General features: G+C 46.3%; 1 protein-coding gene, 4 non-coding genes and 2 pseudogenes across 5 annotated transcripts; 1 reads left to right on the top strand and 6 right to left on the bottom strand.

The window, feature by feature from the left end:
- Positions 1–11580: 11580 nt before the first annotated feature.
- LOC143888995 (U2 spliceosomal RNA) lies at positions 11581–11778 on the bottom strand. Its single transcript, XR_013254625.1, has one exon. It is a non-coding gene; the product is annotated as a U2 spliceosomal RNA (small nuclear RNA).
- A 2480-nt stretch (positions 11779–14258) lies between these two features.
- LOC143889155 (U1 spliceosomal RNA) lies at positions 14259–14418 on the bottom strand. Its single transcript, XR_013254772.1, has one exon. It is a non-coding gene; the product is annotated as a U1 spliceosomal RNA (small nuclear RNA).
- Positions 14419–29659: 15241 nt separating this feature from the next.
- Positions 29660–29857, bottom strand: LOC143888994 (U2 spliceosomal RNA). The gene has a single exon (XR_013254624.1). It is a non-coding gene; the product is annotated as a U2 spliceosomal RNA (small nuclear RNA).
- Positions 29858–32323: 2466 nt separating this feature from the next.
- LOC143889154 (U1 spliceosomal RNA) lies at positions 32324–32483 on the bottom strand. The gene has a single exon (XR_013254771.1). It is a non-coding gene; the product is annotated as a U1 spliceosomal RNA (small nuclear RNA).
- Positions 32484–46014: 13531 nt separating this feature from the next.
- On the bottom strand, positions 46015–46221 carry LOC143889006 (U2 spliceosomal RNA; annotated as a pseudogene).
- A 4432-nt stretch (positions 46222–50653) lies between these two features.
- On the bottom strand, positions 50654–50860 carry LOC143889005 (U2 spliceosomal RNA; annotated as a pseudogene).
- Positions 50861–65282: 14422 nt separating this feature from the next.
- On the top strand, positions 65283–66236 carry LOC143888897 (uncharacterized). The gene is made up of 2 exons (XM_077393282.1): positions 65283–65689; positions 65777–66236. The coding sequence occupies exons 1-2, from the start codon at positions 65283–65285 to the stop codon at positions 66234–66236; spliced, it is 867 nt and encodes a 288-aa protein (XP_077249397.1).
- Positions 66237–71763: the final 5527 nt, after the last annotated feature.

Below are 71763 nucleotides of genomic sequence, written 5' to 3'. Positions count from 1 at the left end.
GAGATGATATAAGAATTCCCTTGTTTTTTTATGATTGCACTGCTCAATTAAAAAATTTATTGGCTGTTGATAGTCTCTTGGGAATGGTAACAGCCACTAACAGCCAATGCAAAAACTGCAAGGAAAGGAAAAACATTATTGAACAAGAGAGGACAAATATAATTTCGCTACATATATAATATTATTTACAGCATTATTTTATTTATAAGATAAATCAGATGAGCTGCCCATTGACTGACCATCTTTGTTATTATGAAGCTTCCCTTACATCAAGACACGGAAATAAAGTAAGGTGAAGTTGGGTTGTAATTGATTTTACACGCATACTTGAGGATAAGGCCAACCAAGGTGTTGGGCTTATCTATTTAACCCTATACTTAGTTTTTTGAATCAATGTCTCTTTTCAATCTCAATCACCTTAATTTAATAACCCTTTTGATTACAACGGCAAATAGCATCTGTATATGCCCACATATATGGCTACATGGCATTCTCGAATATCTTGGTACATTTGAGATTTTCTTATCCTCCTAATTTATATAAGTTTTCTGCAACTTAGAATGGGTCCATGTGGATTTTATGATATTTCGTGGGCGCCCATCGGGTGCTAAATGCCATCCCGTGGACATCACGGCTGACGCTAAACCATGGCAAGTCGTTTTAAAGCTTAAGCACATCATTTATGCTTATTATATAGTATAAATAAAGGGCAGCGATAAATCGACCCTCATATATATCTTAATTCGACCCCATATGGGGTGGTGCTGAGAGAGAGACAGAGAGAGATTAGGGTCGATTTATCACTGCCCTAAATTTTTTGTTGTCAAAATGAGGGTTTCCTTTCCTTCGCTGTCTTGAAATGCAAGTGAACAGAGCCTCAGGGCATGTTTGGTTGATGAGAAAGTGCTGGAAACTGGTGGGAAAGGAAAACCTTAAATTTTTCAACACTTTTCTTTCTTTGGTCGCACAAAGAAAGGCTTTTTGAGGTGGAAATACCTTTCCATCTAGAAAGGATATCACACTTTTTCATCATAAAATGCTCCATCTTAAAACCTCATATGTAGCTTTCCTTTCCTTCCTGTCTGGAAAGAAACGTGAGGCCACGTATGAACATCTGTGGCCCTTCAATTTTGGTAATCGTTATATGAAAATTTATATGATGGGTGGCCGTGAAAATACGTGAAGTCTAAAAAAAGTAGGAACATCCCACTTTTTTTTATGATTCAAACCGTTCATCTGTTTATGCACAACGTAAATAGGTTGTGCCCCAAAAATCATTTCCATACGATGATCCTAGACCTCCGAACTGTAAAAGATTCCATAAATGATTTTTGGAAATCTCCATTTTCAGATCAGTTCAGTTCAGAGGGTTAGGATCATCCTATGGAAATGATTTTTGGAGCACAACCTATTTACGTTGTGCCCAAACAGATGAACAGTTTGGATCATAAAAGAGAATGGGCTGTACCTACTTTTTTAGACTTCACGTGTTTTCACGGCCACCCATCGTATAAAGTTTTCACGGCCACCCATCATATAAATTCTCTCATTATATAACTAGTTAGATGGCTTCATTAGTTTTTTACCTCCAAGTAGGCTCTACTAGTTTGTAACTCATTATTGTATATAGTCTTCGATCATTGGCTTTTCTGTTGTTGAGCTCTCAATAGCCCACTAGTAGAAGAGGTATCACGATAGTCTGGGGTGCATTAAGTCTTTTATGTGGCCCCACTAGTAGTATGTAATGTAACTCATTACTATGCAGCAGTCCAATTGTTTTTTTGTTTTTTCTTTTTTGGCCATTACACCATCCATCTTATCTCAACTAATAAATTAGAGATTAGCAGGTCATTTATAAACATACGTGTGGGGTCAATTACTATACTTTAGCCATTAGCCCCTCTATGGAGGCCCATTAGTATCAAACATTTATATTGTTGTACATGTTTAGCTTACGAGGCCTAGGCCAAGCTTAATAGCCAGGTCAACATCTCAGGTTCACTAGTCGAAAACTGATTAGAATAAATGTGGGGTCTATTGCCTTTTTGGTCATCAGTAGGGCTGTTCATTCAGTTATAACCGAACCGAATTCTTGTAACCGAATTTTTTTCGGTTAGCTCATTTTCATAACCGAAACCGAAACCGAATTGAGGGAGGACCAAAACTAACCGAAACCGAATTTTGATTTCGGTTTTTCGGTTAATTCGGTTATAACCGAATTGTGAACAGCCACCACAATTGTGGGTCGAATCAAACCTCCCTAAAAACGCCACGATAAGCCCTAATGTTATCTACCAATGCACACAACCAAAACCTAGAAAACCGAAGCAAAACACAAAGTCGATAGCAAGCAAAAAATGAAATAAGAAAAAAACCTAGATGAATTAAGAGAAAAATGAAAGAAATAAAAAAAAGGAAGAACGAAATGTTATCTACCTTGCGGCGGTCATCGACGCGGGCGGCGGTTGAAGAGGGACGAGAGGCGGCGAGCCGGAGCTGTTAGAGGCAGCGAGGGCAGTGTTAGAAGCACCAGCGGCGAGGCGAGAGAAACCCTAGCAAAGACAAGAAAGGAGAGAAGAGAAAAATGAAAAAGAAAAAGAAAAAGAAAACCTAAGTTTTTAACATTAAGTCTTTTTTGATTTGGTAATTCATAGGCATCGTTTTACTCAGGACAGCCTCCTCTACTGTAAAATAGTTATAAATACACTATATGAGTAGAGGGGGTTGTACTAAGTGAAAAACAGGGGGCGAATATAACAACAGAGTTCCACAGCAATTAAGGAGCACATGGCCGTGGCAGGAGTGGTCTCGGTACATGTGGAATTTAACGACCAAGATCGTTTGCCTCGAGATTTCCACTCCCTTTTTGAACTAAAACATAATGCATTTTGAGTTCCGTCCGACACAACTGATAATCCCGAGATCAATATAAAGGTCCTCTCTCTCTCTCTCTCTCTCTCTCTCTCTCTCTCTTCATGCCTTCTTTTGAAGGAACAGTACCATCATATTAATTAAATCACCTAATTCCTTAGTGAGGGGGAGCATTGATCTATTGTTTATATCATTGAATCCTTATTTGTATATTATGTTGATATCTCCTACCTCCTAATCAATTTAGTTTGCCATCATCAAAAAGGGGGGAGAATGTAAGCCCAAGGGTTTCCATAGGTTCAACCATTCACCTTAACCTTCTTGTTTTGATACTAGCAAACTCAAAATGATTAGTCTTTATGGACTAATGTGTTGCTTTGTAGTGTTGTGCCTTAGACAGGAACTTTATATGTCATATTGCCACTACACAACACAACTCAACACATGACTTGTGGATCCACATAGACAATGAACCAAGGAGCTTGTACATACATTGGAGACATCATCCCTGGAAGATGTTCAAGTCAAGAGCTCAAGTCAAAGATCCCACAAGCATGCCTAGCAAGTGCCAGAAGAAGCTTGAAGTGAACTAGCATTGGTGACCACCTCATGGACCATTGAACATGTTCAAGAATGAAGTCACAAAGCCCGGAGAAAGTCGAATAGTTTACTCACAAGTTGAAATTGTCCAAGAAAGTGCGGAGGAGCCAAGCAATCCAAGAAGACTCATGGTTATACCATTTTTAGATTTTATTTGGAGTCCTCTTGTAAAATGTATTTGCTCTTTCAAAAGGTTTTCAAAATGGTTTGAAGTGGACCAAGGAGTAAATATGCCTTGAAGTGGTTCAAGGACCTAAAGCGTTTTTTCACCCACCTTGATAAGAACAACCACCATGAGTAGGAATGGTTATCTAGGGGAGAAAAACTCCCCTGAGCAGCAAAGTATAGTGTCCCTCAAGCACACTGATAAACCTACTTACCCATGCTTAATTTTTGAAGAAAAAAACTTTTAACATGAACTTCTAGCCCCCCACAAGATTACCCACCCTTGCAACAACTAGGTATTACCATATCCTACCATAGACAAAAACAAACTCCCGAGAAACTTCCTATCGTCAAAAAGCGTCTGACCAGCCTATTTACAACAAAGGCCCTCCCTTCATTCCCTGAGAGCTCTGTGCTCTCGACTTCCACGACCAAGTGTCTTACCTTTCTTCTCGTCCGCATCCACGACCAATCTTTTTGTTTCTTCCACATCTTCCTTGTAGTCTATACCCAGTACATGCCTCAATTTGGCCATCTCCTCAAATTCTTCCGAGTACTCTTTGATCATCTTCCTCCAAGCTGGTCTTCCCCTCATGCGACTCCAACTGGGTTTTCTCTACTTCCTCCTGTGTATGGCTTTCTTTACATCTCCTGAAGTTCCACTTTCTTCGTCCTCGGGAGGCTACTCAGCCCTTTGAAGACGGTCCTTAATTTTTCCACTAAGATCCATATCCATCGAATCTCTCGACATAATAGACTCCAAATCCGGCCCAAGTCACCTCCATAAGAGCATTACGCTCCCCTTCCAACTGTTTCTGAAAAAACGGTAGTTTATAGACTGGTATACATACCTCCTCAATCGATCTCTTTCCTGTCAATTGAAATAACTCTTCCTCGTTGCCTTTTGCCGCTGCCTCCTCAAGCTTTTTCCATTGTAGTTCCAAATATTTGAAGGCAATCTTGCTTTTAGTTGCCGACCTAGGATTTACCCTATTTTTGTCATATCCACTCTTCTTGAAGGACTTTTTTTCCTCCACCCCCAAACCATCGGCTCTAGCGGCTTTACCCTTCTCCTTATGATCAGTTTTGCCACCTTCACTTGAGGAGGAGGAATCCCCACTCTGCTCAAACTTCTCCAACATCGTTAGGAGTTTAGGACACTAGCGACAAAGTCTTTCTTTTCTTCTCTCGACTATTGAGATGGCCGCCGTGACGATTTCCTCTTATAGTGGGGGATCTACCTTTAGTAGCCTCTAGGGACCTATGATAATGACTCCCATAATGGTGAAAGGCGTGCATGGGCTTTCCTTTTCCCATACGGTAACTTTTCGTTTTCTTATATAAGTCGATCAGTAGAGAAGAATGTGAAAAAAGGGGTGGTCTATGTAAGAGGGATACCAAAAAACAATGATGTATAGCCCTCCCCCTTTCTTTCCCTCTTTGGATTGATATGGGCACACCCTACATTGATATTTCACACCTCTTTTGATTGGTTTTGAGATAAAAATAAGGATTGGGGTGCAACTTGGGTTAAATTTCCTGGGGTTCGGGTTTCGGGATTTTATTCGCTCTCGGAAATTAGGGTCCGGTCAAAATCGGGTGTCTACAGTAGCGTTCCGCAGTACCATCGCCCGACTATAGGTTCGGAGGAACTCTAGTGGGTCGGTTGCCCCGTCATACTGATCCAATCGAGGCATGTCGAAGTTCGTATAGATGGCGGCATCGGTGATACTTGGAAGGAAAGGGGAAGCAACTTCACTGTCCCATTCGGCCAAGAGGTCTGGGTTGCACGTCGCCTTCATTTGCTGCTGGAGCTCTTTTACTTGGCGTTGAAGGTCGGCGACAATGGTGGAGTTTTCTAGCCGGCGATCATCCCTAGGCAGGGTTTTCTCAGGAAGGCGATGCTCCTGGCGAGTGAAATTCGCAAGTGTTGGCTCCGCCGGTTCATCACGTTCCTTTGGACAGTTTCGCTTGGCAGAGATTCGGTGGTGGATTGGTGATTGATGCTGACCCTTGACGGCGGTGGTGAGATTTCCTACTCCGGGGTTTACGACCTTCAGAGGATCCACGCTCTTCCGCAACATCAGGGGGAGGGGCGTCGTTAATATGGGGAGCGGCGGTTGGAGGTAGGGTTGCGGCCGGAGGAGGGAGTCTCTGTAACATTTGTTGGAGGGCGTTAGCAATGTCTCCAAACTGTTGGGCGAGTTGATTAAACTCCGCCATGGTGACTGGAGCATCTCTGGAGACAACCATTTCTCCGGTTTACAAAGGGTGTTTCGTCTAGTTCGTCTGGCTTCTCATCGTCACTCTATCGTTGGGTTGAGTTTGAGAAGGAGCCTTCGAGGCTTTTGACTTTGGCATCGAGGTCCCACGGATGACGCCAATCTGATGGTGCCCAAAATCCGACTGCACGTACTAGCTGGGTCGAGTTTATAATCCTGCGCTCACAGAAAAAGCGTCAGTGGGCCCGGAGTTGTGGCTCCGAGCGGCCACTTCGACACTCAAGTCAAAGATGAGCAACACAGACAGTGGACGATGAATGGGAGGAGGACCAAGACAAGTTACCATACAGATGGAGAAGAATTGGATTCTATCCCTTTACTTCAATGTGTGGATGCCCTTTTATAGGGGATGAGGTCCACGATGTCCACAACGCCAATCGTGCCCTTGATTTTGTCCATGTGGGGTGTGATGGGCGGCCATTATAATCATAGGCGTGTGATTCCCTAGAATTCTGGGTGGAGATGTGGGGTGATAGTTTCGGCGGGAATCTTTGAATTTGTACATGGCATATTTGGCGCAACGGTCACCCGGATTGGTCACTTGACGGTGGGATTTCCGCAATCGTGTCTGGTTTCCTTTGAGAGTCGGTGCCGATGTTAGGAGCAGCCTTGGTGACACGTGTGAGCGGGACTCGGTGGGAGAGTTATATCAGTACCGCTGGTTCCTTTATATGAGTTTATATCGAACTGGTTGTGTGCTAGGGGTTGACATGAGGGTCGGTACCAGGTGTACTTATTTTACCCCTAACACGGACTTTGCTCTCTCTCTCTCTCTCTCTCTCTCTCTCTCTCTCTCGATTTTATTTCACCTCGTTGGAAATCGGATTTCTTTTATTACAACAAAAAAACTTACAGTTGTTTCCTCGGAAATACCTGATTAGGGTTGGCAACGGGGCGGGTCGGGGCCGGATGTTGGGGTCCCCTACTCCTTCCCCTCTGCGGGGAATTTTCCCCCTCCCCTTCCCCTCCCCACTGCGGGGATGGTGGGGAATCCCCCTCCCCTCCCCACGGGGAATATCTAATCCCCATCCCCTCCCCTTCCTCGCCCCGCATCCTTCGGGGACAATCACTTTACTTTCTCACTTTACTTTGTTAAATGTTAGGTTTAAAACTAAAGATTTGCCAGGGACAATCACTTCGGGCATGTTGCGGCTGGGCTGTTGCATGTGAGAGTGTAGGCACCCCATTTTGACCAGACCCTAATTCCCAAAATCGAATAAAAATCCTGAAATCGAGTAAAGTTCCTAAACCCTTGGATCTCAAGAACAATTCCCTGATGTCCTAAAGCCGCACTTCAACTTTAAAAATTGAAGAGCCGAACCCAAAATGCAAAAGACCCCGACAAATCTTCATTTGCAGATTATTGTCGAAACCTTTGTGAGCCCAAATGATTCCCTAAAATTTACAAAATTTACCAAATATCCCGGAGCTTTGGTACTGCCCCCCCTCCCTAAATTTCCGAGTTCCGAGGCTTAATTGTGCGACCTGTGAATGCTTGTTGTTTCTGAGTGCGTCTCTGCAAATTTTCAAAGAAAATGGACAAAGAAGTTGAGAAAAGACAAGCTGAGATTGTGCGAATATCGAGACATAGTGGTGCTAGTTAGGCAAGACAAGAGGGCTTAAAATATGGTAGTGCTGATACCATTTCAAAAGAAAAAAGGGAGTAGGGGCAAAAATGCCATTTCCCCTTTAAAAGAAAATTGAAAACTAGGGTTTTGGAGGAGGGAAAGATTTTTTTTTTTTGAAGAAGGGAGAGCAGCAGAGAGAGGGAGAGAAATAAGGGGATTTGCAGCCTCTTCATCTTCTCCTCCTCCAACCACCACCCCCAAACCCTCTTCCTCTTCCACTCTTCTCCAACCGCCACCTCCAAAACCGCACCACCCAATCACCACCACCCCTCAAAACCCATATCCACCGCACCATCCACCACCCTCAACCCCAAACCCGAAACCCAAAACCCATACCCACCACCATCCTCCACCTCCATCTCCACCCCAACACTACCCTTCGAAAATCCTCTTCCATCCCCCACCTTCACCTTCCTCAACCCCCAAAGCCGAAACCCATTTTCTACACCTCCAAAAACCGAAACCCACCACCACCAACCACCACCAAACCGAAACCCATCTCCACACTTCGAAAACCCTCTTCCACCCTCATCTTCTCCAACCCCCACCTCCAAAACCAAAACCCATTTCTACCCCAAACCCACCTCGAAAACCCATAGCCACCACCACCGGCCTCCCTCAAACCCTCAAACCCTCTTTTTCTTTCTTTAAAAAAAGAAAAGAAAAGGGAAAACAGAAACAGAGAGAGAGAGAGGGAAACAAAGAGAGAGAGGGAGGGAGCTCGAGCTCCACCGCGCCACCACCAACCGCCGTGCCACCTCCGACCACCGATCACTACCTCCACTAGCCGCCACACTCTCCTCAAACCACCATCCAAATCCACGGCCATCATCTATTTCCCATTTCTTCAAACCCCCTTCTTCTCCCTTCACCCTCCTCCATTTTAATCCCATCTCCACCTTCATCTCTGCGAATCCGATCCTAACCCATTTCATTTTCCCACCATTTCCCTCTCATCACTTTCATTTTCCAAAGCTCTAAATCAGCGGCTTATATATATAAAAAAAATCCGTTCAATAGTGGTTTAAAAGGGGAAAGATAAAGAGATCTGGCCACATCTCTGCAGATCCGACACTCTGTCCATCTTCTCTGGTGAATTCTTTCACCTCGTGATGACCCCGAATTTGGGCCCCAATCTCGTTCGATTCTGGCAATGTTTACAATTCACGGTCACCATTTCTGAGGTTTGTGATATTACAGCCATCAAGTTTGTCGAGAACCTCCATTGCACAGACCTCACCTGACCTTGTTGACAATTCCAGGTAACTCTCTCCCTCTCTATGCCATTCATGGTGTGAGTGAGAATTCTGTTTATCATGGTGATGCTAGGCTTCCAATTCATTCTAATGCTCTCAATTTGGGTTTCTACATTTCTAATTTGAGGTTTAGATTTTCTCTGTGTTTGCTGTCATTAAAACTCTAGTTTTAGTTTTGTGATTTGCTTTAGAGAGCATACATGAGCAGAGGTTTCATAATCTACTGGAAGGGCAAACTCCATCTTCTACCTCTCGGGTTCACTCTCCTCATATTCCTCGGGATCCTTTTCCAGCTTCGGGATCCCCATCGATTTTGGGAACAATCGTCGGGTTTAGGCGATGACGGACGGCAACCTCTTGAGCCAAAACCCCATTTCGATCAAAAGGGATAAAAATACATAAAATTCAAATGACAAAAATCCAAAAACATCAAAAAACACTCGAAGCGGATTTCTAAAAGATGTCGAACTACGTTGGTTGATCCCCTTCTACAGGGTACGTAGGCAGCTTGGGATCGTCATCCCAAGTTCAGTCAAACTTTTCAATAAAGTCATTTAAACTCTTCAAAAAAATCATTTCAGCATCTAAAAATATCTTTCAAGCTTTTCCCAAAAATACAAAAAACCAAAATGGGCAAGGATGGTGATTGTCATGTCACTCGGAACCTTCTTTTCATTTCATTTCCGAGTTTGATCGTGGTTTGCCGGTTTTATCAGTTTTCTGACGTTTTATTAGGTTTTGGGATGAGCGACGACATAGCGTGGCCCCTTTACAGGGATTGTCCACGTTGAGCCCAATGATAGGCTATGATGATCGCGAGACTTGTCCGATCTTTAGTGGATCAGGATCACTGAGCTCGATTCCTTTAGAATCGCTTCCTGAGTCTATCGTATGTCCCATTTTCTTTTCCCTGGCATTTTGGGTTTGCGCATACCGTCTATTTTCTGATTCCTTTCTTCCCTCGCATCTTTTAGTTTACCGTGTGTTTGTCTTTGGTTCCTTGTGTGTTTACTTTCAGCTTGCTTATTCCTTGTGCGTTTAGTTTCACATGCTTAGCTGTAGATATTTACTGCTTTTCTGCTTATCATATCTGCCATTACTTGCTTAGCTGTAGCTGTGCATGCGGATGTTATTGCTTTCCTAGATGTGATGGGTTAGGAGTAGATGCGGTGAGTTAGGATTTGGATGTTTATTTTCTTTTGCCCATCCCCGGGTCATGCATGCTTAGATAGACGTTTTCTCGGGGATACTCGTTCCCATTTGACATGATTTTAGCCCATAACTCTTCAAAATTAATTAAAAATGGCATAAGAGACTAGGTGCTTGCACTTGGGCGAATTGGGGGCGCTTAATACCTTCTACATTCGTCATCAGGCACGGACTTTTGTATCTTTGGTTATCCGTTGCAACAGAGTATTTCATGGGATCCAGGGCCTACTTCCATGGATGGCGACTCTTCTTTGTTATAGGTACATCTTGGTTCCGGGCTGGTCCTTGAATCGAGAGGTATCTCATTCATATCGCCACCCATGCTGTGAGTGGCATCATTTCGAGAGTTCTTTAGTAGAGCTCTCATTCACATTGTGGAGATCTTAGAGGACCGGCGGGGGATCTCGTGTCCCTCGCCCGCCCGTCCTCGGGATCGGGGTCCACAGAGAGTAGCCACGCAACTCACATAGGCTAAGATTTTGTCTTATTCATTTTATTAACATGGGGACAAAGGTGGTTGCTCTCAGATTCATTTAATTGATCAATAGTCCCTAGCAGAACCCTAATTCCCAATCCCACTTGCCAAAAAGTATTGTACGTGCCACACCATAGGAAGATCCAAACCGTTCATTTGATGGGCACACCATACTACCATGGGCATAGGATGATCCAAACCTTCCACTTGATGGGCACATTGTAGGATAATCCAAACTGTCCATTTGATGGGCCACAACGTAAATAGGTTGTGGCCCAAAAATCATTTCCATAGGATAATCCCAACCCTCTGATCTATAAAGGAATTGCATATTATGGTACCTTCTATATATCGGAGGGTTGCAATCATCCTATGGAAATGATTTTTGGGCCGTGATCTATTTACGTTGTGGCCCATCAAATGGACGATTTGGATGATCTATGGTGTGGCCTGTAAAGTACTTTTAAATTGTAGCTTATCAAATGGACGGTTTGGATCATCCTATGGTGTAGCCCATACGTTACTTTTTGAAAAATAATGGATTATACGAGCGCACACCATATAAAATCTCATCACTCATCAGAGAGATGTTACCTTTATTTGGGGGAGGGAGATTTTCAAAGAATTTAATGTTGCCTTGCAGTGATGGTTCGATGGAGAGATTTTAGGGATTTCTAAGGGTAATATACTAATATAATGATGGACAATGCCCAATAGATTATGGGTAAAAGAAAACATAAAAAACTATTTCAGGGACAAAACTGTACTGATGGAAATTATGAAAATTTTAGGGGAATCTTGTAGATATGTGTTGATCCAAGATGTTTCAAGTAGTTTTCCCCAAAAAAAAAAAAAAAAAAAAACGCTTAAAAAATACAAGAAAAAAAAGGCATTAATACAGAGCGGAGCCAACTCCATCCCCGCACCCGGGAATATTTTAAATCCCCTCCCCAGGCAAAGCGTATCCCCACTTTTCCGGAATCACAGAGAACATATTTTCGTGCTATTTATGCAAGGTCGACCTTCTAACTATCATTCTTCATTTATCCCTGCCCCTGAAGTAATAAATAAATAAAGTTTTGTATTATGTTTGGGAGGGGTGCGCCAGGCCCGTGCAATAGTGCAACGCATGGGCGACGCTTAAGAGCCCCCAATAGCAAGCTACTGGTGGTGGACCCTACCCCAAAAAAAATTAGATTAATATCATGTGACCCGATGGGCCACGTATCAGATATTAAACTGATAAGAACAGATACTACACTTGATCTTAGCCAAAAGGCCGAGAAAGGTATGCTTTAGATCGTTACATCCCGCCTGTTCTATAGTCACCTTCTCTTACTACATTTCTTCTTGTTTTCCGATGTGGGACTAAACACCTAACAGTGTGGAATGGGCTTTATTTCACACCGGCACACATGTGATGAGTTGGCCTGTTGTCGTATAGATATAGAAAACACTGTACAAACCTAAATGGAAATTGATGCTATTAGGCTCACACTTAAGTGACATTTTTTGGGCTCATGTGTGCCATGTGGATGTGATCCTATTCAGATGCCATCAGGATCACCTTGATTGGATGATCCTATGCCCATGATTAATTAAGCCTCAATTGATATTTTATTTTTGTAATCTTTTATCCCCATGTGTTCTTCCATGGGAGCCAAAAATTGGGATCTCCATCCTTTCTTCGAACAGCGAGTTCTCCATCCAATTGTTGTTCATCACCTAAATCAATATTTGCAGCTCAATGTGGGGGTCTTAATTTTACAAGTTAACTACTTAGATTATAACTATTGCGCTTTGAAGTTATTTATCAAACTTGGGTACACGGAGAACACACAGCGATGGAGCGGATGCTGGTGAATGCCCATGAAGTGACCCATATCTTGTTCTCAAGTAAAAAAGATGCCTTGCCCTTGAGATTATTGGAAACAAAATTTGTTTGTGGAGCGTTCCTGTTCGAACTACTAAAGAGACTTTTTTTTAAAAACAATGCATTCTATCGCAAAATGCATTTTCTTGCAAAAAAAAAGATTAAAGTATGCTTCAAGTTACTCTAAGGGCATATTTGACAACCGCGGAAATAAAATTCGCACAATATTTGTTTACTCAAGGTGACAAAAGGTAGAGAGGACTAGTGAGAGAGATTTGAGAGAACCGTGAGTGAGGAGAGTCCATGATTGGGTTGGTAAACAGAAAAAAAATCTCTGTTTAAAATATGATTTTTGTTTTCCCTTTTCTACCTCAAGCCATTGCTCTTCTTACTCACCATGTCTCTAAATCTCTATCCCCCACTCCTTTGCCCTGCTCTTTACATTAGGGTCTTCTCAGTTGCTTCACTTGACTGGAAAAGGAAATCAAAATAACGTTGCAAATGGAAAGGAAATAGAAAGGAAACTGTCTAAGATGGGTGTTTAGTTGTTAGGAAATCGTAGCGAAAAATTAGAAAAAATTGATTGGTGAAACACCAGATAACACAAGCAACCCGCTCTGAAAAAACCAAAAACCCTCATTGAAAAAACTGAAATAGTGTCAATTCCTCAGAAAAAATAATGGAGGAAAAATAATAATAAGGAAACACAAGCAACCCTCTCTAAAAAAAAATAATAAACTCTAATGAAACCAAAAACCCTATTTTCAAATTGCGTCCATTCCTAAGAAAAACCCAAAAAGCAGAAATTCCAAGAGTCGATTTACACCCAAAATATAGGGTTAAACAAAAAGAAGAAGAAATAGAGATGGAGGAGAGAGAGAGAGAGAGAGAGAGAGAGAGAGAGAGAGTATTTCTTAGTAATTGTAGGGAACCGGTCAATAGATAGAGGAGGCTCTACGGAACCAGTCTTCAAACGAGCATTAAGGGAGGAGGAGAGATGTGAGAGCGAGAGGCAAGACCTCGATAATGAGATAATATTAAAAAAACTCGGCTTTCTGTCGTTGAGCAATGAAATCTCCAACTAGGGAATGCAATTGCCACGTCAGTCGACAAAGATTCCACATTGGCGAACTTATAAAATTGAAAATTTCCAGAGGCTGACAGGACTTACGTTAGACACGGTTTGATAGAAAAATAAAAGTTGTTTCCACCCCATTTCCAGGCAAAGACAGCAAGTGAACAGAGGAGAACAATTCATGTGCAATAGCACTTACAAATTACAAGACAACAAGTGGCATAACAGCCCACAATCGTCCAGCCATGTGTGTATGCAGTAGCCATATGGTTTGACTCCAAGATGTTCATGTGCAACACCACTTTGCCCATTGCCTTGCTGCCAAGTGTGCAAACATGTGCCAAAACGGCCCTACTGTTGCCTTCCTTGATTTCAAACATAGACACCAAGTCCGAGCATGCCTTTGCCCAAATTTGAACTCTTTGTAACCGTTCCCTCCATGTGCAAACACACCCTTGTGCTGGCCAGTTGTCTCGTGCGCATTGGCTGTTGCTCGCCAATGCCACTGATTGGCGCCAACTCCTTTGCGCATTGTGCATTGCCGCCAACGTCTAAACCCGCCAATGTGCGCTGGTTTGCACACCAGTGCCCCCCCAATGCCAGCATTTGCACACCAGTGCCCGCAAATCCCTTGGCCCTTGCGTGCCATATGCCTTGTGCACACCCTCTTAGCCATGCCCAGCCCATGGCCTTAGCTTGTGTGCTGCCTCAAACCCGCTCGACAAATGAGTTTGGAATCGTTCAATATTGGCAGGGTTTAGATTGATCCAATATCAACACACTCTGATTGGATGATTTAGAACAAAAGCTTCAATTTATAATGGCAGGGGCCGCGCGAACGCGTACCCCCTCTATCACAAATTATGACGTCCACTCTCCCACTTGGGGAGATGGTAAGACAACTCCCCTCCAAAGTGCAATGGAGGCAGCTGCCCTAGGCAATCGGCCTTCTTGATTACCGATAGACCCCGTCCAGGTAAGTATGCTCTACATTTCTGCTTTCCTTTGTTTTATACATGCCCGTTTCACTCTCCTTTAACTCCACATCCGATGTGGGACTATGTTCACAAGTCTTTTTTATTATTCCACGCCCAACCCATTCCAAATAAATGCTGACATATGTAGCTTGGCACTTGTAGTTGCTAGAAAACATCATACTAGTGGGGCCATCACATGATCTGGACCATTCATTTGGTAGGCCCTATGAAATTGTAACAAAAAATAACCCCACCCCACTACAGATCACTATGGAGATGTTGATGGGGTCCACCATAGATTGTCAAGGAATATCAACACTGATTGGATGATTAAAGCCGTCCATTTCGAGATCATTGCATTGAATATAGATCTGTTGGGCTTTTTTTTTTCATTTTAACGATCCATGTGCGGGCCATTGATCAAGCGCCTAGTATCACTCAGTTGAGGAATGTTTCCGCACAGTGACAGTGGGTCCCATCTAGAACAAAAACACAACCCCAACCCATCAGAATTTTGCTTAAAGAGACCAAAACTGAATTATCCAGGCCAAAATTGATGCCTTATGCTAATTATACAGAACTGGGATTCAGCAACTTCTGGAAATTCGAATTCCAATATACTGTTGCATCCATCCCATATAAAAAGATTTACCTAAGGCCACCCATAAGCCCTAAACCAAATTTGACCCTGACCTGCCTTTCATCCTGCTCAAAAGAGAACAAGACATTAAAGAGTTTACCATGGTTTCAAATTTCAGTTTCGGCATGCGTTTCGGGCCTCACCAAAACCGAAATCTCGGACGAAATCCAACGAAATCAAATAAAGTAATATTTTATATCGTACAAAATTTTGGCCAAAATTACCGACATTTCAAGAAAATATTAAATAATGAATAAAATCCAGATTTTTTTGTGATATTCCTTACATATCGGACTGAATTTTCAAATTTTTGATCAAAATAAAGTAACGTTTCGGGTACTACGGATTTCGTGTCCGCTGTCCACCGAAACCCGAAATTTTGGATTTCGGTCAAAATTTAAAACCATGGAGGTTACTGCAATAGATTTTGGGCAGTGATATCCCCATCACTACAATAGATTTTGGGCAGTGATACCCCTCACCCCCACCCACGCACCCTCTTCTAGGATAAAATCCTCCCTTGTACACCCATATTTTTCAAAATGAACTGTACGGCCCACACCATCGGATGATCCAAGCCGTCCATTTGATGGGCCACAACGTAAATAGGTTGCGCCACAAAATATCATTTCCATAGGATGATCCTTGCCCTCCGATCTAAAGAGAAACTGCATATTATGGAAACCTCTATAGATCGGAGGGTTGCGATCATCCTATGGAAATGATTTTGGGGGCACAACCTATTTACGTTGTGGCACATCAAATGGACGGCTTGGATCGCCCCACCCAACAATTACGCTACTCACTCTGCCCCAACTCCAAGAGAGACGTGCCCCTAGGATTGTGCTACAATTGTGGCGAAAGATTTTCTCCGGGACACAGGTGCGAGAGACCCAAAAGCTCCATTTGATGGAGGGTTCCTAAGCAGAAGAAGTGGATGAGAAAGAAACTCGGAATGTTGATGCTAACCTAGAGGACCATGTTCTTCAAAGGGAAGGGGAATGATGTGTACGTGTTAGATAAGTAATGTAGATGAGTGTTGTTTTTTCATGTCTAATAAAGGAGTCGTCTGTTGGTTGGGTGTATCTTCGTAGAGAGTGAGTTCGTTTGAGGTAAGTATGTGACTAGAAGTAAGAGTTGAAGAAGTCTTATATATAATGATTGTTGGAGTGGTGTTAGGTGTTTTATTATGAGAATATTTCGGTTTAGTTGAATGGAGTCATGTCATGTGGCGAAGTCCATTGTATTTATCATTCAATGAAATGACATGAGATCTGAATCTGAGTTTTGACATGAGGATTGGGTTTTCCCTTGAAGCAAGCCTAAAAATCACCATAGCTTTGATAGGGTACAAATACGGTATCATCCCCAGATGTCGCCACGTGTCATCATCCCCAGATGTCGCCACGTGTCGCCCATGCACAGATAAAGCAGATCATCATGAAAGAAGGTGTGGGAAAATGGCAAGACCATACGGTCACGACACGTGTCGTTTCCCCGCCATCCAACCCTCATCATCACAATATGGAAGGAAAGCAACCGGAAAAGCACGCGCGCCGGCGAAGCAGGGAAACAGCCCAATCTCACAAAAGATAGTTCTCTTTCCATAATGATGAAAAGGTCCGCCCGCCTCCCTTTAAAAGGGGAGGAAGAAAAGAACAAAGGGATCGGCCAAATCCCGAGAAAAGTCCCCCCCCCCCATCCTCAGCTCCACGAAAGTCACCGGAAAAAGAGGCGAGGCAACAACAGAGGAGATTAGGGACTTGATCCCACTCTCCCTGCTAATCCCCTCCGACCCACTCACCCCCACCCAGAAAAGAACCCGCGTTCTGGTCCTGGTAACCCTGATCAAACCCCTTCCTCTTCTCGCTGTCCTTTATATTGATTGGTCGAAGGATCTGACTTGGTGTGGACCCCGATCCAAGACGGGGCGGGGGGACGTGCCCCCACGCGAGTCTCAGGATCATCCACGTGAAGGAGAGCTCCGCCAAGGAACTCTCGAAAGAGTGCCCCTCACAGCATGAGCGGCGATGTGAAGTGAGATACCTCTCGATTCGGGGACTAGCCCGGATTCGAGACGCACCTTAAACAAAGAAAGAGTCGCCATCCAAGGAAGTAGGCCCTGGATCCCATGCTGTGCTCTGTCGCAACAGATAACCAGAGATATATAAAAGGTCCGTGCCTGATGACGAATGGGGAAGGGGTTAGGCGCCCCCAATTCGCCCAAGTGCGAGCACCTGGTCTCTTATGCCATTTATTATTAATTTTGAAGAATTTTGGGCGAAAATCACGCGAAATGGGAACGAAGATCTCCGAGATAACGTCTATCTAATCATGCATGTCTCGGAGATGAATAAGAAGCACAAAAAAGAAACGAAAGATGTCACCTAAGAATAGCTAGATTATGAGTGCCATGCCTAATTGGTGTCTAAGTTCTGGTGGGCACACACATGCATGCTACATCTAAAGGTATAGGATCTGTACATGAAAGTAAGAAAACATAGCAAAACACACAACACAACACGACTCCACACGACAAACTCTAAACTCTAATGCGATAATTGACTCGGACCAAGATGGCCATCCATCTTAGCTGCACTACGTATCCCGGCCTCGGGAAGAATCAGAGCCAACGTAGTTCGGCGACCTATGCTAAACTACAATGCCTAACCTTCTAGGACTGCTATCCTAGACTCGATCAACTAGACCTGACTAGTTTTTAAAGCTTCTTGCGCCATTACTTAAGTTCGAGTGAATGGTAATTTTTAGGACTCACTATATGCCCTAACTAATGCAAGTGGACCCTACACCCTATGTGTGACTAGGTTGTGCGTCCTAAGGAAAACCATGGGCTCTCTAAGCGCGTTCTAGTCTAGCCATCGGCTCAACTAAGGGTCTAACCGACCACGACCTGAGGCCTCCTAACTCTAGGGACACTCACACGACCAGACATGACAAATCCACAAGATCAGGACAGACTCCTAACTCTAAGACACCCCAAAAGTCTAGGACTGACTCCTAACTCTATGGGAAGATCTTTTGAAGCCGATTTGCAAGGTCATTTTGAAGAAATTTTGTAGTTTTGGAAGGTTTTGAAGTTGTTGAAATTGTGAAAGTTGTGAGAAATATTTACAAAGATGGTGTGTGAAAATAGTGTAAAAAGAAAGGGTGTAAAAAGATGATGTAAATAGTGTAAAAAAGAAATGGTGTAAAAAGATGATGAAAATAGTGTAAAAAGAAAGGGTGAAAGGGTGCAAAAATGGTGTAAAAAGAGTGTGTAAAAAAAATGGTGACTGCACTCAGGATGCCAGCAGCACGCCTGAGCTGCCTACGTACCCCTCAGCTAGGGATCAAGCCATCCGTAGTTCGGAACAGATTTCCTAACTACTCCTAATGACTCGAGTTTTTGGGATTTTTGATTTTTCAGATGTTTTTGATTTTTCGACACAAGAGGACACAACTCTATCATCATAAGGGGAGGACAGACTCCTGATATCCCGCAAAGGTTGGACAGCATCCTATGCTTTGCGGGGGGAATGAACAGAATAACAACTCTGCAAGGGTTGGACAGCATCCTATACCTTGCAGGAGCGGATGAAAATCACATGACTTGATGAGGGGATGGACAGAATCCTAACCCCTATGATGATAGGACAGACCCTTAAAAGACTGAAGGACTGACTCCTATGTTGAAGACTGACTCTGAAAGATGGAAGGACGGAATCCTAAATTTTATGAAGGGATAGGACAGAATCCTAAACTCTACAGGGGTAGGACAGACACCTAAACCCTAGGATGGTAAAACTGACTCCTAAACTCTCTAGGACTGACTCTAAAGAGGAAGAAATCCCTTAACCTGCGAAGACTCTAAGGCAGGAAGGGAAGGGGTTGGCTCAAGAAGCATTCCGTCATAGCCTGGATCTATGAAAAGATTTTTTTAACGCCGACCATAATGCCAAACACCAATGGCTATCTGGGATTCCAACCAAGATGTCGACAGCAAGAGAAGCTCTAATAGTATTCAAGCACTTAGGATATAGCGTGGCCCAATCTTTTGTGCTCCAAGTAGCCAGATCATGCAATTGGGTGCTCTTAGGGGTGTAAACGAGCCGAGCCGAGCCGAGCTTGGCCAGGCTCGGCTCGGCTCGTTAAGCTAAAATGTTAGGCTCGGGCTCGGCTCGGGCTCGAACCAGGCTCGGCTCGGCTCGGCTCGGCCAGGCTCGGCTAGGCTCGCGAGCCGCTCGCGAGCCTTATCGAGCTTGGCTGGTTGGCTATTTTAAAAAGAAAAAGATGTCTCGCAAAGGCCGCTAGCAAAAAGAAAAAAGTGGTTGGGTTATTTTAAAAAGAAAAAGGTGTCTCCGAAAGTTCGCTAGCAAAACGAAAAAGAAAAAAAGTAATCATTACTGAAAAAGTAAAATAGCTAAAGTTTTAAATGAAAAATTACGAATAAAAGTTGGCAAGTTATGACAATTAGCAAAAAAATACGAACAAAAGTTTGCAAGTTATTACAATTACGAAAAAAGTAGAAAAAAGTCATGATTATGCGCTGTCACAGATGTTTCCTACTGTTTCCTACTACTGTTTACTACTACTGTATTATATTTATTACGGAAAAAAATTACTATATATTTTTATACGAGCCTTAACGAGCCGAGCCGAGCCGAGCCTGGCCTAAATCGGGCTCGGCTCGTTAAGCTTAACGAGCCTGGCAAGCCGGCTCGGCTCGGCTCGTTAAGGATTCGAGCCGAGCTCGAGCGAGCTTCCGAGCCCGAGCCAAAATTGACACCCCTAGGTGCTCTTGCTTATGTTCTGCCGAGTAGGCTCTTTTGGTATGTAATTGGAGAACAGAACAACAGTTAATAACATGGAAAAAATGGAGGAGGCTTTGAGATGCGAATCTCATCAAAGTATAAAAGAATTTCAAATACAGGAACTTTTCACCAGTAGTGTATCCAAATCTTGGCCAACACAATGGGGTTATTTAGGAAACTAAGAAAAGGTCATGGAGGCAATTCAATATTTTGACAAATTGATGGTGGGCCTCAACTAAAAGCAAATTCTCAGAATTAGTTGACCTTTCACTTGACAAAAGATTATACCTCCTCGGTATATGCTTTCCACCAAACATGAAGCAATAGGGACCCCAATACTTATGGAGATATCCTACAGCCAACACTGATTTTCCAGATAATGTCACGGACAGGGATTCAATTTGTACTAGTTTCAATTGCAAGAAAAATGACTTGTGTAAAACATGAATGGAGGTCCAACAATTGGTTTCCAGCACTAACAAGAACTGACCCAAATAACCATGAATTGCACAAGCGAAAATCTCTACCACAACACATATTAGCCATAACCATTATAATTAACTAGAACATGACTGTTGATATTAATCCCCTAAAGAAATAGAGAAGGATTTATATGATAATCATAAATTGAAGGATGGGAAAGAAAGATTACCTGAACTTTGAGGCAAGGAGATGCAAGATTCCCCTAGTGTTGACCTTCAACGGAATTGCGATGGGTGATAGCAGATCGGCGGCCGAAATTGACGGGGGGATGATTACGAATTGAAATATCTATCTCTCCTTCCCTCTATCTCTGCAAGTCTCACCTCTCCCTCCTCTTTTTCTCTTACAAAAACAGGGACCTTCTGCCTTTTTTTTCTTTTTTCTAGAATGAGATGGGGTGGGAAGAAGAAGAAGTTGGAGGAGGAAGAAATAAAAAAATAAAAAAGGGTTCAACAAAGATGGGGACTCGATGGAGGAGATAGGGAAAGTGGATGAGAAGGGGGTTTGATGTGGAGGAGGAGAATGGAGGTGCGATCGGAATTGGGGTCGATCGGGGCTCCGGTGGGCGAAAATGGTGGCTCGCCGGATTTACAGAGGTGGAGGTAGGTGGGATAGGCTTGCCGGATTCCGGCAAGCTTGCCGGAGAGGGAAGTAGGTTCGGTGGATATGGGTTCGAGCTAATGGGGTTTTGAGGGGAAACGGCAGAGATGGTGCTGGATTTTTGTTTTTTTGTTTTTTTTAGGTGGATTTGACTCAAAAATGGGTTTTGGGTAGAGATGGGGGTGGAGAGGGGTTTGGAGGTGAAAATAGGGGGGATAGAATGGGGGAGGTGGCGGCTCGGATTCCGGTGGGTTGCTGGCCGGAGATGGGGTCGGAGGTGTAGTTGCAGAGGATGGGTTTTGAAGAAAAGGGTGGTGGCTAGTGGAGGTGGTCGAATCTGGATGGGTTTCGGTGAAGGGTTCGAAGTGGGTTTGGGTTAGAGGTGAAGGTGGCTAGCAATGGTGGTGTGGGTGGCTGCAATGGTGGAGAAAATGGCCGGTGATGATGGGTGAAAGAGAGGCTTGCCGACGGCGAGGGAGGTGGTTTGGCCGGAGAAATGGTGGAATGGAATCGGAGATTGGGTGGGAAGATTTGGGTTTAATGGTGGAGGCTGAGGTGTGGTGGGCGGTTTTAATGGAGGAGATTCAGATGATGGTCGGAAGTTGCAGAGAGGATGGACGGTTGCTGGGGTCGCCAAAAATGGAGGTGATGGTCTCGAATTCGCCGGATCCCATGGCCGTGGGCTCACCGGATTTGGTGGAAGAAGATGATAGCCGTGGTGAAGGTGGAGAAGATAGGGTTTCGAGAATGGGTTTGGTAGAATGGGTGCCGGATTCCGGCGGGGTTTGCCGGGGAAGAAGATGATGGTGATGAAATGGTTGGGGGTTTTGAAGGTGGGTGGCCGAGAAAATGGCTTGGATTCCGGTGGGTTGCCGGAATGGGTTTTGATGAAAAGTGGTAGAGGTGGCTGTAGAGGTTTGGGTGGGGATGGTGGCCGTGGATGGTGGCTGGTGGAGGTGGAGAGAAGAAGGAGAAGAGGAAGAAAGCAAGGTGGAGGGGAATCGGCTTGCCGGAATCCGGCAAGCCTGCCGGAGAAGAAGATGAAATTTTTTTGTTGTTTTTTTTTTTTTTTTTGTGTTGTTTTGGGTTTTGCTGGCCGATGGTGGCTAGGTGTTTGTAGAGGTTTGGGGTGGGGATGGTGGAGGCAGTGGTGGTGGCGGTGGGTTTCTCCCCTCTTCTTTTTTTTTTTCTTTTTTTCTTCTGCTGGTTTTTTTCTCCCTCCCTGGTTTTTTCTTCTGTTTTCTCCTCTGTGCGAGAGATCAGAGGGAGACTCATCATGAGTCATCATGAGGGGAGAAAAATGAGAGTTTTTTGTCCCCCTCATGTCCCCCCCATTTCGTCCCCATTTTCTCATTTTTTTGTAAAAAAAATAAAAAACAATCATCACAAATGGCATCGGATGCCATTCACGTCTGTTTTAAATTGAAAGAAAATGATTAAAAGAAATTTGAATATAAGCGGATCCCACACAAGCGGGCCCCACACAAACGGGTCCCACACAAGCGGGTCCCATATCAGCGGGCCCCACGCAAGCGGGTCCCACACAAGCGGGCCCCACACAAGCGGGTCCCACATTCTCCTTTGCTCTAATTAATTCCATTTATTTTCCGCCTGACCTCGGGATTTCATTCGAATACGCGGGTTTAGGGCCCTGTCAAAATGGGGTGTCTACAGATGCCCCTCTTTGGCAGAGTGTGCTTGTCGCACGAAAGCCAAAGCCGAGCAGACAACACATTTTGACTGGCCCAAGATTTCGAACGGGAGTGATGCAAGGGGGTGACGAGATGGATCGACGAGACAGATTCTCGTCGAGAGGGAATGATAAGATGGATTGACGCGACGAGACAGATTCTCATCGAGAGGGAATGATAAGATGGATTGACGAGACAGAATCTCGAAAAGAAAACTGAGATGGATTCTCAAGGGGGAGTGAGACAGACTCTCGCAAATTGCGGAATGGAATGATTAGACAGCATCTAATTAAGCCACTCAGGGATTTGGAGATTGTAAAGCGGAATGATTAGACAGCATCTTGATCATTCCTGAATTGGGATCTGGGACAAGCGAAATGATTAGACAGCATCTTGATCATTCCTGAATTGGGATCTGAGAAGACAGCATCTTAACAGATGAACACAGCGGAATGATTAGACAGCATCATGATCAAACCTGAATTGGGATCTGAGAAGACAGCATCTTGACAGATGAACATAGCGGAATGATTAGACAGCATCATGATCAAACCTAAATCGGGATATGGGACAAGCGAAATGATTAGACAGCATCTTGATCATTCCTGAATTGGGATCTGAGAAGACAGCATCTTAACAGATGAACACGTGCGGAATGATTAGACAGTATCATGATCAAACCTGAATCGGGATCTGAAAAGACAGCATCTTGACAGACGAACACAGCGGAATGATTAGACAGCATCATGATCAAACCTGAATTGGGATCTGAGAAGACAGCATCTTGACAGATGAACACGGTGGAATGATTAGACAGCATCATGATCAAACCTGAATCGGGATCTGAGAAGACAGCATCTTGACAGACGAACATAGCGAAATGATTAGACAGCATCATGATCATTCCTAAATTTGGATCTGAGAAGACAGCATCTTGACAGATGAACACAGCGGAATGATTAGACAGCATCATGATCAAACCTGAAATTGGGATCTGAGAAGACAGCATCTTGACAGATGAACATAGCGGAATGATTAGACAGCATCATGATCAAACCGAAATTGGGATCTGAGAAGACAGCATCTTGACAGATGAACATAGCGGAATGACTAGACAGCATCATGATCATTCCTAAATTGGGATCTGAGAAGACAGCATCTTGACAGATGAACAACGCGGAATGGGTGCTCTCAGGGAGACTTTGGTTGGGTGCTCTCAGGGAGACTTTAGTGAGATGCTCTCAGGGAGACTTTGGTGAGGCGCTCTCAGGGAGACTTTGGTTAGGCGCTCTCAGGGAGACTTTGGTTAGGTGCTCTCGGGGAGACTTTAGTTGGATGCTCTCAGGGAGACTTTGGTGGGTGCTCTCAGGGAGACTTTGGTGGGTGCTCTCAGGGAGACTTTGGTGAGGGTGCTCTCAGGGAGACTTTGGTTGGGTGCTCTCAGGGAGACTTTGGTGAGGTGCTCTCAGGGAGACTTTAGTTGGATGCTCTCAGGGAGACTTTGGTGGGTGCTCTCAGGGAGACTTTAGTGAGGTGCTCTCAGGGAGACTTTGGTTGGATGCTCTCAGGGAGACTTTGGTTGGGTGCTCTCAGGGAGACTTACACGGATGGGATGCCTCAGGGGTCTTACACAGAAGGGATGCCTCAGGGGTCTTACACAGAAGGGATGCCTCAGGGGTCTTACACGGATGATGCCTCAGGGGTCTTACACAGAAGGGATGCCTCAGGGGTCTTACACAGAAGGGATGCCTCAGGGGTCTTACACAGAAGGGATGCCTCAGGGGTCTTACACAGATGGGATGCCTCAGGGGTCTTACACGGATGGGATGCCTCAGGGGTCTTACACGGATGATGGATATTTCTCTTGATTTTGATTGATTGATTTATTGATTCAGATTGATTCCTTTGAAAATTGCTTGGTCTCTTGCCGAGAAAATGGGAGTGCGAGTTCTTTGCTGAGGACCAGACTCACATGATCTGCTGAGGTTCTGAGTATTGATCATTTCTTCTGAGAGAACTGAATTCTGCTGGAGATTGAAGGCTGCGTGAGCAAATTCTAGACTTCGCTAGGGAAACTGATTTTCTTGGAGAATTGACTCTTCTGAAGAGTGGAATCAACTGAGGAATTTAGAGGTTTGGCTTGAGATGTGCTCGTACCCCTCTTATCTTAACTTGCTGGAGGCCTTATTACTGATTGCCTTTGTGCTTGACATCTTTTATGACACAAGTCATAAAAGATGCCCCTAGTATATTGTGTTTCCATGACAGGAGTTTTAAGGAGGCAGGACAATGATGGTTGAAGAAAAGATGCTTCGTTTCATGAAGGCTTGAGGTTGCACAGTTTTTTTGTATGGAGAGAGTAGGACAATCACCATGATGGCTGGGTCTGAGAATCCCTTCTTTCGCATTGCTCACTTTTGGAGGCTTAAGGTCTCTAGTAAGTTTGAACAAGATGTCTCTCGCCCCTTCTGATACCTAAACCAGGATTTACTCTGAATTTTTTTTTTGCATTTTGGAGGACACAGTCCCATTCTTCCAGCACCCGACAGTTTGGACTTTGCAAGGAAAGGGAACACAAATATGAAGGAGGAACAGATTTCCAATGACTCAATCAAAGAAGACTCTTATTGCTTTAAGGACTCGACTCGCTTTCGACTTACTCTTGGATCTGATGTGTTATTTTTCAAGGGTATGGCTTAGCCACTCTTAGAGTATTTTGAAGACCGTGTCCAGAGGCACTACTCTCCTTTTTCGGTGTTTATGTCATGGTTATTATCCCTTTCGGATTGCTCGGTTTCAATGCCCCCAGTTTAGAGGAATGTTAAAGTAAGCTTGCTGGCACTACTTGGACTCCGAGATTTTACCCTGGTTGAAGACTGTTTCTCCATCTCAATGATTCGCTTTTTGTTGGAAGTCATTGCCATTGACCAGATTGCCTTTTCAGGTTTTCAATCTGACGGACCGCTTGCCCTAACTTTTGCCTGGTTCGCCCTTTCGGGTTTTCAATCCAGCGGGCTTGATACCCTAATTTTTGCCTAAGCTGACTTTTCAGTTGTCAACTTAGCGGGTGAATGACCCTAAATTTTGCCTAGACCGCCCTCTCGGGTTTTCAGCCTAGCGGGTCTTCAGACTCCGTCATTTTTTTTTTCTTGACTTTGAACCTCTGCTTGTTCACCAGAAGGACTTTCTAGGTGGGCTTGTGTTCAAATGGATTGGATATTTCTTTTGGATTTCAAAGTTTCGACTGAACCTTAATCGGCCAGGTTGCCTAAAGTACCCCAAAAATGGAGGATCAGGTCCGCGTAGTTCGCTGGGGTTTGGAACATAATGATTTGGCTTTAAGCTCAAAAGTTGAAAGGGAATAATTTGATTTTTATTCCAAAGGTTGACCGAACCTGAATTGATCAGGTTGCCTACGTACCCTGTAGAAAGGGATCAGGTCAGACGTAGTTCGGACGAACTACCCCTGGTTTGTGGGTGCTTGAAAATAATGTTTGATTTTGTTGAGGCTCGAAGGTGTTTGCAAAAGGATTTTTTTTTTAAACTTGGGATTTTGGCATTTAAGGCTCAGGTGTCCAAAGATGGCCTTCTGGTGTTTTGGCATACAAGCTTCTTGAATGGCTAAGGTTCAATGGCTTTGAACTTTTTCTCTTTCTCTTTTTTTTTTTGAGGAGTCTGGCGGCATTTCCTGGCAAGACTTCATCTGCACTGTGCAAGCTAGACTAATTGAATTCCCACTTTTTCTTTGGGATCCCGCACTGATATTCGGGATTCTACGACTCTGGGTCTTCTCTGAATGCTGAAGATTTTGAAATCTTTCAATCTATTTATCAGCTCTGCTTCCTGCGATTCTGACGTTCTGAGGAGTTAACATGGGGCATGCTCCCTTCTTCTTTCGTCTCTGGATTCTATCCTTTTTTCTTTGTTCATTCTCTTCTTTTTCACTTGAAATGCGGGAATGCCCTTACTCTTTGATTACTTTGACTTGAAATTCCATCAGAACGTATAGCCCAAGTATTCTTTTTGGGGTTCATGTTCTATGCTCATGACTTTGTTGTCCGAAAGTCTTCTCTCAATTTTTTATTAACTTCACTTGATGTCTGGTATTCTTCGTTTGACATTTTTGCTTTTTCGACCTGATGTCTGAAGCTGAGGGTGACTCACGTTGAACAGTGTCAAGACACGCTTCCGGTTTATCCTCATAGGACCAAGCAACAATTATTTGAACCATCTAAATAGGTTTATCGATTCGTTGCGCTCTTCGGGAGATTTTGCCAATCCTTATTTCCCGAGTTTCGGATTTGGATACCACTATCCACGGTATCGATTTCATCTTGGAGTGGCTTTGCTCGACGCTCTTCCCCTCGTTTGATCAGCTTTCAAAACTCGAGGAGAATTTCATCGGCATCCTCGTCTGAGGAGGGTGTCTTAATTTGTTTATTAACATTAGATCCAAGAGTGACCATATACAAGAATACTGACGACACTGGAATCAAATGCTCGTTGCATTGAATGTTTGAAGTATATACAATGGTTTTTGACACGCCACGATAGGCTCTCCATCAAATTCAACAAAAGATTAGACATTGGCTCACAATGAGAGAGACCAATAAACACAACATACTTAGAATTGATATTGACATGGTTAGACTTACCAACTTTGACAGGAAGGTTGGTATACACACTTCAAAACAAATTTCAAAGATGGGACACTTCATCGGAGGCAACGGATTGGCGCTGAAAGTTCAAGGGCAACGTGCCTTCATTAATGATGATAATGATTGGAGAGAGCAATCCTGGAGTTAGAATCTCAGAAGGGAGGGCCTCTCAAGTTTCTGTTGACCCAACTCAAATTGTTCTTTAGCACCTGACAATGGCAAAGCTTTCTCTGGTATGATGTTTTCAAAGAGTTCAAGCTCTGACATTTTTCTTTTTCCTTCTCAATCATTTCCAGCCCAGAGGTGGTACAGGTAAAGGTAGTGAGATCTATGAAGGGTTGAAAGGGTAGAGTGGTTCCCATGGTGGGTGAAAGAGGTGCAACACGGTTATGTGCAGGGTTCTCAGAAGCATTTGAGTTCAAGAAGAATGAGGGGATCCCTGTCTATTAGGTCATGGATGTCATCACCATCTCTCTCATTTCTCTCAAGACGAGACTTTCAGCATACTCAGCCATCTGGGCAATGTGAGAGGAAAAAGGTATAGCGGGCTAGACCAAGCGAGTTTAGAGATGAAAGCTTTTTTGGGGTTGATGGTAGACTTTCAGCTTGCTTATTCCTTGTGCGTTTAGTTTCACATGCTCAGCTGTAGATATTTACTGCTTTTCTGCTTATCATATCTGCCATTACTTGCTTAGCTGTAGCTGTGCATGCGGATGTTATTGCTTTCCTAGATGTGATGGGTTATGAGTAGATGCGGTGAGATAGGATTTGCATGTTTATTTTCTTTTGCCCATCCCCGGGTCATGCATGCTTAGATAGACGTTTTCTCGGGGATACTCGTTCCCATTTCACATGATTTTAGCCCATAACTCTTCAAAATTAATTAAAAATGGCATAAGAGACCAGGTGCTTGCACTTGGGCGAATTGGGGGTGCTTAATACCTTCCACATTCGTCATCAGGCACGGACTTTTGTATCTTTGGTTATCCGTTGCAACAGAGTATTTCATGGGATCCAGGGCCTACTTCCTTGGATGGCGACTCTTCTTTGTTATAGGTACATCTTGGTTCCGGGCTGGTCCTTGAATCGAGAGGTATCTCATTCATATCGCCACCCATGCTGTAAGTGGCATCATTTCGAGAGTTCCTTAGTAGAGCTCTCCTTCACATTGTGGAGATCTTAGAGGACCGGCGGGGGATCTCGTGTCCCTCGCCCGCCCGTCCTAGGGATCGGGGTCCACAGAGAGTAGCCACGCAACCCACATAGGCTAAGATTTTGTCTTATTCATTTTATTAACATGGGGACAAAGGTGGTTGCTCTCAGATTCATTTAATTGATCAATAGTCCCTAGCAGATCCCTAATTCCCAATCCCACTTGCCAAAAAGTATTGTACGTGCCACACCATAGGAAGATCCAAACCGTTCATTTGATGGGCACACCAAACTACCATAGGCATAGGATGATCCAAACCTTCCACTTGATGGGCACATTGTAGGATAATCCAAACTGTCCATTTGATGGGCCACAACGTAAATAGGTTGTGGCCCAAAAATCATTTCCATAGGATAATCCCAACCCTCTGATCTATAAAGGAATTGCATATTATGGTACCTTCTATATATCGGAGGGTTGCAATCATCCTATGGAAATGATTTTTGGGCCGTGATCTATTTACGTTGTGGCCCATCAAATGGACGATTTGGATGATCTATGGTGTGGCCTGTAAAGTACTTTTAAATTGTAGCTTATCAAATGGACGGTTTGGATCATCCTATGGTGTAGCCCATACGTTACTTTTTGAAAAATAATGGATTATACGAGCGCACACCATATAAAATCTCATCACTCATCAGAGAGATGTTACCTTTATTTGGGGGAGGGAGATTTTCAAAGAATTTAATGTTGCCTTGCAGTGATGGTTCGATGGAGAGATTTTAGGGATTTCTAAGGGTAATATACTAATATAATGATGGACAATGCCCAATAGATTATGGGTAAAAGAAAACATAAAAAACTATTTCAGGGACAAAACTGTACTGATGGAAATTATGAAAATTTTAGGGGAATCTTGTAGATATGTGTTGATCCAAGATGTTTCAAGTAGTTTTCCCCAAAAAAAAAAAAAAAAAAAAACGCTTAAAAAATACAAGAAAAAAAAGGCATTAATACAGAGCGGAGCCAACTCCATCCCCGCACCCGGGAATATTTTAAATCCCCTCCCCAGGCAAAGCGTATCCCCACTTTTCCGGAATCACAGAGAACATATTTTCGTGCTATTTATGCAAGGTCGACCTTCTAACTATCATTCTTCATTTATCCCTGCCCCTGAAGTAATAAATAAATAAAGTTTTGTATTATGTTTGGGAGGGGTGCGCCAGGCCCGTGCAATAGTGCAACGCATGGGCGACGCTTAAGAGCCCCCAATAGCAAGCTACTGGTGGTGGACCCTACCCCAAAAAAAATTAGATTAATATCATGTGACCCGATGGGCCACGTATCAGATATTAAACTGATAAGAACAGATACTACACTTGATCTTAGCCAAAAGGCCGAGAAAGGTATGCTTTAGATCGTTACATCCCGCCTGTTCTATAGTCACCTTCTCTTACTACATTTCTTCTTGTTTTCCGATGTGGGACTAAACACCTAACAGTGTGGAATGGGCTTTATTTCACACCGGCACACATGTGATGAGTTGGCCTGTTGTCGTATAGATATAGAAAACACTGTACAAACCTAAATGGAAATTGATGCTATTAGGCTCACACTTAAGTGACATTTTTTGGGCTCATGTGTGCCATGTGGATGTGATCCTATTCAGATGCCATCAGGATCACCTTGATTGGATGATCCTATGCCCATGATTAATTAAGCCTCAATTGATATTTTATTTTTGTAATCTTTTATCCCCATGTGTTCTTCCATGGGAGCCAAAAATTGGGATCTCCATCCTTTCTTCGAACAGCGAGTTCTCCATCCAATTGTTGTTCATCACCTAAATCAATATTTGCAGCTCAATGTGGGGGTCTTAATTTTACAAGTTAACTACTTAGATTATAACTATTGCGCTTTGAAGTTATTTATCAAACTTGGGTACACGGAGAACACACAGCGATGGAGCGGATGCTGGTGAATGCCCATGAAGTGACCCATATCTTGTTCTCAAGTAAAAAAGATGCCTTGCCCTTGAGATTATTGGAAACAAAATTTGTTTGTGGAGCGTTCCTGTTCGAACTACTAAAGAGACTTTTTTTTAAAAACAATGCATTCTATCGCAAAATGCATTTTCTTGCAAAAAAAAAGATTAAAGTATGCTTCAAGTTACTCTAAGGGCATATTTGACAACCGCGGAAATAAAATTCGCACAATATTTGTTTACTCAAGGTGACAAAAGGTAGAGAGGACTAGTGAGAGAGATTTGAGAGAACCGTGAGTGAGGAGAGTCCATGATTGGGTTGGTAAACAGAAAAAAAATCTCTGTTTAAAATATGATTTTTGTTTTCCCTTTTCTACCTCAAGCCATTGCTCTTCTTACTCACCATGTCTCTAAATCTCTATCCCCCACTCCTTTGCCCTGCTCTTTACATTAGGGTCTTCTCAGTTGCTTCACTTGACTGGAAAAGGAAATCAAAATAACGTTGCAAATGGAAAGGAAATAGAAAGGAAACTGTCTAAGATGGGTGTTTAGTTGTTAGGAAATCGTAGCGAAAAATTAGAAAAAATTGATTGGTGAAACACCAGATAACACAAGCAACCCGCTCTGAAAAAACCAAAAACCCTCATTGAAAAAACTGAAATAGTGTCAATTCCTCAGAAAAAATAATGGAGGAAAAATAATAATAAGGAAACACAAGCAACCCTCTCTAAAAAAAAATAATAAACTCTAATGAAACCAAAAACCCTATTTTCAAATTGCGTCCATTCCTAAGAAAAACCCAAAAAGCAGAAATTCCAAGAGTCGATTTACACCCAAAATATAGGGTTAAACAAAAAGAAGAAGAAATAGAGATGGAGGAGAGAGAGAGAGAGAGAGAGAGTATTTCTTAGTAATTGTAGGGAACCAGTCAATAGATAGAGGAGGCTCTACGGAACCAGTCTTCAAACGAGCATTAAGGGAGGAGGAGAGATGTGAGAGCGAGAGGCAAGACCTCGATAATGAGATAATATTAAAAAAACTCGGCTTTCTGTCGTTGAGCAATGAAATCTCCAACTAGGGAATACAATTGCCACGTCAGTCGACAAAGATTCCACATTGGCGAACTTATAAAATTGAAAATTTCCAGAGGCTGACAGGACTTACGTTAGACACGGTTTGATAGAAAAATAAAAGTTGTTTCCACCCCATTTCCAGGCAAAGACAGCAAGTGAACAGAGGAGAACAATTCATGTGCAATAGCACTTACAAATTACAAGACAACAAGTGGCATAACAGCCCACAATCGTCCAGCCATGTGTGTATGCAGTAGACATATGGTTTGACTCCAAGATGTTCATGTGCAACACCACTTTGCCCATTGCCTTGCTGCCAAGTGTGCAAACATGTGCCAAAACGGCCCTACTGTTGCCTTCCTTGATTTCAAACATAGACACCAAGTCCGAGCATGCCTTTGCCCAAATTTGAACTCTTTGTAACCGTTCCGTCCATGTGCAAACACACCCTTGTGCTGGCCAGTTGTCTCGTGCGCATTGGCTGTTGCTCGCCAATGCCACTGATTGGCGCCAACTCCTTTGCGCATTGTGCATTGCCGCCAACGTCTAAACCCGCCAATTTGCGCTGGTTTGCACACCAGTGCCCCCCCAATGCCAGCATTTGCACACCAGTGCCCGCAAATCCCTTGGCCCTTGCGTGCCATATGCCTTGTGCACACCCTCTTAGCCATGCCCAGCCCATGGCCTTAGCTTGTGTGCTGCCTCAAACCCGCTCGACAAATGAGTTTGGAATCGTTCAATATTGGCAGGGTTTAGATTGATCCAATATCAACACACTCTGATTGGATGATTTAGAACAAAAGCTTCAATTTATAATGGCAGGGGCCGCGCGAACGCGTACCCCCTCTATCACAAATTATGACGTCCACTCTCCCACTTGGGGAGATGGTAAGACAACTCCCCTCCAAAGTGCAATGGAGGCAGCTGCCCTAGGCAATCGGCCTTCTTGATTACCGATAGACCCCGTCCAGGTAAGTATGCTCTACATTTCTGCTTTCCTTTGTTTTATACATGCCCGTTTCACTCTCCTTTAACTCCACATCCGATGTGGGACTATGTTCACAAGTCTTTTTTATTATTCCACGCCCAACCCATTCCAAATAAATGCTGACATATGTAGCTTGGCACTTGTAGTTGCTAGAAAACATCATACTAGTGGGGCCATCACATGATCTGGACCATTCATTTGGTAGGCCCTATGAAATTGTAACAAAAAATAACCCCACCCCACTACAGATCACTATGGAGATGTTGATGGGGTCCACCATAGATTGTCAAGGAATATCAACACTGATTGGATGATTAAAGCCGTCCATTTCGAGATCATTGCATTGAATATAGATCTGTTGGGCTTTTTTTTTCATTTTAACGATCCATGTGCGGGCCATTGATCAAGCGCCTAGTATCACTCAGTTGAGGAATGTTTCCGCACAGTGACAGTGGGTCCCATCTAGAACAAAAACACAACCCCAACCCATCAGAATTTTGCTTAAAGAGACCAAAACTGAATTATCCAGGCCAAAATTGATGCCTTATGCTAATTATACAGAACTGGGATTCAGCAACTTCTGGAAATTCGAATTCCAATATACTGTTGCATCCATCCCATATAAAAAGATTTACCTAAGGCCACCCATAAGCCCTAAACCAAATTTGACCCTGACCTGCCTTTCATCCTGCTCAAAAGAGAACAAGACATTAAAGAGTTTACCATGGTTTCAAATTTCAGTTTCGGCATGCGTTTCGGGCCTCACCAAAACCGAAATCTCGGACGAAATCCAACGAAATCAAATAAAGTAATATTTTATATCGTACAAAATTTTGGCCAAAATTACCGACATTTCAAGAAAATATTAAATAATGAATAAAATCCAGATTTTTTTGTGATATTCCTTACATATCGGACTGAATTTTCAAATTTTTGATCAAAATAAAGTAACGTTTCGGGTACTACGGATTTCGTGTCCGCTGTCCACCGAAACCCGAAATTTCGGATTTCGGTCAAAATTTAAAACCATGGAGGTTACTGCAATAGATTTTGGGCAGTGATATCCCCATCACTACAATAGATTTTGGGCAGTGATACCCCTCACCCCCACCCACGCACCCTCTTCTAGGATAAAATCCTCCCTTGTACACCCATATTTTTCAAAATGAACTGTACGGCCCACACCATCGGATGATCCAAGCCGTCCATTTGATGGGCCACAACGTAAATAGGTTGCGCCACAAAATATCATTTCCATAGGATGATCCTTGCCCTCCGATCTAAAGAGAAACTGCATATTATGGAAACCTCTATAGATCGGAGGGTTGCGATCATCCTATGGAAATGATTTTGGGGGCACAACCTATTTACGTTGTGGCACATCAAATGGACGGCTTGGATCGCCCCACCCAACAATTACGCTACTCACTCTGCCCCAACTCCAAGAGAGACGTGCCCCTAGGATTGTGCTACAATTGTGGCGAAAGATTTTCTCCGGGACACAGGTGCGAGAGACCCAAAAGCTCCATTTGATGGAGGGTTCCTAAGCAGAAGAAGTGGATGAGAAAGAAACTCGGAATGTTGATGCTAACCTAGAGGACCATGTTCTTCAAAGGGAAGGGGAATGATGTGTACGTGTTAGATAAGTAATGTAGATGAGTGTTGTTTTTTCATGTCTAATAAAGGAGTCGTCTGTTGGTTGGGTGTATCTTCGTAGAGAGTGAGTTCGTTTGAGGTAAGTATGTGACTAGAAGTAAGAGTTGAAGAAGTCTTATATATAATGATTGTTGGAGTGGTGTTAGGTGTTTTATTATGAGAATATTTCGGTTTAGTTGAATGGAGTCATGTCATGTGGCGAAGTCCATTGTATTTATCATTCAATGAAATGACATGAGATCTGAATCTGAGTTTTGACATGAGGATTGGGTTTTCCCTTGAAGCAAGCCTAAAAATCACCATAGCTTTGATAGGGTACAAATACGGTATCATCCCCAGATGTCGCCACGTGTCGCCCATGCACAGATAAAGCAGATCATCATGAAAGAAGGTGTGGGAAAATGGCAAGACCATACGGTCACGACACGTGTCGTTTCCCCGCCATCCAACCCTCATCATCACAATATGGAAGGAAAGCAACCGGAAAAGCACGCGCGCCGGCGAAGCAGGGAAACAGCCCAATCTCACAAAAGATAGTTCTCTTTCCATAATGATGAAAAGGTCCGCCCGCCTCCCTTTAAAAGGGGAGGAAGAAAAGAACAAAGGGATCCGCCAAATCCCGAGAAAAGTCCCCCCCCCCCCATCCTCAGCTCCACGAAAGTCACCGGAAAAAGAGGCGAGGCAACAACAGAGGAGATTAGGGACTTGATCCCACTCTCCCTGCTAATCCCCTCCGACCCACTCACCCCCACCCAGAAAAGAACCCGCGTTCTGGTCCTGGTAACCCTGATCAAACCCCTTCCTCTTCTCGCTGTCCTTTATATTGATTGGTCGAAGGATCTGACTTGGGTGTCGAAGTGGTCGTCCGGGACCCACCCTGGACCCCCTGACCCCCTTTGTTTGTGATTGCAGACCCCGCGGAGGCCCTCTACTGACCGCACGATCGCAGACCCAGATTCAGACGCCATCATATTGGCGCCATCCGTGGGACCCCGTCGAGTACTGAACGCCTTATGGCGACGAGAAACCACACCCAACAGCAAGAAATAGGGGAAATGACCCGAAGCTAGGTTCAACGTGCACGAACCAGCACCTCAACCTCCCAAGAACCCAACTCACCGCCCTCGGGCCGACCCCAGCCCTCTTCTAGCACGCCACAAATGGTCCCCACCATGGAGATGATCAACGAATTTCGCCGAGAACTACTCCAACGGTTGCCTCCTCCGGCCTCGGAGAGGCCCCCAATAACGCAGGACCAGATAGAGGCCTATGACGAAGGCAACGAGGAACAACCAGCGGAATGCCATCCCCGGTGAAAGCGAACACCGACTCGCCGGACGCCGTCCCCATCAGCAAATAGCCCTCTGCCCCCCCGCAACTAGGGGACACCAACGAGACAGCGGGAGGCAGGCTACAAACAGCCGCGCTCCCCCTGTCCAAGCTACCCGCCTCCAGGAACCGCCCCTGGCTCGGGCGGAAGAAGTGGCCACCTCAGCACCACCGCCCGGCGTGGACCCGATAGCTGACCTACAGAGACAGATCCGGGAGGTAAAGCTAGAAATGAAAAAACCCTACGCCTACGGCATCCTCGATGAATGGGAAAGGGAGACGACATCCCCATTCACCTCGGAGGTCTTAAGAACCCCAGCAGAAGCAGGCATAGATCTCTCCCGCTTCGATCTGTACGATGGAAGCACAGACCCCCTCGAGTTCCTCCAAACCTTCAAAAGGGTAATGACGCTCCGAGGCGCGTCGGACGGATTCATGTGTAGAGCATTCGCGTCCCTACTAAGGAAAACCGCCAACGACTGGTACATGAGATTGGAGCCCGACTCCATCGCATCCTTCCATGAATTTGGGAGGAAGTTCAGCGCAAGATTCGCCAACAACCGCCTCCGCCATGATCCAGCGGATGCCCTCTTAGCCCTCCGGCAAGGAAGAAACAAGACCCTGAGGGACTTCATGTTGAAATTCAACGCCGAATTAGCCCAACTTTCTAACATGGACGTCCAAATCGCAGTCGCCACACTAAAGCATGCCACCACCGATCCGAATCTCAAGCTGCACCTCACCCTCAAGCCACCACGGGACCTACAGGAACTTGAATCCAAGGCTGATAAGTTCGTACGAGCAGAAGAAGCCTGCGCTCGAGAGCAGAATCAGCCCGGCCTCGATGACAGGAAAAACGACGGCCGAAGGCCCATAAGGCCACGTGCCGACGAGAGGCAGGCGGGCAGAAACCCCGTCCCCATCTTCGAGAGACTGGGAACCGCCCCGCTAAAGTTCCCCCTCTCCCACGTTCTACTGGCCATCAGGGATCAGGGTCTCCTGACCCCCCCAAGAGAATGGCCATAGACCCAAGGAAGAGGTCCGCCCGGAAATTCTGCGAATTCCACGGGGACCACGGCCACGAAACTGACCATTGCTTCCACCTCCGCCTCCAACTGGAAAAGTTAGCCGAAGAAGGACACCTAAATCAATATCTCAGGAGCCCTGACGAAAGCTCGCGCGAGGTCCAGCGTCCCTCCAACGAGCCCAGAGGTAGGCATCGGTCACCCAATGGACGCCGGTCCAACAACCGTCGCCGATCTACAAGCCGACATCGATCCCCTAGCAGGCATCGCTCAAGGAGCAGACGCCGATCCCGAAGCAGATTCGACGCGCACCGCCACCAGCGCCCTCGGAAAGAGGAGCCCCCCGAGCAACCGCAGGCCCGCGAATAGCTGCCCACCATTTTTGGGGAAAATCAATATCATCACGGGCGGGCCAGCGGCGGGAGGCCCGACAACCGCCAGCCGGCGGGCATACGCGGAACGAATATTCTCCATGGAATTGCCTTCCAAAAAGGCCCGAACGGATCCACCCCTCCAAGACCAGATCATCACTTTTTCCAACGAAGACCTCGACGGGCTGCAAGTCCCGCACGACGACGCACTGGTCATCAGACTGGTCGTCGCCAACTTCGATATAGAAAAATTCCTGGTGGGCACAGGAAGTTCCGTCAACGTGCTACACCTCGAGACTTTCGAAGAAATGAAACTGGGCAGAGAAAGGCTGGGACCAGCGGAATACTCTATCTACGGTTTCTCCGGCGCGTCCGTACGGGTCGACGGCAAGATCGACTTACCCGTAACCTTCGGGACATACCCCCTCCAAAAAACCATCATGACCACCTTCCTGGTCGTAGATATACCATTCACTTACAGCGCCATCATTGGACGCCCTGCTCTAAGAGATTTGGGAGCAGTAGTCTCCACCCCCCACCTCAAGATGAAATTCCCCACTCCAACCGGGGTAGGGGAGGTCCGGGGACAACAGATGATAGCACGCCAGTGCTACGCCGCAAGCCTGAGAGGAACCAACGCCCCGGCCGAAAATTTCACGATCGATAGCGAAGATCCCCGGCAGCGGGCCCGCACAATCAAAGGAGAGCCCGCCGAGGAGCTAGACTCCATCCCAACAAATGCACAAAAAAAAAACAGCATAAATGGACACGGCACCAATTCATAAAGATCATCCATTCACATCCTCCTGACCCACAGGCCTACAAAAAAGAAAGGGAAATAAGAAAACACGGCACAGGGCACGCAGGCCTCAGAAATCCTCGACAAAGAAAGGGGTAGGCACGTAGAAAAACAAGGAAACCCAAAGCTTAATCGGAGAACGACTCCTCTCCCGAAGGGTTCCCCTCCTCCTCCCAAGAGGTCTCCAGCAGGGGGTCCACCTCATATTCCAACAGCTGCTCGTTGAGAAGGTGAACCTTTTTCTGTAAAACCTCGTTCTCCCGCTTCAAGGCCTCGATCTCCTTGCCCATCTTCAAAACACGGCCGCGCAGCTCCATTCCCCGATGATAGACTCGAGAGAAAAACGACCACTCCGTGGCAACGCGAGATCGAGACGATCTGTCCGCCCTAGGCAAGGAAGAAAGGTGAAGGGGGGGGAAGCCCGATGAAGGACCTGGGCCCCTCCTAGCCTTCTTCCGACAACCCACGAGATCCTCCCCCGGATCGGAGGACAAGTCAGGGTCACTCGACGACTCCTGGAGGAAACATGCCTTCACCCTAACTCGTGAAGAAGAACCAGACATGTTGCTGAAGAAGATACGAAAAGAGCCCCTACTGAGAAGGAGAGAAGAGGAAAGACGAAGAGCCACACAAAAAAAAGGCGTCAGGGTCATTCCTTAAAGGAAATCCTGGCGCCTCGAGACAACGCGACCCCCCTAACGACGCCGCCACTTCCCGGGGACAGCCGCCGGATAAAACGGCACGCCTCCTCGTACCCCGGAGCCCTCGTAAATATCCTCATCATGACTTCGCTCGAACAAAACGTTACTCCCTTGGCCCATTCAAATGGACCAAAGGAGTAAGGGGGAGTTATGATAGGGTACAAATACGGTATCACCCCCAGATGTTGCCACGTGTCGCCCATGCACAGATAAAGCAAATCATCATGAAAGAAGGTGTGGGAAAATGGCAAGACCATACGGTCGCGACACGTGTCGTTTCCCCGCCATCCAACCCTCATTATCACAATATGGAAGGAAAGCAACCGGAAAAGCACGCGCGCCGGCGAAGCAGGGAAACGGCCCAATCTCACAAAAGATAGTTCTCTTTCCATAATGATGAAAAGGTCCGCCCGCCTCCCTTTAAAAGGGGAGGAAGAAAAGAACAAAGGGATCCGCCAAATCCCGAGAAAAGTTCCCCCCCCCCATCCTCAGCTCCACGAAAGTCACCAGAAAAAGAGGCGAGGCAACAACAGAGGAGATTAGGGACTTGATCCCACTCTCCCTGCTAATCCCCTCCGACCCACTCACCCCCACCCTGAAAAGAACCCGCGTTCTGGTCCTGGTAACCCTGATCAAACCCCTTCATCTTCTCGCTGTCCTTTATATTGATTGGTCGAAGGATCTGACTTGGGTGTCGAAGTGGTCGTCCGGGACCCACCCCGGACCCCCTGACCCCCTTTGTTTGTGATTGCAGACCCCGCGGAGGCCCTCTACCGACCGCATGATCGCAGACCCAGATTCAGACGCCATCAAGCTTCGAATTGGAGAAAGCACGTATTAAGGTGATTGAGATGATTATTGTAAACCGTTGTAAGTGATAATCATTTGCCTCCAAAGTAAAATTTTTTACAAAAAAATTTAAAATAAACAAAACATCTAATGTGAAAGAGGAAAGTGTTCCTGCGCTGCAGCGCAGGGAGCTTCCCTGTGCTTTAGTGGCTTATAAAGCCTCCCATTGGTTCATAAAGCCTCAATATAAAAACAGCCAATAAACTAAGAATAACCAATAAGCTATATATTCATTGGAAAAAAAAAAAAAAAACCAAACGAACCAATCAGAGATTTGTGAAAGTAAAAATGAATTGTCCCACCAAAATTGATGCCTTGTGCTAATCAATAGAAGTAGTATTCAACAACTTCTGGAAATTCAAATTCCAATATTCTGTTAACCCATCCTAAATAAAAAGATAAAAGAAAAAGAGCTCCAGGTTACCCAGAAGCTCTAAACCAAATTTGACCCTGTGGACCCCGATCCGAGGACGGTGCCGAGGGACGCGAGATCCCTCCTGCAATCCTCAAAGATCTCCACAACGTGAAGGAGAGCTCTACCAAGGAACTCTCGAAACTGCTGCCACCCTCACAGTATAGCATGAGTGGAGATATAAAAAGAAAGAGATACATCCTGATCCGGAGCCAGGGCTCGAAACCAAGATATATCTGAAAATAACTCAGAGTCGCCATCCATGGATGCGCCATGGAACCAAAACAAATGCTCTATTTGCAATGGATAACCAGAGATACAAAAGGTCCGTGCCTGATGACGAATGGAGAAGGTCCGAAGAGCGCCCCCAATTTGCCCGAGTGCGAACACTTGGTCTCTTATGCCATTTTTCATTAACTTCGAAGAAGTTTGGGTAAAAATCATGTGAAATGGGAACAAATATCCCCGAGTGAACGTCTACCTAATCATGCATGACTCGGGGATGAAATAATAAACACACATAAAGTAAGATAAAAGATGTGTCACCTAATGACAACTAGGTTGTGAGTGACATGCCTAACAGGTGTCTAAGTTCTGGTGGACGAACGCATGCATGCTACAGCTAAAGGTATAGGTCTGCACAAGAAAGTAAGAAAACACTACAAAACACACAACATAACAAAACAACAAATCCTAAGACTCTAAACGATTTAGCCCGAGTCCTCGAATGGTCTGATATTCATCCAAAGAAGCCTACGTATCCCCGCCTCCACGAGAATCAAGGCAACGTATTTCTTCGCGTCTATTCTAAGCTAGGATGCCTAAGACACCTAGACCTCTATCTTAGACTCGATCTAAAAGACCGGACTAGTTATTAAAAGCTTCTTGTACGATTATTTAAATTCCAGTGAATTGTAGATTTTAGGACACCCTATATGCCCTAACTAAATGCAGGTTAGCCCTATGCTAATGCAGGTGGTTCCTACAACCTATGTGTAACTAGGCTGTGCTTCCTAAGGAAAACAAAGGGTGGACTAACGCATCTTAGACCTAGTCATCAGTCGGCGATGTAAATCGCCAACTGACCGGACGGAGGCGCTCCTAGCTAGGACAAACTCCTAACTCTAACACAAACACACAACAAGCACACAACAAAAGACAAACTCCTAATTCTAAAACTCTCTATCTAGGACAAACTCCTAACTCTAGAGGAAGATCTTGTTGAAAACAAAGTTTTGAAGAAAAAGGGTTAAAGCATTTATTTACAAAGTTTGGCTGGACTTGGGATAAGAATCCCAAGCTGCACTACGTACCTCGTGGAAGATGATCAAGCCAACGTAGTTCGAAACGAACTCTCAAACTACGCTTCTAAAAGAAACACTCAACACTTTAGATTTTTTTAAGGTTTTTTATGTTTTCAAATGTTTTTTTATGTTTTAAATTTCTAATGTTTTTGAGATTTTAAAGCTTTTCCAATGTTTTTGGATTTCGAATTTCTGATGTTTTTTGGATTTTTTAAATGATTTCAAAACTTTTGGATCTTAAAATGATTTCACTCTTACAGGGAACATGCAAGTAACACCACAAACTAGGGCGAAGCCCTGAATCTAAAAGGGGAAACCCCGAATAAGCAACTAGCGTCTCAAAGAGACGAACCACAACACGTAAAGAAGTGTCCCAGAAACAGCGAAAACAATTCAAGATCCTAAGCAGGAAAGCTCTAATAAGACTGAGTTAGTCTCTAATAAAGAAGAAACAACTCTAACAGACAAACTCCTAAACTAGATGACAAACTAATAGCCTATAACATAGACTACTAAATGAACAACACAAACAACACTAAAAGAGGTGCAAGTAAATCAAAATATGACTAACAACTCTAAGAAGGGGGAATCCCTTAACTTGCGAAAACTCTAAAATAGGGAGGGAAGGGGCTGGCTCAAGGAAATTCCGTCGTAGCCACCTAAACCCGAGAGAAGTGTTCCCAGAATCGATGGAATCCCGAAACTGAAAGAAAGGAAACCCCTCAAACCCTGTGAAGACCCTAAGATGGGGAAAATGAAAGGAAGGGCAAGGGGCTGGCTCAAGAAATATTCCGTCATCGCCTAACCCAAAAGACATGCTCAATCATATTCATTTAGACTTGAAGATCAAGGTAAGAATGTAACAAGAAGAAACAAAACCCAAGACCTGCGTGAATTAGCATACTCAGGCAAAATTTTCAAACTGATGCAATGGTAGGATGGGATCTAAATCATATCTTTTGTATCAGATATATGCACATCAGAGAAATGAAAAACTGAAATGGAGCTGAAATGACAAGATGGCAATTAAATTCTGTCGTAAGCTACTTTGGGATATAAAGACAACAATCTCATTGAAACTAAATACGGAAAGGGGCTCGGCACAAAGATACTGACAAAATTGTCTTTGGGAAGAATGTTGACCAATAACTCATGAAATTTGTATAAAAACCTCCTTGCAGGAATACTCCAAACATAATTCCCAAGAAAGTCTCGAATGGGAGAACAATAACTCGAATTCTATGCAACACCTCAAGGAAATCCACTGAACTAAACAATGCAACTAACCCTCCAGACGGCGAGTAATTCTGAGTGTAAGGTAATTTATGAGAGGGAGAAGAGACCGAAAATGTTTCACCGCTTGATACAGCTCCATCTCGCGACACTACGGACATTGTTCTTCTAAACGACGCCATTTTTACAATAGAACATGGAAGAACTTCTCAGAAATCAATCTGCTATCCTTCAAAAATGAAATACATTCTCCAAATCTAGAGAAAAGCTAATCAAATAAACCATAAAAGCCAAACACCCAGGTCAAGGATAACCCCATCGAACATTCCCTCATCACAAAATTAAGACATCAAAGTGTACTTCATGCTGATCACTTCCTGAATTAAATCATGTAAACAACACAAAGCGAATTCCTTGTCCTCCAGATAAAATAGTCAATTTCTCCTTAAAACAACACCAACTGAAACTAAACTCATTCCAAAGTAATGCACATAAAAAAAAATATGATCACGTAAATGAAAAAGAGACACAAGACATCGAACTTCATCTCAATACCTTCCCTGAGCAGAGAGTAAGGAAAACTAAAGTCCTGAATCTTAAGAGAAAATATCCAATCCAATCTCTACGTAGTCCTTATGAAGAGCTCTCAATAACCTAATGCAACAAAAGGAATTGAAAACCCACTACAAGATAGACAAATCCAATCGAATTCCCAAATCATATCAAGCTTCGCATCGACCCTCATTCGAAGTTTCTTTCGACTCCAACACTAGGGGCTAAAACTAGTTTCACCTGAACACTCATCAAGCACTCCAAAAAAACAAAACCCATATCAGAAACTTTGTTTACCAGTCCTAGAAAAACTACCTCCACCCAAACATTCATCAAAAACTCCACAAACCAAGACCCATGTCAAGAACTTCCTTTCCCACTCCAAAAATCTGCAGATAACTCTGATTTGGATTTTCTGATTTGCACGAGTAAAAATTATAAAAAACAAAACAAAAACAAATGCCCACTGATGGGGTCCAAAATATGCAACCAATCGGCTGTTGACACGTGGCCCTCACAGGGACCACTGCAAAGCCCACACCTGTCCCCTGTTAGGTATGCTGCCTGGACCAATCAGGGACTTCCACCTGCCCTTACTAGGCATGAAACCTGGTCCAGTCAGGTGTTACCACCTGTCCTGGACAGGTGGCTCAGAATCACTATAAATAGCCTTCACTTGTGCTAAGGTGAGGGTTCTAAGATCTGAAATCCAAAATCCTAAGCTCCTCAGTTCGGAATTGCTCTGCACTCCTGCTCATACTGACTTGAGTGTCGAAGCGCCCGTCCGGAGCACCACTCCGGGCTGGTCTTCTGACCCTTTGTCTTCTTGTCAGGCCCTAACAGCGCAGGACTCCATCAGCCCTTCAGGCACAGATCAGCCCTTCAGGTCCAGATCAGCCCTTCAGGCCCAGATCAGTCCTTCAGGTCCAGATCAGCCCTTCAGGCACAGATCAGCCCTTCAGGCACAGATCAGCCCTTTAGGCCCAGATCAGCCCTTCAGGTCCAGATCAGCCCTTCAGGCCCAAATCAGTCCTTCAGGCCCAGATCAGTCCTTCAGGTCCAGATCAGCCCTTCAGGCCCAGGTCAGCCCTTCAGGTCCAGATCAGCCCTTCAGGTCCAGATCAGCCCTTCAGGCCCAGATCAGCCCTTCAGGTCCAGATCAGCCCTTCAGGCCCAGATCAGCCCTTCAGGTCCAGATCAGCCCTTCAGGTCCAGATCAGTCCTTCAGGTCCAGATCAGCCCTTCAGGCCCAGATCAGCCCTTCAGGCCCAGATCAGCCCTTCAGGTCCAGATCAGCCCTTCAGGTCCAGATCAGTCCTTCAGGTCCAGATCAGCCCTTCAGGCCCAGATCAGCCCTTCAGGCCCAGATCAGCCCTTCAGGTCCAGATCAGCCTTTCCGGCCCTACCATAACCTGTTACCAATTTTAGACCTAACACCCACTAAACAAATGCCCACTAAATCTAACATTGGACCAACCAAACCCTGAACAGAATACAGAGAGATCTCGTGAGTGCAATCAAGACAGATATCCTTTTTCAAGAGAGTAGAAAATGCCTCTTACCGGATCGAGGAGGGATAGACTGTCCATTGCTCGTTTGTCCTTTTCAAAGCTCCGAGGGTTGGGATCTGTCGAGAGGGTTTTTAATACTTCACCGATGAGGTTGGGTTTAAGGAGAAACTGAAATGGGTTTGAGGGAAAATGAAAGGGGTTTTGTGGTGGTTGAGATATATAAGAAGAAGAAGAAGAAGGTGGTCGGTGGAGGTGGGATGGGGATAGAAATGAAGTGGGTTTGATCGGATTTAATGGTGTCCGACCGGATTCCGGCGAGATGCCCGGAGAAGATGATGGAGGTGGGTTTCAATGGAGGTTGATGGGGAAAATTAAATGGATTTGGAGGTGGGTTTCGGTCGAAATGGGGTTTTCTGAGATGGGTTTTAGTTTGGCAAAAACAGAGAAGATGATGGGGAGAAGAGAAAAAAAAAGTGGAGGAGGTTATGGAGCCGGAGAAGGGGGTTGCTGAAGCTGGGTGGTGATTGGCCGGAGTTGGGGTATTGGCCGGAGTCAATGGATAGAAATGGGTTTCTATGGGTTAAAAGGGGATTTAAAAAAATGGTGGTCGAGGGTGGGTTTTGGATCGGAAATGGCCGGAGGTTTGGTGGGAGATGGAGCCGGAGAAGGGGGTTGCAGATGGGTTTGAAAATGGGTTTGGGTCGGTGGCTAAGGTTAGGAGGCTGCAGAGGGGAAGAAAGTGGTCGATGGTGGTGGTCGGAGGAGGCACGGCCGGTGGGTGGCTTGCCGGAGAATGGTGAAGATGGCGGCTCCTCCTCTTCTCTCTTTCTCCCTCTCCTTTTTCTCAAAAAAAAAATGAGGCGCCTCCCCCCCCCCCCCCCCCCCCCCCGTGAAAACCCTAACTCGCTGGTTTATATAAAAAAAAAGTGATATATTCGACCCCCTTTTCTCCCCCGGACATCCCATTCTAGTGTATTTTTAAACTTTTTTTATATCAGCAGGGGGAGTGCCTCTGGTAAGACATGGTCCTGAGAAAAATGATATATTCTACCTCTTTCTTATCCTTTGGACAGCCCCTATCTACGCATTTTTTTAACCTATCAGGGGGCCCAAGTAGAAAACAGGGGGAAGAAAATTTGTGCAAAATATCTTTTCCTCCTTTGATCCTAGCCTTTCAAATTGCCTTTATCAATGAAGGGCTGAGATCAAAAGCTCTCTAACCACATAAGATTCCCCTAACTAATTTTGTTGCACACTAATCAGCATGCCCCTGTATCTCCCTGGACAGCCCATAATGGCAAATTGGAACTGGTTTTCTAGATTTCAGCACAACCTCTTTTCTGGCTAAATTGCCACCCTTCTGGACTTGCACCACGACACCGCCTTAGCTCGTTCACTAGGCAAATGTGCAAGGATCTTAACAAAATTTCATAGGGACCTTGGTGGGACCCTAAGCTAGCTTGGGAACAAATTTGGGATATTAAAACACTACTTTGACAGGGTTTCTATCCTAACGACTCTATTAGGGTTCGGTCAAAATGGGGTGTCTACAGACCCCAACATACCATTAATCCCTAAAAGAGAACAAAACAATATAGATTTGACTACAGTATGTATTACCAACACTCCATTCCTAAGTGTCTTTAGACTCTCTACCCACACTCCCGCTCTTCTTAGTAAAACCATAGACAGACTCCATCTATAGCCTTTTGCAAGCCTTATACGGGTTTCATAAGCAGTGAAGGAGAGCTAAATACCCAAAATTATTCATCAGATTTGGAAGGGGTGCGCCAGGCCCCTGCAATAGTGCAACTCATGGGCGACTCCTAAGAGCCCCCAACCCCCAATAGCAAGCTACTCGTAGTGGGCCCTACCCCCAAAAAAATTTTAGATTAATATCATGTGACCCGATGGGCCACATATCAGATATTAAACTGATAAGAACAGATACTACACTTGATCTTAGCCAAAAGGCCGAGAAAGGTATGCTTTAGATCGTTACTGTTAGACCGAAAATCGGTAACAGGTACGGCAGTGATGTAAGGGCTGAGCTGGATGACCAGAGGAACCGAAGTGAAGGAATCGAGTTCGACGGGATTGAAATGAAGTGGCTGCGTTCTGCACAGAAGCAAACGAGGTCAGAAGACCAACCCGGATGTTACTCCGGACAGGCCCTTCGACACTCAAGTCAGTATATGAGCAGGAGTGCAGAGCTAGTTTAAGAGTTTTTGGAGGAGAAGGTTTGAACTTTGAACCCCCTTTTATAGAGGGAAACTCGATGACGTGGGATGACCTACGCCAGGACAGGTGCAGGCCTGCTATAGGTTTGAGTTTACCTACTCCAGGACAGGTGTCGGCCTGTGATAGGCTTGAGTTCACCTACTCCAGGACAGGTGTCGGCCTGTGATAGGCTTGAGTTCACCTACTCCAGGACAGGTGTCGGCCTGCTACAGGCTGCTGTTTTTACACCCCATAAGTTGCCCCCCGGTTCTCCAAGTCATTGTAGTGACTTGGGGAAGTGTGGTGAGTTGCATTCCTGAATGGGCGGAATCTGTCCGGAAATTTGCTGGAAATGAGTCCGGAAATTTGTCAGTCCGGCCTGGAAATGAGTCCGAAAATTTGCTGGAAATGAGTCCGAAAATTCGTCAGTCCGGCCTAGAAATGAGTCTGGAAATTTGCTGGAAATGAGTCCGGAAATTCGTCAGTCCGGCCTGGAAATGAGTCTGGAAATTTGCTGGAAATGAGTCCGGAAATTTGTCAGTCCAGTTTTCGGCCATCAATCCGACTTGGGCCGGACTGACTTTTGTCGTTTAGCAGAAGCGTCATATCCAGTCCGGCTTGGGCAGGACTGACTTTTGTCGTTTAGCAAACGTGTCATATCCAGTCCGGCTTGGAAAATCAGTGCGGCCAAGCCGTCAGTTCGGCCTGGAAAAGCAGTGCGGCCAAGCCGTCAGTCCGGCCTGGAAAATCAGTCCGAAAATTTGTCAGTCCGGCCTATGAGTCAGTCCGGAAATTTGTCAGTCCGGCCTGGGAATCAGTCCAGCTTGGGCGAGAGTGATTTTTGTCGTCTAGCGAGACGCGTCATATCCAGTCCGGCTTGGGCCGGACTGATTTTTGTCGTGTAGCGAGACGTGTCATAGCCAGTCCGGCTTAGACCGGACTGATTTTTGTCGTCTAGCGAGACGGGTCATATCCAGTCCAGCTTGGAAAATCAGTGCAGCCAAGCCGTCAGTTTGGCCTGGAAAAGCAGTGCGGCCAAGACGTCAGTCCGGCCTGGAAAATCAGTCCGGAAATTTGTCAGTCCGACCTGTGAGTCAGTCCGGAAATTTGTCAGTCCGGCCTGGGAATCAGTCCACCTTGGGCCGGAGTGATTTTTGTCGTCTAGCGAGACGCGTCATATCCAGTCCGACTTGGACCAGACTGATTTTTGTCGTCTAGCGAGATGTGTCATATCTAGTCCGGCTTAGGCCTGACTGATTTTTGTCGTGTAGCGAGGTGCGTCATATCCAGTCCGGCTTGGGCCGGACTGATTTTTTCGTCTAGCGAGACGCGTCATATCCAGTCCGGCTTGGAAAATCAGTGCGGCCAAGCCGTCAGTCCGGCTTGGAAAAGCAGTGCGGCCAAGCCGTCAGTCCGGCCTGGAAAAGCAGTGCGGCCAAGCCGTCAGTGCGGCCTGGAAAATCAGTGCGGTCGTCAGTTCGGCCTGGAAAAGTAGTTCGGCCAAGCCGTCAGTTCGGCTTAAGATGAACTGAATTTTGTCCTGTGGCGCATCGCACTATATCCAGTTCGGCTTGAGATGAACTGAATTTTGTCCTGCATCGCGCTATATCCAGTTCGGCTTGAGATGAACTGAATTTTGTCATGTAGCGCACCGCGCTTTATCCAATTCGGCTTGAGATGAACTGAATTTTGTCATGTAGCGCACCGCGCTTTATCCAGTTCGGCTTGAGATGAACTGAATTTTGTCCTGTAGCGCATCGCGCTATATCTAGTTCGGCTTGAGATGAACTGAATTTTGTCCTGTAGCGCACAGGCACAGATCAGCCCTTCAGGCACAGATCAGCCCTTTAGGCCCAGATCAGCCCTTCAGGTCCAGATCAGCCCTTCAGGCCCAAATCAGTCCTTCAGGCCCAGATCAGTCCTTCAGGTCCAGATCAGCCCTTCAGGCCCAGGTCAGCCCTTCAGGTCCAGATCAGCCCTTCAGGTCCAGATCAGCCCTTCAGGCCCAGATCAGTCCTTCAGGTCCAGATCAGCCCTTCAGGCCCAGATCAGCCCTTCAGGTCCAGATCAGCCCTTCAGGTCCAGATCAGTCATTCAGGTCCAGATCAGCCCTTCAGGCCCAGATCAGCCCTTCAGGCCCAGATCAGCCCTTCAGGTCCAGATCAGCCCTTCAGGCCCAGATCAGCCCTTCAGGTCCAGATCAGCCCTTCAGGTCCAGATCAGTCCTTCAGGTCCAGATCAGCCCTTCAGGCCCAGATCAGCCCTTCAGGCCCAGATCAGCCCTTCAGGTCCAGATCAGCCTTTCCGGCCCTACCATAACCTGTTACCAATTTTAGACCTAACACCCACTAAACAAATGCCCACTAAATCTAACATTGGACCAACCAAACCCTGAACAGAATACAGAGAGATCTCGTGAGTGCAATCAAGACAGATATCCTTTTTCAAGAGAGTAGAAAATGCCTCTTACCGGATCGAGGAGAGATAGACTGTCCATTGCTCGTTTGTCCTTTTCAAAGCTCCGAGGGTTGGGATCTGTCGAGAGGGTTTTTAATACTTCACCGATGAGGTTGGGTTTAAGGAGAAACTGAAATGGGTTTGAGGGAAAATGAAAGGGGTTTTGTGGTGGTTGAGATATATAAGAAGAAGAAGAAGAAGAAGGTGGTCGGTGGAGGTGGGATGGGGATAGAAATGAAGTGGGTTTGATCGGATTTAATGGTGTCCGACCGGATTCCGGCGAGATGCCCGGAGAAGATGATGGAGGTGGGTTTCAATGGAGGTTGATGGGGAAAATTAAATGGATTTGGAGGTGGGTTTCGGTCGAAATGGGGTTTTCTGAGATGGGTTTTAGTTTGGCAAAAACAGAGAAGATGATGGGGAGAAGAGAAAAAAAAAGTGGAGGAGGTTATGGAGCCGGAGAAGGGGGTTGCTGAAGCTGGGTGGTGATTGGCCGGAGTTGGGGTATTGGCCGGAGTCAATGGATAGAAATGGGTTTCTATGGGTTAAAAGGGGATTTAAAAAAATGGTGGTCGAGGGTGGGTTTTGGATCGGAAATGGCCGGAGGTTTGGTGGGAGATGGAGCCGGAGAAGGGGGTTGCAGATGGGTTTGAAAATGGGTTTGGGTCGGTGGCTAAGGTTAGGAGGCTGCAGAGGGGAAGAAAGTGGTCGATGGTGGTGGTCGGAGGAGGCACGGCCGGTGGGTGGCTTGCCGGAGAATGGTGAAGATGGCGGCTCCTCCTCTTCTCTCTTTCTCCCTCTCCTTTTTCTCAAAAAAAAAATGAGGCGCCTCCCCCCCCCCCCCCCCCCCCGTGAAAACCCTAACTCGCTGGTTTATATAAAAAAAAAGTGATATATTCGACCCCCTTTTCTCCCCCGGACATCCCATTCTAGTGTATTTTTAAACTTTTTTTATATCAGCAGGGGGAGTGCCTCTGGTAAGACATGGTCCTGAGAAAAATGATATATTCTACCTCTTTCTTATCCTTTGGACAGCCCCTATCTACGCATTTTTTTAACCTATCAGGGGGCCCAAGTAGAAAACAGGGGGAAGAAAATTTGTGCAAAATATCTTTTCCTCCTTTGATCCTAGCCTTTCAAATTGCCTTTATCAATGAAGGGCTGAGATCAAAAGCTCTCTAACCACATAAGATTCCCCTAACTAATTTTGTTGCACACTAATCAGCATGCCCCTGTATCTCCCTGGACAGCCCATAATGGCAAATTGGAACTGGTTTTCTAGATTTCAGCACAACCTCTTTTCTGGCTAAATTGCCACCCTTCTGGACTTGCACCACGACACCGCCTTAGCTCGTTCACTAGGCAAATGTGCAAGGATCTTAACAAAATTTCATAGGGACCTTGGTGGGACCCTAAGCTAGCTTGGGAACAAATTTGGGATATTAAAACACTACTTTGACAGGGTTTCTATCCTAACGACTCTATTAGGGTTCGGTCAAAATGGGGTGTCTACAGACCCCAACATACCATTAATCCCTAAAAGAGAACAAAACAATATAGATTTGACTACAGTATGTATTACCAACACTCCATTCCTAAGTGTCTTTAGACTCTCTACCCACACTCCCGCTCTTCTTAGTAAAACCATAGACAGACTCCATCTATAGCCTTTTGCAAGCCTTATACGGGTTTCATAAGCAGTGAAGGAGAGCTAAATACCCAAAATTATTCATCAGATTTGGAAGGGGTGCGCCAGGCCCCTGCAATAGTGCAACTCATGGGCGACTCCTAAGAGCCCCCAACCCCCAATAGCAAGCTACTCGTAGTGGGCCCTACCCCCAAAAAAATTTTAGATTAATATCATGTGACCCGATGGGCCACATATCAGATATTAAACTGATAAGAACAGATACTACACTTGATCTTAGCCAAAAGGCCGAGAAAGGTATGCTTTAGATCGTTACTGTTAGACCGAAAATCGGTAACAGGTACGGCAGTGATGTAAGGGCTGAGCTGGATGACCAGAGGAACCGAAGTGAAGGAATCGAGTTCGACGGGATTGAAATGAAGTGGCTGCGTTCTGCACAGAAGCAAACGAGGTCAGAAGACCAACCCGGATGTTACTCCGGACAGGCCCTTCGACACTCAAGTCAGTATATGAGCAGGAGTGCAGAGCTAGTTTAAGAGTTTTTGGAGGAGAAGGTTTGAACTTTGAACCCCCTTTTATAGAGGGAAACTCGATGACGTGGGATGACCTACGCCAGGACAGGTGCAGGCCTGCTATAGGTTTGAGTTTACCTACTCCAGGACAGGTGTCGGCCTGTGATAGGCTTGAGTTCACCTACTCCAGGACAGGTGTCGGCCTGTGATAGGCTTGAGTTCACCTACTCCAGGACAGGTGTCGGCCTGCTACAGGCTGCTGTTTTTACACCCCATAAGTTGCCCCCCGGTTCTCCAAGTCATTGTAGTGACTTGGGGAAGTGTGGTGAGTTGCATTCCTGAATGGGCGGAATCTGTCCGGAAATTTGCTGGAAATGAGTCCGGAAATTTGTCAGTCCGGCCTGGAAATGAGTCCGAAAATTTGCTGGAAATGAGTCCGAAAATTCGTCAGTCCGGCCTGGAAATGAGTCTGGAAATTTGCTGGAAATGAGTCCGGAAATTCGTCAGTCCGGCCTGGAAATGAGTCTGGAAATTTGCTGGAAATGAGTCCGGAAATTTGTCAGTCCAGTTTTCGGCCATCAGTCCGACTTGGGCCGGACTGACTTTTGTCGTTTAGCAGAAGCGTCATATCCAGTCCGGCTTGGGCAGGACTGACTTTTGTCGTTTAGCAAACGTGTCATATCCAGTCCGGCTTGGAAAATCAGTGCGGCCAAGCCGTCAGTTCGGCCTGGAAAAGCAGTGCGGCCAAGCCGTCAGTCCGGCCTGGAAAATCAGTCCGAAAATTTGTCAGTCCGGCCTATGAGTCAGTCCGGAAATTTGTCAGTCCGGCCTGGGAATCAGTCCAGCTTGGGCGAGAGTGATTTTTGTCGTCTAGCGAGACGCGTCATATCCAGTCCGGCTTGGGCCGGACTGATTTTTGTCGTGTAGCGAGACGTGTCATAGCCAGTCCGGCTTAGACCGGACTGATTTTTGTCGTCTAGCGAGACGGGTCATATCCAGTCCAGCTTGGAAAATCAGTGCAGCCAAGCCGTCAGTTTGGCCTGGAAAAGCAGTGCGGCCAAGACGTCAGTCCGGCCTGGAAAATCAGTCCGGAAATTTGTCAGTCCGACCTGTGAGTCAGTCCGGAAATTTGTCAGTCCGGCCTGGGAATCAGTCCACCTTGGGCCGGAGTGATTTTTGTCGTCTAGCGAGACGCGTCATATCCAGTCCGACTTGGACCAGACTGATTTTTGTCGTCTAGCGAGATGTGTCATATCTAGTCCGGCTTAGGCCTGACTGATTTTTGTCGTGTAGCGAGGTGCGTCATATCCAGTCCGGCTTGGGCCGGACTGATTTTTTCGTCTAGCGAGACGCGTCATATCCAGTCCGGCTTGGAAAATCAGTGCGGCCAAGCCGTCAGTCCGGCTTGGAAAAGCAGTGCGGCCAAGCCGTCAGTCCGGCCTGGAAAAGCAGTGCGGCCGTCAGTTCGGCCTGGAAAAGTAGTTCGGCCAAGCCGTCAGTTCGGCTTAAGATGAACTGAATTTTGTCCTGTGGCGCATCGCGCTATATCCAGTTCGGCTTGAGATGAACTGAATTTTGTCATGTAGCGCACCGCGCTTTATCCAATTCGGCTTGAGATGAACTGAATTTTGTCATGTAGCGCACCGCGCTTTATCCAGTTCGGCTTGAGATGAACTGAATTTTGTCCTGTAGCGCATCGCGCTATATCTAGTTCGGCTTGAGATGAACTGAATTTTGTCCTGTAGCGCACCGCGCTTTATCCAGTTCGGCTTGAGATGAACTGAATTTTGTCCTGGCGCTTTGCGCTATATCCAGTTCGGCTTGAGATGAACTGAATATAGCGCAATCTGCTAAAAGACGAAATTGAATTTTGTCTTGTAGCGAATCACACCGAGTCCTGTAGCGCTTTGCGCTATATCCAGTTCGGCTTGAGATGAACTGAATTTTGTCCTGTAGCGCTTTGCGCTATATCCAGTTCGGCTGGAGATGACGGATGAACCTTCTTCAGGTTAAGTTTTACCCACGCGTTATATCCAGTCTGGCTAAAGATGTTCTGAACGGCTTAGGATGACCAAGTTTTATTGAACTTGAGTTTCCGAGCAGCGAGTACCTAAGTTTTAGCGAACTGGGTTTCCAAGTAATGAGTACCCGAGTTTTAGTGAACTGGGTTTCCAGAGTACCCGAGTTTTAGCGAAATGGGTTTCCAAATAATAAGTACCCGAGTTTTAGCGAACTAGGTTTCCAAGCGGCATTGGTTTTTGCATCCGGGCTGGTTCCGGACCAGGAGTGGGCTCCCAATCTTTGCGGAGACGAGCCGTGACGAACCAAGCAGCGAGTACCCAAGTTTTAGCGAACTGGGTTTCCAAATAGCAAGTATCCGAGTTTTAGTGAACTGGGTTTCCAAGCGGCGTTGGTTTTTGCATCCGGACTGGTTCCAGACCAGGAGTGGGCTCCCGATCTTTGCGGAGACGAGCCGTGGCGAACCAAGCAGCGAGTACCCAAGTTTTAGTGAACTGGGTTTCCAAATAATGAGTACCCGAGTTTTAGTGAACTGGATTTCCAAGCGGCGTTGGTTTTTGCATCCGGGCTGGTTCCGGACTAGGAGTGGGCTCCCAATCTTTGCGGAGACGAGCCGTGGCGAACCAAGCAGCGAGTACACGAGTTTTAGCGAACTGGGTTTCCAAATAGCAAGTACCCGAGTTTTAGTAAACTGGGTTTCCAAGCGGCGTTGGTTTTTGCGTCTGGGCTGGTTCCGGACCAGGAGTGGGCTCCCGGTCTTGGTGGAGACGAGCCGTGGCGAACCAAGCAGCGAGTACCCGAGTTTTAGCGAACTGGGTTTCCAAATAGCAAGTACCCAAGTTTTAGTGAACTGGGTTTCCAAATAGTCTTGCGAGGAGATTTGCAAAAGAGCTTCTATCATTCACATTCAGTGTACATTTACAAAGTCACTTTGACGCCGGGTAGCCTACTACTGATAGTATTTTGCGGAGGTCTTCGGCGGGTTCAGTCACCTGTGCTTCGTCTCTCAGATCAAGTAGTTCAATCGACAAGGATTCCGATGCATCTTTGCCTTTTGAGTGCCATGGCATAGCACTCTCTGGACTGTGGTTGATCTCCTCTGACCTCACCCACGCCGTTTGGCGTTATGAACTTCATTTTCTGGTGACACGCTGAAGCAACTGCGTGGATTAAGTTCTGCCCGAGTCGTCCCAAGATAGCGTTATAGACCGAAGTGGCCCTCACTACCTGGAAGTTGACCATGGAGAAGGCTTGGCAAGGCGGCTCTCCAACGAGGACTGGGAGTTCAATATGCCCTTCCATTTTCACGACTTCCCCCGAGAAACCGAACAGATCGGAGTTCGCCGTCCTTAAGCGGTCGTCACCTATCATCATTCTCTCGAAAGCATGATAGTACAAAATATCGGCCGAACTCCCATTGTCGACCAGGATTTTCTTCAACTCCCGGTTTGCGACGAGCATGATTATGACCAGTGCGTCGTCGTGTGGCAGTATCAAGTTGTCGAGATCCGCATCTGAAAAGGAGATCTCATTCTCCGTCTTCATCTTTTTGCTGCATGTGTGCACGGCGTTGACTCGGCGTGCATATGCTTTTCGAGCAGCAGACGATGTGCCCCCAGCGGCTAGTCCGCCCATAATTGTGCCAATGACTCCCCTTGGCCTGGAATTGTGTGCCTCTGGTTGTGGACTGGATGGAGGAGGAGATTGCTTCTTCGCAGGGGGCGGCTACGACCATCGAGGGCTGCGGCCCTGAGGACTCTTCTCTCTGCGCTCCGGTCTGTGGTCGTCACTTCGGACATACCTTTTCAAGTAGCCCCGGCCAATCAGCAGCTCGACTTCTTCCTTGAGCTGCCAACATTCGTCCGTGTCGTGACCGTGGTCCCTGTGGAACCAATAGTACTTTGATTGGTCTCTCTTATTTCCCTTGGAGATCATTCTGGTTGGCCATCTTACGAATTCTTCTCCCTTGATTGCGGCCAGTATGCTTCTCCTGGAGGTGTTGAGAGGGGTAAAGTTCTCCTCCCTCCTCTGGGGGGACTTTTCTCTTCTGACGGCCTTGTCATCCCTATGCTGCTTGGTAGGGTTCTTGTCCTCAGAGGTTCTCCTCCGATTTGAGTCCAGGGCAGTCAGTGTCTCTTCCACTGATATATATTCCTCTGCCCCGGCCATTAAGTCTGCTAGAGAGTGTGGATTCTGGCGGGCCACTGCTCGACGGAAATCATTAGATTTAGCACCTGCGAGAAGCGCGTTTGTAGTGGCTGAGGGGTCTAGATTCGGAACTTGGAGTGCCTCCCTGTTGAAGCGGGCGACGAAGGCTTTTAGAGGTTCATTATCCTCCTGCCGCAAGGCCATCAAGGATGCTGTTGTTTTCCTTGGCCTACGGCTGCTCATGAAGTGGCGGACCAGATCTTCCCCGAAGTCATCGAAGTTGCTGATGGAGTTCGGTTTGATCCTTGAGTACCAATCCCTTACAACACTAGTCAGGGTCGTCGGGAATGCTCTGCAGAGAAAGCCGTCTGACGCACCGTGGACGAGCATCATTGTCCTGAACGTCTCCAAGTGGTCCACAGGGTCAGTGGTCCCGTCGTATTGCGGGACGATTGGCATTTTAAATCCTCTGGGTGCTGGGGCACCCATGACGTCGTCGGTGAACGGCGTTCTACTTGAGAACGCCCTGGAAGCAGGCCGGCTCTGATCCTTTGCCAGCTCTTCTATTCGGTGGTCCATTTCTTCCATCCTCCGTAGCATCGGATCTGCTCTATGGTCTGGTGACCTGTTTCTCTCCACCGATTGGCTCGCTGCGGAGCCGGACTGGCTTTCCTGACTCCTACGATGAGGCCAGAGTTTTTCCTACAGCGCGCGGTCCTCTTGGGCTCGTTGCTTTCGTGCAGAGCGGGACCGCGATCTCCGGCGACGGTGAGGTTCTGTGTGGGCGTGCCTGGCTCTGGAGTGCTAGACTTGTCTCGTGGAGTGATGAGTCCGGTTTTCCTCGTGACGCGTCGACTCTCCTCCATGAGCGCGTGACCTTTCCTGTACAGGTCGCGGAGCTTCTGGAGGATGTTGGGGAGGCGCTTGGTGTAGTTGCTGGTATTGACCGACAAGAGCAGTCATCTGTTGAAAGAGAGCTTGCACTTGATCCGGAGTGGGTGTAGGATTGAGGTGGTCCGAACGAGCCGGGCTCTGTTCGGCTGTAGCAGAAGTAGCTACCACCTGTGAGGCGATTCGCTCACTCCGGGTCCTGCGAGGTAGCACGGCTCGAGTAGTCCGTGCAGTTGGTACCCGAGCATTCCTCTGTCCTGCCATTTTATAAAGGGATTTGAACAGCTTTTAGTTCGGGTCCCACGGATGGCGCCAATCTGTTAGACCGAAAATCGGTAACAGGTACAGCAGTGACGTAAGGGCTGAGTTGGATGACCAGAGGAACCGAAGTGGAGGAGTCGAGTTCAGCGGGATTGAAATGAAGTGGCTGTGTTCTGCACAGAAGGAAACGAGGTCAGAAGACCAACCCGGGTGTTACTCCGGACAGGCCCTTTGACACTCAAGTCAGTATATGAGCAGGAGTGCAAAGCTACTTTAAGAGTTTTTGGAGGAGAAGAAGGTTGTTACCCTTGGTTTGAACTTTGAACTCCCTTTTATAGAGGGAAACTCGATGACGTGGGATGACCTACGCCAGGACATGTGCAGGCCTGCTATAGGTTTGAGTTCACCTACTCCAGGATAGGTGTCGGCATGTGATAGGCTTGAGTTCACCTACTCCAGGACAGGTGTTGGCCTGTGATAGGCTTGAGTTCACCTACTCCAGGACAGGTGTCGGCCTGTGATAGGCTTGAGTTCACCTACTCCAGGACAGGTGTCGGCCTGCTACAGGCTGCTGTTTTTACACCCCATCAGTTACATCCCGCCTATTTTATAGTCACCTTCTCTTACTACATTTCTTCTTGTTTTCAATGTGGGACTAAACACCTAAGAGTGTGGAATGGGCTTTATTTCATAGTGGCACAGATGTGATGAGTTGGCCTGTTGTCGTATAGATATAGAAAACACTATACAAACCTAAATGGAAATTGATGCTATTAGGCTCACACTTAAGTGACATTTTTTGGGCCCATGTGTGCCATGTGGATGTGATCCTATTCAAATGCCATCAGGATCACCTTGATTGGATGATCCTATGCCCATGATTAATTAAGCCTCAATTGATATTATTTTTGTAATCTTTTATCCCCCACATGTGTTCTTCCATGGGAGCCAAAAATTGGGATCTCCATCCTTTTTTCGAACAGCGAGTTCTCCATCCAATTGTTGTTCATCGCCTAAATCAATTTTTGCAGCTCAAAGTGGGGGGTCTTAATTTTACAAGTTAACTACTTAGATTATAACTATTGCGCTGTGATGTTATTTATCAAACTTGGGTACAACGGAGAACACACAGCGATGGAGCGGATGCTGGTGAATGCTCATGAAGTGACCTGATGGGTTATAAAAACAACAGCCTATTAGCTGTCGACACGTCGCCCGAGGATGGCCCCACCGTAGACCCCGCGTCAGCAGGGGTAGTTTGGTAATTACAGCAGAGTAGGTGAGCTCGAACCTATAGCTGGCCGACAGCTGTCCTGGAGTAATAACTCCCCAACTACCTCAGTTTTCCCTCTATAAAAGGGCTTCCAAAGCTCATAAAAAGGGCAATAACTTCTCACCCACCACTCTTAAACTCGCTCTACACTCCTGCTCATACTGACTTGAGTGTCAAAGGGCCTGTTCGGAGTAACACTCCGGGTTAGTCATTCTGACCTGGTTTGCTCTTTACGCAGGGCTCAGCTACTCAGCTCCCTCACCTCGGTTTCTCGGGTCCTCCAGCTCGGCTCTTACGTCACTGTCATCTGTTACCAATTTTAGGCCTAACAGATTGGCGCCATCCGTGGGACACCGAACTAAAAGCTGTTCAAATCCCCTTACAAAAATGGCAGGACGGAGGAATGCTCGAGTACCAACTGCACGGACTACCCGCGCCGTGCTACCTCACAGGACCCGGAGTGAGCGAATCGCCTCACAGGTGGTGGCTACTTCTGCTACAGCCGAGCAGAGCCCTGCTCGCTCGAAACACCTCACTCCTACGCCCACTCCGGATCAAGTTCAAGCTCTTTTTCAACAGATGACTGCTCTTGTCGGTCAATACCAGCAACTACTCCAGGCACCTCCCCCAGAAGCTCCACGACCTGTCCAGGAAAGGTCAAATGTCCACAGGGGAGAGTCAGCGCGCCGCGGTGAGGACCGAACTCACCACTACACGAGACAAGCCTAGCACTCCAGAGCCAGGCACGCCCATACAGAACCTCACCACCGCCGGAGATCACGGCCCCGCTCTGCACGAAAGCATCGAGCCCAAGAAGACCGCGCGCCACAGGAAAAACTCCGACCTCATCGTAGGAGTCCGGAAAGCCAGTCCGGCTCCGCGGCGAGCCAATCCGTGGAGAGAAACAGGTCATTGGACCGACCAGACCGTAGAGCTGATCCGATGCTACGGAGGATAGAAGAGATGGACCACCGAATAGAAGAGCTGGCAAAGGATCAGAGCCGGCCCGCTTCTAGGGCGTTCTCAAGCACAACGCCGTTCACCGACGACGTCATGGGTGCCCCAGCACCCAGAAGATTTTAAATGCCCACCGTCCCGTAATACGACGGAACCACTGACCCTGTGGACCATTTGGAGACATTCAGGACAATGATGCTCCTACACGGCGCGTCAGACGGCTTCCTTTGTAGAGCATTCCCGATCCAAGAGCGGTGATGAGGGAACAGGTCCCTAACATCCTCTGGATCATCCACGTGTGAAGGAGAGCTCTACCAAGGAACTCTCAAAACGGATGCCACCCTCATAGCATAGCACGAGTGGCGATAAAAAAAAGAGATATGTCTTGATCCGGAACCAAGGTTCGAAACCGAGACATACCTAAAATAAACTCAGAGTCGCCATCCATGGATATGCCATGGAACCCTAAAATCAAATCCTCTGTGCAATGGATAACCAGAAATATATATGGGTTCGTGCCTGGTTACGAATGGAGAAGGTCTGAGAGCACCCCCAATTCGTTCGAGTGCAAGCACTTGGTCTCTTATGCCATTTTCATTAACTCCAAAGAAGTTCGGGTAAAAATCATGTGAAATGGGAACAATCCTCAGGAGTCGTCTACCTAAGCATGCGTTTCCTGAGAATACAAATAATAAACACACATAAAATAAAATGAAAGATGTGTCACCTAAGCATAGCTAGGTTATGAGTGACATGCCTAATAGGTGTCTAAGTTCTGATGTGCAAACACATGCAAGCTATAGCTAAAGGTATAAGATCAGTGCAAGAAAGTAAGAAAACACATCAAAAGAAATACAATAACTACACAACAAATCCTAAGACTCTAAATGATTAGCCTGAGTCCTCAGATGGTCTGGTATTCATCCAAAGAAGCCTACGTATCCCCGCCTCCACGAGAATCAAGGCAACGTAGTTCTTCGCGCCTATTCTAAGCTATGATGCCTAAGACACCTAGCCCTCTATCCTAGACTCGGTCTAAAAGACCGGACCAATTATTAAAGTTTATTATACGATTATTTAAATCCCAGTGAATTGTGGATTTTAAGACACCCTATATGCCCTAACTAAATGCAGATTAGCCCTAAGCTAATGCAGGTGGTTCCTACAACCTATGTGTAACTAGGCTGTATTTTCTAAAGAAAACCAAGGGTGGACTAGCGTATCCTGCTCTAGTCATCACTCGGCGATGTGGATCGCCGACTGATCGGACGGAGGCGCTCCTATAACTCTAGGACAGACCCCTAACTCTAACACAAACACACAACAAAACACACAACAATCAAACGACACACCAAGGACGAAACTCCTAACTCTAAAACTCTCTATCTAGGACAAAGTCCTAACTCTAGAGGAAGATCTTTTCGAAAAAATAATGTTTTGAAAGATTTTTATATTTTTTTTAAAGGTTTAAAAGATGTTTATTCAAAAAAGTTTAAAATGCTATTTACAAAAGTTTGACTGGACTTGGGATATAAATCCCAAGCTGCACTACGTACCTCATGGAAGAAGATCAAGCCAACGTAGTTCGAAATGAACTCTCCTAATTACTAATTCTAAAACACTCAACACTTTAGGCTTTTGATTTTTTTTTTAATGTTTTTGATGTTTTAAATTTCTAATATTTTTGAGTTTTATATGTTTTAACATGTTTTTGAATTTTAAGATATTTCAATATTTTTGGATTTTTAAATGTTTTAACATGTTTTTTGGATTTTAAATTTCACCCTTTTGGTCAAAGATCGGAGGGAACATACAAAGCAAAACCCTAGGCCCAAACCCTAGGGCAAATAGGGGAAACCCCTAAACAAGGCAAGCTAACTATCAAGAATGACGAAAGAATCTAAGACCTCTAAAGGCAAAGCTCTAATGAGACTAGGCAAGTCTCTAGCACAAAGAGTGACAACAACACTAAGGAGAAATTCCTAAAAACAACTAAAGGAAAGGGAGAAATGAGTCAAAGACTCTCTAATACCGCTCATAAAATGACAAATGAGTCAAGGACTCTCTAATAACACCGTCCAAAGGACAAGCGAGCCAAAGACTCTCTAATAAAAGAACACTAAATAAGACAAATGAGCCAAAGGCTCTGTAATACTACAACTTAAAGGAGGAATGAGTCTCTAAAAGGAGCCGCTCTAATATAAGGCTGGGTAAGCCTTCTAAAAAAAAGAAACCTTCTAAATGAGACAAGGCTTGTCTCCAAATAGAGGCTCTAAAAAATGAGGCAAGGCATGCCCCCTATGGAAAAATTCCCTACCAAACTAAAGCGACCTCCCTAAGGGTAGGTCCAAAACGAGGCTTGTCTCCAAAGGAGCATGGCCTCATGAGACATAGCATGTCTCCTAGAATGGAGGGATTAAAGAATAAAGGAGTTTAAAAGACTAAGTAAGTCTACTAGTTGAAAGAGGGGAGTGTTACTCAGACTAAGCAAGTCACCTAAAATAATGGGCTTGGGCTAGCGCCTTCATCGCCGTTGCAATGAACAGAGAGGGTTAAAATTATAAGACATAAAGAAACAAAGCTATACTTTTATATTACAGACATGATTGTCCAAAGAATAAACAAGTGATAAGAGTCTAACATGAACTAAAGTGTGTGTAATAAAATAAGCTGACCAAGAGTAATCATCATAGCATTATATGATCATTTTTAACAGATATTCAGTTGGCATATATATCTCTGATGATAAACTAATTATGGGAAAACCACATCCTCATGCTAATATATTGATGTCAAATCAATAGATACTTATAGCAATTAGCAAGACGAATATTTTGAAGAAAGTAACCTGAAATATGAGGACAAATGAACATCCAGAAACGCCACAAACAAACCCCAAGAGAACTATGATAAGTTCCAAACCACATCACAACAACATGCTATTAGCTCCTCATAATAAAGAAATTTTCACACATCTAAAAGAATCAAATGACGTTTCAAGAAGAGAAAATTCATTACCTGGGATCCTTCTCACAATTGATTCACCAAGATTACTTTGCTGAAGCTAATAGAGGACCATTGATTCAAAGATACCACATACTGCTCGCTTGCTTTCTAGAACCTTCTTCTTCAATACAATAGGATGGAGGATCTACTCAAGAACACCAAAACAGCAGCACCAGTGTCTGGTTTCCTTGGCAGTAAATAGGGGAAATCTTCCAGCAATAATCTTGGAGAAGAGCAAAAATCCTCCAATTTTGACTACATTAATTGATTGTTTCATCAAAACTTGAGAATAACTTTGGGTCCAGGGTCTAGGATTGGTGGTGCCCCTTTTTTTTCGAGTAATTCCATCTGATGATGAATGGATATGATTCCCACCAATCCACTTTAAAGGCATGGAATATCTGCATAACTGGAATTTTAGAGAACTCGACAACCTGCGGGCAAGGGTTGGATTTTGAAGATTCTCAAACCCCAGATCAGGAGAAAAAAATGATCTTCCAACATCTACACATATTTCTTTGGTCGGCACATTTATACAGTAGCTTAACTCAGCCTCAACCCTGTATTTTCAATTTTCACATGGAAACTTCTAATGAATTCATTCAAGCTGTCTAGAAGATTTATCCTTCCATTCAAGACAGGATAAGCTGGGAAGAATTACTTGCTAAAATTAAGTTGGCCTCGGGATAAATGTGCCATGAAATCCATACCTCTGGGGCAGCGCTATTTTGCCAATTGGGTGACCGGAGAAGAAAACATTAATCCCATTTCTCTCTGCTCTGCTTTTCCAACGAAAATGGGAGCTCTTCCTTTTCTCCTTCTCCCTGTTTTCCTCTTCAAAACCCCCTCTGAAATGGAAAATGGGGAGATCTCGAGGTAATGATGGTTGAACAAGAAGATCACACAGCCGGAGAATGATTGAAATCCGGCCGATAATTCACCGGAGAAGAAAGGAAGATGGGTTTGGGTTTGGTTTTCTCTCTCTCTCTCTCTCTCTCTCTCTCTCTCTCTCTCTCTCTGCAGATGGGTTTCTCTAAAATAGATTGAAGATGGCCGGAGGGAGGTGTAGAAGGTGGGGATCGGAGATAAGGACGGATTGCAGAAATGGGTGGAAATGGTCGGATTCCGGCAAGATTGCCGGAATCAATGGAGGTGGTATGGCTGAGAAGGGGTTTGATGGGGAGATGTGGGTGTGGTGGAGAAGAAGAGGTGGAAGAAGGTGGTGGGTTTGGGGTTAAGCAAAATGGGTTTGAGGTAGAAATGGTGATATGGTTTGGAAGTGGAGGGTGATGAAATGGGTTTCAACAGGGGTGGAGATGGGTTTGGGGATTTGGAGAAGACGATGGTGGTGGGGGTGGAAATCGGGGTTGGAACCGATTGGAGGTGGAGATGATAGAGAGCGATGGTCTCGCGAGATTCCGGCGGGTTTGATAAAAATGGAAGAGGTACGGTGGCTGGCCGGAGTTGCAGAGATGGGTTTGATGGAGTTGCGGTGGGAGTGGTGGTAGAGAAGGTGGTTTAATGGAGGTGGATGGTGGCTCCAATGGGTTTTGGAGGCTGGCAAAGGTGGCGGTTGGCCGGTGGGTGGCTTGCCGGAGATGAGGCCGGAGGTGGAGGCGACTCTCTCTCTGTTTTCCCTTTTCTCCTCTCTCTCCCTCTGCTTCTCTGTTTTTCTTCGATGGAAAAACCCAAAATCCCTCCTTAATTTCTGAAAATCTCATATCCAGATCTGAGATTTTCTCTCAAATTTTTGAAACGAAAATGGATTTTTTCCCAAACCTTCGTCTGATGGATTTATTAAAGGGAAATGATAAAATTTGACCCATCTATTCTACCCCTGGACAGCCCCCTCGTAGATGATTCACTCCCCTTGCTCCACACCCGATATATACACTACGACACTCGCTTGTTAGGCAAACGACCACGGATTTAGACGCAATTTTGCAGGGACCCTGGTGAGACACTAACCTAACCTGTGATGCAATTCGGGATCCTAGCTTGGTGATTGGATGGGGTTTCGTACAAACACAGCGAACTTGAGTTCGGTCAAAATGGGGTGTTTACAACCGCTCCCAGCCAAGGGGGGTCATCGGCACAATTATGGGCGGTCCGGCAGCTGGGGGCACATCGTCTGCTGCTCGAAAAGCATACGCACGATGAGTCAACGCCGCGTACATATGCAGTAAGAAGATGAAGACGGAGAATGAGATCTCCTTTTTAGATGCGGACCTCGACAACCTGATACTGCCACATGACGACGCCCTGGTCTTAACCATGCTCGTCGCAAACCGGGAGTTAAAGAAAATCCTGGTCGACAATGGGAGCTCGGCCGATATTTTGTACTATCACGCTTTCGAGAGAATGATGATAGGTGACGACCGCTTAAGACCGGCGAATTCAGATCTGTTCGGTTTCTCAGGAGAGGTCGTCAAGGTGGAGGGACAGATCGAACTCCCTGTCCTCGTCGGAGAGCCGCCCTGCCAAGCTTTCGCCATGGTCAACTTCCTGGTAGTGAGGGCCACTTCGGTCTATAACGCTATCTTGGGACGGCCTGGCCAGAACCTGATCCGTGCCGTCGCGTCAGCGTATCACCAGAAGATGAAGTTTATTACACCAAACGGCGTGGGAGAAGTCCAGGGGGACCAGCAGCAATCCAGGGAGTGCTATGCAAAAATGCGGTGGAGTCACTGCCGATTGAGTTACTCGATCTGAGGGATGAAGCTCAGGGAACTCAGCCCGCCGAAGACCTCATCTCCATCCCCTTGTGCAAAAATGATGATGAGAAGGTCGTTTAGATCGGCTCCTCTCTAGACAGCGGCACCCGGCACAGCCTCACTCAATTTCTTCAGGACAACGTAGATGTCTTCGCGTGGGCTCCCGTGGACATGCTCGGTATAGACCCGGAGGTCAGCACGCACAGACTTGGTGTTGACCCAACCTGCAGGCCGGTGAAGCAGAAAAGAAGACACTTCGCCCTCGAAAGGCGGCAGACGATTAAAGAAGAAGTGGAGAGGCTCTTGAGAGCTGACTTCATTCGAGAAATCCAATACCCGGACTGGTTGGCAAACGTAGTCGTGGTAAAGAAGACAAATGGAAAGTGGAGGACCTGTGTTGATTTCACTGATCTGAACAAAGCCTGTCCCAAGGACATCTATCCGCTCCCAAAAATCGATCAGCTCATTGACGCCACTGCAGGTCACGAACTACTGAGCTTCATGGACGCCTTCTCCGGATATAATCAGATCAGAATGTATGAGTCAGATATACCGAAGACTTCCTTTGTAACAGACCAGGGGACCTACTGCTACCGTGTCATGCCCTTCGGCCTGAAAAACGCCGGGGCCACGTATCAGAGGCTTGTGAACAAGCTCTTCCAGAACCAGATCGGCCGCAACATGGAAGTCTATGTCGACGACATGCTGGTCAAAACCCGAAGTGCGCAAGATCACGTCTCCGACTTGAAAGAAAATTTTCAAGTCCTGAGAGAGCATAAGATGAAGCTCAATCCCACCAAGTGCACCTTCGGCGTCAGCTTGGGAAAATTCTTAGGGTTTATGGTAAGCCAAAGAGGGATAGAGGCCAATCCAGAGAAGCTCAAGGCCGTGGTGGAGCTCACTCCGCCAAAAACCATCAGAGAAGTGCAGCGACTAACAGGAATGGTCGCCGCGCTGGGGCGCTTCATCTCAAAGTCTACAGAGAGGTGCCTGCCCTTCTTCAACGCAGTCAAAGGGCTCAAGACGGCGCCCTGGACAGAGGAGTGTCAGGCCACATTTGAGGAGTTAAAGCAATACTTGTCCTCTCTACCACTATTGACAAAGCCAGAACCAGGTGAGGAGCTACTCTTGTATCTGTCCGTGAGCCCCCTGCCTCTAGCAGCTGTCCTAGTTCGTGAAGAGCACAGCCAACAAAAACCGGTCTACTATGTTAGCAAAGTCTTGCACGATGCCGAAGTCAGATACCAGCGGGTCGAGAAGTTGGCCTACGCCCTGATCATGGCAGTCAAGAAGTTGAGGCTGTACTTTCAAGCTCACACAATAAAGGTCCTGACTGATCAGCCGCTCAGGCAAGTTCTCCATAAGCCGGACACCTCAGGACGACTCGTGAAATGGGCCGTGGAGCTGAGCGAATTCGACATCCTGTACATGCCAAGACCAGCAATCAAGGCTCAAGTGCTGGCAGATTTCGTGGCTGAATGCACCATCCCCCAGCAGATCACCGAGCCCGATATTATCCAAACCCGAGCTGCGGGAAAGGCAATCGCAACTGATGAGCGAACAGAAGATGGAACAAAAACAGAAATCATCCCCATACGACCAGCAGAACAGGATCCATCGACCGCCGAACCGCTCTGGGAAGTGCACATGGACGGATCTTCGAACAAGAGTGGTTGTGGAGCCGGTCTGGTTCTAATCGGGCTGGACAACTTCACTTTAGACTATGCCCTGAGGTTCGGATTCCGCGCATCCAACAATGAGGCTGAATATGAAGCCCTCCTCGCCGGAATGAATCTCGCAGTCCAGACCGGCGCCCAAAGACTGAAGCCTACTGTGACTCCCAGTTGGTTGCAAACCAGATTCAAGGAATCTACGAGGCCCGCGACGAGCGTATGATCAAATACATCTCCAAGGTCCGTCAGTTATCCACTAAGTTCAAAAGTTTTGAGGTCATCAGAATCCCCAGAACAGGAAACACAAAAGCAGATGTGCTGTCTAAGCTGGCCGCATCTGGATACACGACTCTCGGGAATATATGTATGGAGTTTCTACATAAATCCAGTATCGAAAGAAAGGCCGCTGAAGTAATACTGGTGGAGCACGAGTCATGCTGGATGGACGAGATCATCGACTACCTACGTAGTGGGAAACTACCCGAAGCCAAGAAAGAAGCCCGCAAAGTGACACAAAGAGCAGCCCGGTTTTTCCTGGATGGTGAGAACCTGTTCAAAAGGTCCTACACCCTCCCGTACCTAAAGTGCCTCCGGCCCAGCGATGCCGCGTACACCCTGCAAGAGACACACAAAGGTATTTGCGGGGAGCATCTAGGGGGCAAGGCCCTGGCGATCAAAGTGTTGCTGAGAGGTCTGTACTGGCCCACATTAAGATAAGACGCACTGACCCTAGTCAAGAAGTGCGAGAGATGCCAGAAGTTCTCTCCCACCATTCACCAGCCTGCTGTGTCTATGACCCCGATCATCAGCCCACTCCACTTCGCAGTTTGGGGGATGGACATCTTGGGCCCCTTTCCACCGGCCTCCGGAAGGCGCGCATTCGTAGTTGTGGCCATCGATTATTTTACCAAGTGGGTGGAGGCTGAACCTCTATCCCAGATCACAGAGCAGAACGTGCAGGACTTCTTTTGGAAGTCAGTGGTTTGCAGATTCGGGATCCCACGCGTCTTGATAACAGATAACGGTAAACAGTTCGACTGCCGGAACTTTCGGAAGTTTTGCTCCGACTTGAAAATCGAACAGAGGTTTACTTCAGTAGCGCACCCGCAGACCAATGGGCAGACAGAAGTGACGAACTGAATCCTACTGCATGGGATAAAGAAAAGGCTGGACGAAAAGGCTGGTCGATAGGCAGATGAGCTTTATCACATTCTATGGGCGTATCGCACCACTCCGCGCACACCAATGGGTGAATCACCATTCAACCCGTCCTTTGGAACAGAGGCAGTAATACCAGTCGATGTAGGCACCCCGTCTCCCAGAGTCAGCAACTTCAATGAACAGTTCAATGATGACGGGCTCCGCGCAAATCTCGACTTATTGGAGGAAGCCAGGGAAGAATCCCGAATCAGAGTCGCCGCCTATAAGCAGAAAGTGTCCAACTATCATGACTCTAAGATGCGCCCCAGAGAATTCCGAGCAGGGGATCTGGTCTTAAGGAAAGCTGCTATCTCCCAACCAAAGAAGGCCGGAAAAATCTCCCCAACCTGGGAGGGTCCGTACCGAATAAAAGAGGTGATTCGCCCGGGAAGTTATAAGCTGGAAACACTTGAGGAGCAGTTACTACCCCATGCCTGGAACTCAAAGAACATCCGTAAATACTATCAGTAGTAAGCTACGCGGCGTAAAAGTGACTTTATAAATATATACTGAATGTGAATGAAAGAAGCTCTTTTGCAAATCTCTTCGTACTCCTTGGAAACCCAGTTCACTAAAACTTGGGTACTCATCAAATTGGAAACCCAGTTCCCTAAAACTAGGGTACTCAACGCTTGCTTTGTCACGACTCGTCTCCGCAAAGACCAGGAGTGCACTCCTGGTCCGGAACCAGTCCGGATGCAAAAAACCAAAGCTCCTCGGAAACCCAGTTCGCTAAAACTTGGGTACTCATCAAATTGGAAATCCAGTTCACTAAAACTAGGGTACTCGATGCTTGGTTCGCCACGGCTCGTCTCCGCAAAGACCGGGAGCGCACTCCTGGTCTTGAACCAGTCCGGATGCAAAAACCAAAGCTCCTCGGAAACCCAGTTCGCTAAAACTTGGGTACTCATCAAATTGGAAACCCAGTTCACTAAAACTAGGGTACTCGACGCTTGGTTCGCCACGGCTCGTCTCCGCAGAGACCGGGAGCGCACTCCTAGTCCGGAACCAGTCCGAATGTAAAAAACCAAAGCTCCTCGGAAACCCAGTTCACTAAAACTTGGGTACTCATCAAATTGGAAACCCAGTTCACTAAAACTAGGGTACTCGACGCTTGGTTCGCCACGGCTCTTCTCCGCAAAGACCGGGAGCGCACTCCTGGTCCGAAACCAGTCCGGATGAAAAAACCAAAGCTCCTCGGAAACCCAGTTCGCTAAAACTTGGGTACTCATCAAATTGGAAACCCATTTCACTAAAACTAGGGTACTCGACGCTTGGTTCGCCACGGCTCGTCTCCGCAAAGACCGGGAGCTCACTCCCGGTCCGGAACCAGTCCGGATGCAAAAAACCAAAGCTCCTCGGAAACTCAGTTCGCTAAAACTTGGGTACTCATCAAATTGGAAACCCAGTTCGCTAAAACTTGGGTACTCGCCACTAGGAAACCTAGTCGCTGAAGCTAGGGTACTCGATGGTTAGTTCACCACGGTTTGCCCCCGCAAGGACCAGGTTCAACCTAAGCTCGAAACGCCTATCTGGAGTGTTATCGACACAGCATAGAACCAAACAGTATTGACCAGAAACAGACAAGTGGAGAAGGGGTGGACAATAAAATTTACTTTCCATTCATGAAGTAGGGCCTCAAAGGGAAATTTCAAAAAAAAGGACTCAAAAGGCTGTTACAAAAGTTGGGCCTCCAAGGGACCATTACAAAAAGAAATCGTCAAAAGAGAAGAAAGAAGGGGAGCTCAAGGCACCCCCTGGCTACCATCCCTTGCTGGATCCGCCTCCGGGGCCACGGGTGCAGCAGTGGTGGCCGGCTCGTCACCGCCAATCGTCGGTGGGTCAGGGAGAACCATTCCCGTCAAAACCACGGCCGAATTGGATTCCTTAACCTGCTCAAGACAGTCAAAGAACCCAATCTTGTAGGACTCACTGGACAGAATAAAGAGTTCGTCCTCCCTTTTCTGAACGGCCTCTATCTGCCTCTCTCGGGCTCTCTCCCTCTGAGCGTTGAGGGCTTCTGCTGCCTTCTCCTTCTGCGCAGCCAACCGAGCGGCAAACTCTTCTCTGATTCGCTTGTTTTCCTCGACCGTCTCTTCAACGGACCTCTGTAGCTCTTTTGCCTCCTGCATCAATTTCCCACTCTCCTCCTCGGACTTTGTTATTGCCTCAGAAAATTTCTGGCTCTTCTCTCGGAGGTCGTTATAATACAATAAAACCTACAGACCAGCCAGTGTTAACACAGGAAATCGAGGCACGAGATAAAGATAAACCAGGACTCGAGGGCCATCTCACCTGGTAAACTGACGAAAATATAGCCTCATCAGCCGCAGCTGGAGGTTCGTTGAGAACCTGAAGCTTGTCATTGCTGAGGAGAACTTTGCTGAGGAGCTCATTAGCCACCCGGCTCTCACCAAGGGCCATCTCACCTGGTAAACTTTGCTGAAAAACATTGTCTCCGGTCCTCGCCGGGGGAGGACGGGCTCCAGCAGATGTCCCCCCCGACTTCGAGGACCCCGCGCCCCGGCCATAGGCGCCCACCAACCTCACTGTAGTCTTGGCTTTGGGAGGCGGCGGCGTGTCCTGGATTTGGGCCGGACTGGCCATCTCTACGGCCTTTCTTTTCTGGCCCTGTTGGGCCTTCCCGAATGCCCCCTGCCTCATTCTCTCTGCCATGGACTGCTCCTACATCTCTGAAAGTCAACATAGACAAACAAAACCAGTCAGAAGCAAGAAAAAGAGGAAAAATAGTTTTAAAACAAGACTAGCCACATACGTGCCGGGGTCGCAGTACTAAGGCCAAGCCCAACCAGAATCTCTTCCCCGTGGAATTCCGAACAATGAATGGGTCCCTCACGGTCCAGCTCCTCGCAGATTAAGGCAAACGTCCTCACATCCTCGCCCTCAAGTAACGGCTTGCGACTCATTGCGATTGTATCCGGGGCGTCCCATTTCAGAGGAACCGGCCAGGGCTCATTGGACTCCATGTCCTCGACGTAGAAGAACCTATTCCTCCATAAGTGTATCAAAGAAGGAGTGCTAGTGATCATTTTCACCTCCGGGCGCTGGCTAATGTAAATCCAACCCCCGCCCTTGTGCCTCTTCAATTGCGCACACGCGCGGAACAACGGCAAGGACAAGTTCCTTTGAAGCCGGCCCTGGACGAGGTATATGAACCCCGTCAGCATCCTCCATGAGTTTGGCGCAACCTGAGCCGGAGCCAGCCCATAGTATCGAAGCACCGCGGCGAAGAATGGGTGTAGAGGGAACCTGAGTCCGGCCCTCAATGACTCATCGTATATACAAACATCAGAGCTTTCGTTACAGGCCCTATCTCCCTCTGTCGCCTCCCTCAGCCCAAACTTGGGGGGAACACAATACATATCCCTAATGTCCACCATCATGGACTCATCAAGGTAATTCTCCTCGTGAAGAGCCTGTACGTTGTATTTAGGATTGGCGTCCATTCGGGCCCTCGCTACGACCTCAACGGCCCGGCCAGGGAGAAACGTTGTGGATGCCTCGGCGGCGTCACTACCAACACTCCCCTCTGCTCGGAGATAACTATCCGTTCCCGGTGTTCAGATCCAAAATCACTTCGTCCCCAACCACCTCGTCATCACTACCTACGATATCCACACTAACATCAGGACTTGCCATTTTTGGGGCTGGTGTCCTGATCGGCCTATTCTGGATCCTAACCAACGAACTAGACCCTGAGCTACTAGAAGACGACTCCCTTGAACCGGACTCAGAACTAGAGCTATTACTTGACATGAAAGCAGGAAAAGAAACGAATGAAAGGCGCGCTCAACAAGATTACCGGTCAAAACTGAAATCTCCCAGTTTCGAACTGAAAGCTCCCAAATCCGCAGCCGTTCACAACCACGAACTATGCGAGCCGAACTGGCCTGAACCGAACTGGCAGAGCAAAAAGCAGAAGGAGAGTAAAAGTGAAAAGTAAGAAATGAAGGGTGAAAACCCTCCTTTTATAAGCCTTGGCGATGGAGGTCTGCATTTAATTAAGGGCACGCGCGTCGAGGGCGCCTGTACGGTGCCACGTGTCTTTCATTAATGACGGGCACGAACTTCGAAGCAAGGGCATAAGTAAAAATACGCGCGTATCCCCAAAAGTCTAAGGGCATCCGTGAAAGTACTCGTGTGAAGAATAGCTCTCAAAAGCGATTGAGTCCGGCACAAAAATCAGTCCGGCCCAAGCCGGACTGGATATGACGCGTCTCGCTACACGACAAAAATCAGTCCGGCCCAAGCCGGACTGGATATGACGCGTCTCGCTACACGACAAAAATCAGTCCGGCCCAAGCCGGACTGGATATGACGCGTCTCGCTACACGACAAAAATCAGTCCGGCCCAAGTCGGACTAGATATGATGCGTCTCGCTAGAGGACAAAAATTAGTCTGGCCCAAGCCGGACTGGATATGACGCGTCTCGCTAGACGACAAAAATCGGTTCCGCCCAAGCCGGACTGGATATGACGCGTCTCGCTAGACGACAAAAATCAATCCGGCCCAAGCCGGACTGGATATG

Source organism: Tasmannia lanceolata, unplaced genomic scaffold (genome assembly GCF_043159265.1).
Source record: "Tasmannia lanceolata isolate RefF3 unplaced genomic scaffold, GAP_Taslan_0.1 ptg000012l, whole genome shotgun sequence".
NCBI lineage: Eukaryota > Viridiplantae > Streptophyta > Magnoliopsida > Canellales > Winteraceae > Tasmannia > Tasmannia lanceolata.
The sequence above is the reverse complement of the archived record's forward strand: the minus strand, read 5'-3'. Positions and strand labels throughout refer to the sequence as shown.

Excerpts from the sequence above, each read along its gene's own strand:
- LOC143888897 (XM_077393282.1), top strand. The coding sequence starts at position 65,283 with ATGGTCGCCGCGCTGGGGCGCTTCATCTCAAAGTCTACAGAGAGGTGC. Across the intron at positions 65,690-65,776 it reads CTGACTGATCAGCCGCTCAG|ACCAGCAATCAAGGCTCAAG; the intron begins GCAAGTTCTCCA and ends GTACATGCCAAG.